The 56,475-nt window shown below is 47.8% G+C and overlaps 2 protein-coding genes across 8 annotated transcripts; one reads left to right on the top strand and one right to left on the bottom strand.

Annotated features, from left to right (window-relative positions):
* Positions 1-384: 384 nt before the first annotated feature.
* Positions 385-1,047, bottom strand: LOC131810106 (ubiquitin-conjugating enzyme E2 N-like). Its single transcript, XM_059137730.1, has one exon. It carries the CDS (start codon positions 998-1,000, stop codon positions 542-544), a length of 459 nt encoding a protein of 152 aa, XP_058993713.1. The 5' UTR covers positions 1,001-1,047; the 3' UTR covers positions 385-541.
* A 1,251-nt stretch (positions 1,048-2,298) lies between these two features.
* On the top strand, positions 2,299-44,146 carry NCMAP (non-compact myelin associated protein). 7 transcript variants are annotated; one of them, XM_059136846.1, is made up of 5 exons: positions 2,309-2,386; positions 12,066-12,130; positions 35,584-35,672; positions 38,846-38,930; positions 41,390-44,146. In XM_059136846.1, exons 3-5 carry the CDS (start codon positions 35,591-35,593, stop codon positions 41,529-41,531), a joined length of 309 nt encoding a protein of 102 aa, XP_058992829.1. In that variant the 5' UTR covers positions 2,309-2,386; positions 12,066-12,130; positions 35,584-35,590; the 3' UTR covers positions 41,532-44,146. The 7 variants fall into 7 exon arrangements, with proteins under 7 accessions (XP_058992828.1, XP_058992829.1, XP_058992833.1 ...); XM_059136848.1 differs by lacking the exons at positions 2,309-2,386; positions 12,066-12,130 and adding exons at positions 26,432-26,450; positions 31,723-31,841; XM_059136849.1 differs by lacking the exons at positions 2,309-2,386; positions 12,066-12,130 and adding exons at positions 31,720-31,841; positions 33,728-33,809.
* Positions 44,147-56,475: the final 12,329 nt, after the last annotated feature.

The raw sequence follows: 56,475 nt of genomic DNA on the forward strand, positions 1-56,475 counted from the left end.
GATGTTTGTTTAATGTTCCCATTTTGGTTCAAACAATCAAGCTTGTCCATCTACAGTGTCTAAATAAAGTTAGACTTGGCTAGAGAGCATATTCTAAAGAACTGGTTAGCTGCTTTTAACCAATGCAATTAGATCACCATAAAAAGGGGGAAAGGAGCCCATAAAATTAAATAAAACTACCTCTCCCCCTCAAAAAAGTAATAAAGGAAAACACCCAAACCCCTGCAGCTAACCCTGACAACTACCTTCATTCACAGTGCTTAACCATGATGGGGGAAATGAATAAAAGCAGAGAAGGGCCACTGCTTTTAAACGTTTCACAATAATCCAGATGGTACTTCTAGCCTCTGCTCATGCTTTACAACAGTGAATCAGGACAAGACATAGATTTGCTAATGTGCATTTAATCACCAAAGGACTGAAGATGTCTGGGCTTTTATTCTGTAATATTTCTAAGACTGTGTCCATTAAATGCAAACAAAAAAGGAAGAAGTCTTGGCAGAACAGGATAAGTGATGCACACTTGATGATCAGATCGATTTTAAATATTATTCATGGCATATAGCCTAGTCCATGCTCTAGCTGTTTCTATGGCTTGGGCCTCGTTGGTCTTCCACTGCTCTGCTACATCGTTTGCTAACGGATCATCCGGATTGGGAGCACTTAACAAAGCCTGGATCGATAGCAGAACTGTGCAGATCTGCAGTGCTGGGGACCACTTATCTTTCAAAATATCTAAACATATTCTTCCCAACTTGTCTACATTAGGATGATAAATTTTGGTCATGAAACGTACTTTAGGGGCTGCCATCGGGTATTCTTCTGGTAGGAATAGTTCAAGCTTAAAAGTCCCTCCCTCAAAGGGGGAATCCTGAGGGCCAGCAATGACCACAAGAAAATAACGGGCGTTGCTCTCATCTGGTTCTGCTTTAATGCCAGGAACTGGTTCTGCCAGCAAATGCTGGGTTTCCTTGATAATCCTGCGGGGCAGCCCGGCCATCTTGTCAGATCCCGAGTTCGGCCTCTGGTCTCGACTCTGGCTCCGCTCGCCTCCAACATTATCTTTTTTAAGTCCCATCACAACTGTGCTGAAGTGAGTATGTTATCTTCATCCGACCAAAGGAAACGGAGTCTCAGAGAGGTTTAAAAAACCGATTCTGTCTTGCAATGGAGGCAGGATAGGAACCTGAGTGCTGAGCCCTTGACCCCAAGCAGATTCCAGCAAGAGCTTCTAGTAGCATCTGGAAGTAGCCCCAGAGATTTCAGATCTCAGAGCCTGAGCGGTCTCTCCCTGGGCTCCCCTCCTTTCTTCATGGCCCCTGCTTCGTGGACAGGTCCGCCTCTCCCATCACATGGAAAGCTATTTGAAGACAAGGATTGTCTTATGTCTTTGGTGAGGAAGTAGAATCCCAGAATTACACTTCTTAATCTTTGTTAATAAATACTACCATGGAGTTTCCCGTGAAAACACAGTAGACTCTTCGTTCTCAGGCAACTTGGGAGGACACTGTCAAGGTGTGGACAGCATCTCATAGGGGGTCCATGGCAACGCAGTCACCTAGAACCTTACACTTTCAGGAAATCACCTGAAAACAGAATGAGGAAATCTGACTGTGTTCCTGGTTCTGTTACTGACCTTCTGTGTGACTTTGGGCAACTCACCTCTGCTTCCTAAGCCTCAATTTCCCTATTTATATAAGGAGAGGGGCTTGGGATTCTTCTAAGACCCCTTCCCTCTTTCTGTATATATTGGTTGAAGGCCTATGGTGTGCTGGCTTAGTGTGGGGGTGAGGATGAGGGAGGGATGGGGGTTGGGGTTTCAGGAGGAAATATACAGCAATGAACCACACAGTCCTAAAGAGGAGATGGGCCTTGATTCCACAAGGCAGAGTTTTTGACCCTTTCGAGCTATCAAACACCTTGTAATAGCTTGCAATAGGTCTAAAGCCCAACCTGCCCCCAAATCTTTCAATCAGATTAACGCAGTCCCACTTTAAAGACACCTACCTCCATCTGCCCTGGGGTATCTCCAAGGTCCTTTCTCCCTTTTGGCCCTTGGAGAAGTCTGACCTGGCATAGGAGGCCTGCGGGACGGAGCGTCCCCGTGGTGCCCCACCTGGGATTCCAAAAAGGACCCAGGTCCGGGAGAGGCGCGAGGACACCACGGGGAGGCGCCGCCACTCCAGTGTCCCGACCCTGGCGCCCCCGGGGCGGTCCCCAAGGACCCGGGACCGAGGGGCGAGCTCGGCCTCTCCCCAGGATCACCTGCGCCGGGTGGGGCGGGGCCGGGGGCGGGATCCCCGGCGGGTAGAGCCTGGGCTGCCGCGGTGGCGCCGGCGGGAGGGCAAGCGGGCGGCGGCGCAGGGCGGGCGGCTGGCCCGGGCAGGTAAGAGGTCGCGGGACTCCGGGACGCCCGGGGCTGCAGGGAGCGCGGGCGGCTCGGCATGGGCGCTGCTGCTCGAGGTCCACCTGCCGGCCGCGCTTGGTGCAGGAGAGCCCGGGCGTGGGGTATGAGGGCTCCCCGAGTTGCTCCACTTTCGTGGGAGGAAGGGCCTGCGGTGGGCACGCGAGGGCAGCGATCGGAGCCGGTGGGAGGAAAGTTGATCATCTCGCGCGGGCACTCTGGGCACGCGTAAGGTGCCCAGAGTGCCAAACACGCTCAGCCAAGCGCGGAGAAGCGCCCCGAGAACTAACCTGCCTTTGGGGGGTTGATATTCCGGGTATCCAGTAGGCAGGTCATACCCTTGTCCCGCCCCCCTTCCCCACCAAGCCTCGGTCTGAGAGCTTGAGACTCAGCAAGGAGGTAGAAGGGGCTTGAAACCATTCAGGACCTGTGTTTGCTTCATCTGTGAAATGGGCGTCTTGATGGGTGGGCCTCATGGGGCGACCTCTTCGGGAGGAAGATCAGTGATTCTGTGAGATGAAAAGCCACACCAGGGGGAGGAACCCAAGGGCTGGGTCAGATCAGCAAATTGAGTAGACACGTTGGAGCAGCTGCTCCAGAGGAAAGACGTAGGGACAGCTACTATTCTGTGGTGTGGGTCCCTGATGGGACAAGGAGATGGGTGAGTTAAATACTAGGTCTCCTTTAGAGGGACCAAGGAAGTCCTCTAGTCTGGGAGGAGGATCTGGAAAGCTTCTTGGAGGAGATGGGATTGAGTGGAGCTGGGGAAAAAAAGCTCTGTGCTTAAGGAAGGGTGGTTTGGCATCAATCAACCTAGGCATTGGAATCTTGCCTTGCCCCTCAGCCTGTGGCTAACTTAACCTTTATTCCTCTATGGCCCCGTTTGATGTATTCCCTAAAAGAAGCAGTTTCTCTGAAAGGTTAAGTCAGATAATCCATATAAAGTACTTAGTACAGAGTCTGTATGTAGTAGGCGCTCAACAAACACAAACTATTAATTTCTACTAGACTCTAGCTCCTTGGGGGCAGGGACAATGTCTGTTTGGTTCGCCATTAAATTCCCAGCACCAACCAGTATGGTGCCTGGCATATAGTAGGTCTCACTACATAGTTGTTGAATGAATGAACAAGTACTCAACAAATAAGTGAATTTAGAGATGGCTAGATGCTAACAGATGGATGTAGCTGACGATGGTGCAGGTGGATGAGACAGTGTGAACGTAAGCCCAAAGTAACAGATCGGGGTACCTCTGTCGTCTGGGGCAGAAGGCTAACAGGAGCATATCCAGAGCATAGAGGTAAGGAAGGGCACTCAGACTCCTGAGATCCTGAATCCCAGCAGCCATACAGGGGTGGGGAAGGAGATGGAAGTACAGGTAGGTCAGATAGCCTTTGCACATCCTGTAAGTGTCCATCTCAAAGTTACAGGGGAGGGGAGGACGGGGTGCTGGGTACCTGATGGGAGTGGACTATGACAAGAGAAGAGAGCCCCGGGCCCCCTTTGTGGGGGTGAGGCATTCCTCACCTTGTCCCCCCAGGTCTCCATGCAGGGTCATGGTGAGGTGGCCAAAAGGGGCAGCATGGTGCCGCCAAGGGAGCCAGCCCCTGGGTGTGTGTGATGAGCCAGGCAGAGAATGAGCCAGGTCAGAGGAAGGTGCTCCACATTTTGAGGAATCTGCTGTAATGGTTTTATATCACCAGCAAATCCTCATGGGGGGCTCCCGCACTCCCGATCACACTATGGACTGTGGCCACTCCAGCCTCAGGCCACGAGCAAGCTGTGTGTTTGGGGGTAGAACCATCCTCTAAGCAAAGTGAGGGACCTTTCTCTTTTCTGAAGTCCCAGAAAGGCAGCGCGTGTTGGGTTTCTCTGTCCCCGGGGTGACCAGGAAGGTGTGAGGAGCAAAGACGTAAGGTGAAGGTGAGGGTTGGGGGAACGTATCCACGGAAGACAGGAGGCCTCGCCCTCAAAAAAGTCAGGCTCAAACTGTCTCCTCATGGCACTTCCCATAGTTGCTCATAATCGTTGGTTTAATTTGCCATTTGCCCTGGATCCATCAGTGCCCTAGAGACCCTAGCGGCTCTGAAGAGCGTCCCCGCTGATCCCCGTCCTACTGCTCCTGGTGCACAGGGTCATAGGCTGTAAGGGCTACAGGGACCCTGGGCAGTAAGAGAGGGCACTCGCCATTGAAAGGTGCAGAATCAGGGACGCCTGGGTGGCTCAGTTGGTTAAGCGGCTGCCTTCAGCTCAGGTCATGATCCCAGCGTCCTGGGATCGAGTCCTACATCGGCCTCCTTGCTCAGCAGGGAGCCTGCTTCTCCCTCTGCCTCTGCCTGCCATTCTGTCTGCCTGTGCTTGCTCGCTCTCCCTCTCTCTCTCTCTCTCTAACAAATAAATAAATAAAATTAAAAAAAAAAAAAAAAAGGTGCAGAATCAGGGGTAAGATGTGCTCAGCCATGGAGCGTTGTGGGGCAGGGGAGGACCCCAAGTCTCCTGTTGCATGTGCTGTCTCGCTACAGAGGGCCCTGAAACTCTCTGGGAATTGACGATGCTGCCACACTTGCCTTCGTTTTCGGATCTTCCAATAAAATGGGATGAAAAGTTAGAAAAAAAGAAAGGTAAAGTGGATTTTAAGTGGCTCAGTGAAACCTTTTAGTTAAAAAAGACGGAAAGTCACATATGTTCACTTTGTCTTTTTAAAGATACATATTGATCTTAAAGAGAAATCATTAGAATAGGGACCTCTCTATCCTAGGCTGAACTCTTGCTGTCAGGAGCGCCTGTGTCCAGATGCATACTCTGCAGGCCTCCCCAGAAAGGCCCCCAGAGGCCACCTGGAGGCAGTGGCATGTTTACTTGTCCTAGACAGCCACCAGGCCCCACGCCCATCACCTTCCCCACCTGCATCTAGTCAGCTGATGCAGTTGTCAGTCGTGGACATCTTGGCTTCTGGCATCCAGCTCTTTGCTTCGGGATCCGGCAGGAGGGATCCCTCTTTGTTTTCTCTCGAACAAATGCCTTATCAGAATTCTAGATCCTAGGCAGCCAGGAGGAGGCAGGAAGAAAGGAAGGGGGGAAAGCGATCAGCTGTGGATTCCTGAGCAGGGCTGGGGTGTAGGTAAAGCTGGGGGATGTGGCCCTGGGGCTGGAACTTGTGTGGTTTGAACCTCCCTAGGGGTGGTGGCTGCAGTTTGGCCTAAGGAAGGAAAAGAGGGTGTGCCAGTCTCTAAGACAGAGCGGTCTGGTCTTCTGCCAGCGGGAAGGCTGGCTGCGGGGCCTCCTGTCTGGGCTGGCTGCCCCTGAGCTGTGGGGGCCCTCGGCGGGGCTGCTGGGTCCTGTGGTAGCCGCTGGGGCCCTCGAGGAGGTGGAGCAGATGATGGTAGAGACCTGGCATCTCAAGGTCAGTGCTGACACCAGAGGCCAGTGTGCCCTGCCCCAGGGTAGCCTCGGGCAGAAGTCAGCAGCAAGCCTAGGCCAGGAGCAGGGACTTGGGCCTCTGCTTTGGACTTGTGAGATCTTGTTCAAGCCACGACACCTCTCTGGGCCTCTGTTTCGTAATATATTAGAGAGGGTACTAGCTACAGAAGCCACAGCAGTCATTTAATGGGTATTAGTTCCCCTTCCCCTTGAGAGAAGCTTGTGTCTTGGGAACTGTTGAGCCAACCTTTCGGGCAAACAGCATCAGAATTTTTAAATTCCTCTGCAAATCACACTTGATTCACTCATTCCGCTTGGGGCTAACACCTGCCCCTGGCCTGCGCTGGGGATTCAGACTTTGCTCTCTTTGCTGCTGGGTGCAAAGAGAGTTTGCAGGCCCCCAGCACGGCACCGTGGGCTGGCTCCGAAGATTCCATCTATGGCGGCCCCTGCAGTTGGCATGGAGGGAGTCAAAGGATCACTCCTCTTTGCCAAGTGCTTGCTGGTGTGTACACACGCTGCTAAACGCTCCACATGCCTCGCGGCCTGTAACACCCACAGGATCCCAGGAAGCCAGCAGTCGTGTCCCCTAGTTCTGTGCCAAGGCTCAGAGACAGAAGTCACTCACTGGTTGTCACAGACACAACCAGGGATGCATTCAGACTTTCCTGGGCCTGAGGCAGCTTTGCCTTCAAGGGCCCCTTACTTCATAAAAAAATATTAAAAAGTTATATTTCTGGCTGCATTGGTATATTAAAGCATTTTGTTTGGGGAGCCTGGCTGGCTCAGTCGATTGAGCACCTGACTCACGTTCACGATCAGGTCTTGATCTCAGGGTCACCAGACTGAGCCCTTTGTGGGGAGCCACGCCCAGCACGGGCGTCTGCTTGACATTCTCCCTCTCCCTCTCCCCTTCCCCACTTGTGCTCGCGCTCTCTCTCTCGAATAAATAATTCTTCTTTTTTTTTTTTTATGATTTTCTTCAACCTTAAAGTTTCTTTTCTGATTTGGAAAAAAATGAAAACATTTTCGTAGGCTCTGGGCATTTTGTCCCTTGTGCCCGATGGCAACATGGGCCCGGGAGCTGGCAGGGCTGGGATTCCAGCAGAAGCCCGCTGCTGTGGGAGTCCTAGTCTCCTCACTGCACTGCTGTTAGCAGCTTAAAAAAAAAGAAAGAGGGGCGCCTGGGTGGCTCAGTGGGTTAAGCCTCTGCCTTTGGCTCAGATCATGATCCCAGGGTCCTGGGATCGAGCCCCGCATCGGGCTCTCTGCTCAGCAGGGAGCCTGCTTCCTCCTCTCTCTCTGCCTGCCTCTCTGCCTACTTGTGATCTCTGTCTGTCAAATAAATAAATAAAATCTTAAAAAAAAAAAAAAGAAAAAAGAAAAGAAAGAAAGAAAAAAGGTTATCTGAAATCTTAGCACCTAGAGCGGCATTAATAGTTCTCTGTGGAAAAGGGAACTTGATTTGTTTATCTTCCCACTCTCTGCCTTGCTGTTTTTTGACCTAAACATTTGAAGGGTCAAGATCACTGGATCCTCTTTCTTCAAAGCTCTAGATGCTCCACACGGGCCATCTCTCTAATCACAGACCCTAAGGAGAACTTGTTTTCCCAGAAGACAAAGAGGATCCATTTATTTTTTTTAGAAATAGTTTCAGGTTCCTACCTGGTCCCCTGTATCAGTATCCCAGGCAATAATAATAATAATAATAATGATTATTACTAATAATTAAATAATAAATTATTATTGTTGTTATTATTATTAACACATTTGCATCCTCTGAGGGTTTGGGGTTGGACACTGTGCCACTCCTTTGGCATACACTGTCAGTATGAATAGTGATCATTTCCATTTTGCAGATGAAGACACTGAGGCTTAGGAAGACTGTGAGAGTCACCCAAGTGGCAGTGCCAGGATTGGGCCTGGGGTCGGCTAGCTGATTGTCAGAGCCTAACCTCCATGAAGGCAGGGACCGCTTCCCATCATCCCCCCATCACCTGGCACAATGGCTTGGTAGGTATGAGCCTTCAAAACAGAATGAATGAATGTTTGGCTGACCCCAGAGCCTGACCTCTTAAAAAATCTCCTCTGTCCTGCTCTTTAAGGAAGCTTACTGGCTTCCAGTCCTGCCCCAGCGGCAAAAATTGGCTACTGCACCCCAAGGTAGTCTGGGACAGCTCAGATCTGGAGTGAGGAATTGGACAGGTGGAGGCCCAGGCATTCCCTGTCCCATCCACACCCCACCTACCGCCCCCACCCCCAGCCTGTGGAGTCCCACTTGGAGAGTCCACCCCCTGCCCAGGCTGCTGCCCACCTAGGAACTCGAAGGTGCAGCCTGATAGTCACAGACAGAGTGCCAGCCAGAAGGGGGTGGCCAAGGGTGTCTCTATGGCTCTCCATCTTTTTCCTCTCTGGTTATGCCTTTGGCACCTCCCCAGGGTACAGTACAGTACCAGAGAGAGAGCTGGTATCCCCAGAGGAACTTGAACTCACCTGACACTGTAATTAGACACCTAAGAAATATAGCTACTGGGGCGCCTGGGTAGTCCAGTCGGTTGAGCATCTCCCTTCGGCTCAGGTCACGATCCCAGGGTCCAGGGGTAGAGCCCCGAGTCCGGCTTCCCGCTCAGCTGAGAATCTGCTTCTCCCTCTCCCTCCCCTCCTCCAAGATCGTTCATGCTCTCGCTCGCTCTCTCTCTCACTCAAATGAGTGAATAAATCTTTTTTTTTTTTTTAAAGATTTATTTATTTATTTATTTGACAGAGATAGATCACAAGTAGACAGAGAGGCAGGCAGAGAGAGAGGAAGGGAAGCAGGCTCCCCGCCAAGCAGAGAGCCCGATGTGGGACTCGATCCCAGGACCCTGAGATCATGACCTGAGCCGAAGGCAGCGGCTTACCCCACTAAGCCACCCAGGTGCCCCAAATGAGTGAATAAATCTTTAACAGAATGTTTATTAGTTTATTTGAAACAGAAAATTTCCATCACTTCTGAATATAGAAACAAAACAATGTCAATTGCCGTCGACAGAAGATAACCAAAGAAGCAGATCGGTGTCATTAAATTCTAGCTAGACAGTTACCCCGCTTCTGAGCCCAAGGCTGGCCCTCTCTTGGTTGAAGAGATGAGCAAGGATGCCGCTAACACTGGAGCCAGATTCCAAGTTCCAAGATCGCTCAGGGACAGCCAGTCAGCTTCCAGATCCTGATCGCACAGTCCTGGCCACTGTGTTCTTAAATTTGACAGTTTGGAACAGCTTCAGGATTCTCCCGCTTTCCTGATTTTGACAGGTGCCATCCACAGCTCCCCAGTCTGGCCAGTTCTGCAGCGTTGTGGAATTCTCCAGCCTTTCTAGTATGATGTATAAACCAGGCGTATACACCCCTTCATACCTCAACTGCCAAATACTGTTTCCATAGCTTGCCTGAAATGCCTGTTTCCCTTAGTTCTTGCAATCTCCTGGATTTCTTTTATTGTCTAAGTATTTCCTCCAAGAGGATCTTCAGTGTGGGCCTGTGTCTTCCACCTTCTGCAGCTTTATTTGCTTCAGAATATTTTTATTATGGGACCTCTTGTTGGAATGACATCTTGGCTGGCTTTAAGATGCTGGATTGAAAGGGTCTTCTTTTCAATTCTTAATTACATTATGACTTCTTTTGTTACCCAGGGGTGGCAGTCTGCTTCTTGTTCCTTTGTAAGGGATGTTACTATGTTACTTCTCTCTCTCCCTGCTCTTCCTCTCTGTCTTTGTGGATTTTTTCCTTATTTCTACTGCTGGCTAGTCTAGGAGCCCCTTCAGTCTGAGTCCATCCGTGTTTGTTTAATTCTGGAACATTTAATCTCCAATGATTCATTCCTTGTCTCCTCTCCCCAGCTCTCCAGTTGTATTTTCCTTTCCTTTTGGGATCCCTACTTTCCATCCCTCTCAGCTTTTCGTTCCCTTTTTTTTTTTTTTAAGATTTTATTTATTTATTTGATAGAGAGAGATTACAAAGTAGGCGGAGAGGCTGGCAAAGGCCCAGGGTTGGGGGGTGGGGGGAGGGGGGAGGTTCCCCACTGAGCAGAGAGCCTAAGGAGGGACTTGATTCCAGGACCCTGGGATCATAACCTGAGCCCAAGGCAGAGGCTCTAACCCACTGAGCCACGCAGGCGCCCCACCTCTTGGCTCTTCTTTTTCCTTTGTTACCTCTTTATCTTTTCCTGCTTTGGGGGAACAGTCCTAATCCGACTTTGCACTAAACTAGTGAATTCTTCACGTGTATGCATCTTGATATTTACACATCTGTTGTTCCCTTTATTTTAAATGTTCTGTTTTTCATAGCTCATGTTTTGACTTTGTTCTCACCTATGACTTCTTGTTCCTGCATTGTTTTACACTTGTTCGCTTTTATCTCCTTAGTATGATTTACTGTGTTTTACTTTAAACTCTTGGTCCCCCTGGTTCAGTAATTTCACTTCAGATAGAATGTAGCTTGGTTTATTGTCTATCTTTTATAGTAGCTGCATTTCTTTTTTTTTTTTTTTAAGATTTTATTTATTTCAGAGAGTGAGTGGGAGAGAGAGAGAGAAGGATCAGGGGGAGGGGCAGAGAGAGAGGGAGAAGCAGACTCCCCACTGAGTAGAGAGCCCGATGGGAGGCTCAATTCTAGGACCCTGGGATCATGATGGGAGCCAAAGGCAGATGCTTAACTGCCTGAGCCACCCAGGTGCCCTATTTTTTTAGGTACTTCATTTTTTAAAAGATTTATTTATTTGAGAGAGAGAGAGAGAAGTGAGAATGGGAGATAGTCTTGAGCAGACTCTGTGCTGATCATGGAGCCCAATGCAGGGCTGGATATCATGACTCGGAGATCACGACCTGAGCTGAAATCAAGAGTTGAGGCCTACCCAACTGAGCAACCCAGGTGCCTAAACTGATAAATATTTTAAAGGAAAAGTGGGTCCAGGAATCTCAGTACAAAGTCATCATGATTGGTGCAAACAGTTATTAAAAGTGATCAGAGGGGCACCTGATTGGCCCAGTCCTTACGCATCTGCCTTCAGCTCAGGTCATGATCCCAGAGTTCTGGGATCAAACTCCGCATCGGGCTCCCTGCTCAGCGGGAAGCCTGCTTCTCCCTTTCCCGCTCCCCCTGCTTGTGTTCCCCCTCTCCCTGTGTCTCTCTCTGTCAAATAAAAAAATACAATCTTAAAAAAAAAAAAAAGTGATCTGAGGTGGCCGAGGTTACCTGGGGAGGAGGGGACAGTTAGGCCTCACGATCGAGGCAGGTTTAGCTTGGTAAAGGTGGGAACACAGTCTTGGAGTCATGGGCTGTTTCTGTGTTGCTGGGGACCCGACCACTCAGATCCTTAGGCGTTTCTAACAACCATTTATTATTTTTTGTTCATCGCTCTTTAGGTGGACCAGGTTCAGCTGGGAGGTTCTCCCTTGGGGTCTCACCTGGTTTCAGTGACATATTCAGACACCTGAAGATGCAGCTGGCATCTGTCCTTGGGTGTCCAAGGTGGCTCACTCCCATGACCACCCACTGACACTGGTTGACAGCTGGAGCTGTCCACTAGAGCATCTACTTATGGCCTCCCCACAGGCTTGGGGCTTCTGAGGGCATGGCAGCTGGGTTCTAAGAGGGAACTTTCCAGGAGCAAGCACCCAGGAAGCAGAAGCTGCCACTTAAGGGCTGTCCCCCAAATTCTGGTGAACCTAGCAGTCCAGGGCTCACCTAGATTCAAGGCAGTGAAGAAGTAGACCCTGCCTCTTGGTGGACGGAGTGACAGGGACACACCGCTGAGAATCACATGGGGGATGGAAGATTCTGTGCAGCCAGCTTCCCAGGAAGGGAAGCACTGGTGAGTTTGGGAGAAAGGAATTAGCTCCCTTTGCCTGGGATGGAAGGAAGGGAGGAGACAGGTATTGGTGAAGAAGACTGAGGAAAGTTCACAGAAGATATTGATTGCCAAGACCAAGTCAGGGAGAGATACCTAGCAGAAAACTAGGTCTTAGCGTCTCCATACTTAGAATTACTTTTGCAATAAGTGAGTCCCCAAGGAAGAGGCTGGTGGCTTCTGTCCCTTCACCATAGCATATCCCTACCCCACTGCCCCCAATCCACTGAACGGTTGGACAGTTACTGTATGCTGGGTGTGTGCCCAGGCCAGGGACCACGCAAGTAAGTCTACAATTCAGAAACCCCTGGAATACCCTAGAAATTCCAGAATTTCTTCCTTCCTTCTGATGTTGACAGGCCAGGTCTGGGGACCCGGAGGAGGTCGCACAGGACCAAGAGAGAGGGTCCTTGACTTCACAAAGGTTAGAAATAAAACACGAGCCAGTAGGAGGTGAAAACAGAGTTTCTGGAAGATGTAGAGAGAGCAGTTATAGACGGACTGTCTGGGAGACTCAGGAAAGGAAGGAGGGGGTCTCGTCTTTGTTCGGGGTCTGGGGGTTTTCACTGAGGACAGTGGTCTGGTGTATGTGTACTGTCAGGCATCTGGGAACCTATTAGAACAAAGACAAGGGCCCAGGGGTTAACTCCTTGGAGACAGAGGGTCTTGGCAACCAGATGTCTTCCAGCACCAGTGGTCTGGGATACGGACAGTAGCTTTTGTCTCCATCATTCTCACTTGGTCCTTCCTTAGGTGTTGTCTCTTCTAGAATAATCCTTAACTCCTTGTCCCTTACAAGGAGGAAGTATGCTATTTGCATTACAAAATGTGTAAAGGGAGGTGGGATGCCGGTCCTAGCCAGAAAAGAAGCAGGAAGAGGAGTGAAAGCAGATCTTTAGGGAGTCCTTCAGTTTCCCCATCTCTGTGCCGTGGCTTCCAGATCCCTTCTTGGACTCTTCATGGCCCCCAAATCTTTTGTGAGGCCAAGCATCCTGGGTTTTTTACTAGTGAAATCAGGTCCAAGTGAAAGCAGCAGAGGAAGAGTGTGGAGGTGAGCAGGGGCTCCGATCACCATCTCTGGGGCTCAGGGAGCCAGAGTCTGGAGAGTTCAGTGCACATTCAGAGCTGACCCATCCTTGGCATTTGCATAGGCACCTCTCTTCCATGAAGCCTCCCTGTGCGCGCACGCACTCATTCATTGATTCAGTCAGGTGTCTTCTTCCATGGCGGGCCCCCTCCCCAAGGGCTGAGTGCGGGCAGTATGGCTCCAAGGCAGGCTTTGTGCCCCAGGGAGCGCCTAGAATAGAAGAGAACAGAGATCTGTCCACCATTTACACTTCAGTGTGCTGAGTGCTCTAACCCAGGTCTCTATGAGAGGCCTTGAAGATTCTCAGAAGAGACCAACCTGCTTGAGATCAATGGGGAGGCTTTGGGCTGGTCTCGGAGGACAAGGAAGCCAGTATCTCTGGTGCCCACTCTTCAGGCTCTCTGCTAGGGTTTGTGCACTGCTAAGTGACTTTTGTAGGCAGAACCCTTCCACAGGCCTGGCTTAATCAGCGAGGCTAAGTGATTGGCATTTACTAGAAGCAATTCTCATCCCCTAACATCCATGTCCTCTGAGGCAGAGCTGGGGACCCGGGAGCAACGGTCTCCTGACTCCCAGCCCAGAGCTCGCTCCTCACCCGCCTTCCTCCGTGGCTGTGGGGGCAGGCTGTGGTGTTTGCTCAGAACCTGAGCCCGGGGGCAGAGAGCACAGAAATATTTATTTATATCACGGCCAACCCTGCCTCCTGGAGGCCCCTAATGGGTAGCTCACAGAGAGCTTCAGTTATATAATCCCCAGTTGACACAGCAGGAAGGAGAAGGAACTACATTATAATTATTCCTTTTTTTCTCAGCACTGGACACATTCTGAAGCTGGATAGCTTGACCTTTTCCTCTCTGCTTCTTCCTTCCTCATCTTACTGACCTGGGATCTCCAGGGATCTTGGTGGTTCTAGACCATTCGTTGGTTTTGGCCTCGGTTCTGGTGAGACTGGAGGTTTGGGGGGATCTTCTGGAAGGTGGGGGGTGGGGAGAGAAGGGAATATATTCAAGGGCTGCTTCCTGCCACACACTACACCAGAGGCTTTATACTCATGATCTCTCTCTCTTTTTAATTTTAATTTTAATTAATATACAGTGCAATATTGATTTCTGGAGTAGAATTCAGGGTTTTCATCACTTAACATCCAATACCAATGCACATCACAAATGCTTTCTTTAATACCCATCCCCCATTGAGCCGTTCCCCCACCCACCTCCCTTCATCAACCCTCAGTTTATTCTGTCTCTGTTAAGAGTCTCTTACAGCTTATTTTCCTGTCTCCTTTTTTTTTCTTTTCTCCCTTCCCCATATGTTCATTTGTCTTCTTTCTTAATTTCCCCATAGGTGTGAGATCATAGGGTACTTGTCTTTCTCTGACTTATTTCACTTAGCATAATACCCTCTAGCCTCATCCACGTCATTGCGAATGGCAAGATTTCACTTTTTTCTGATGGCTGAGTAATATTCCATCTCTCACACACACACACACATACACCATATCTTCTTTATCCATTCATAAGTCGATGGACATCTGGGCTCTCTACCCAAACAGCAACCCTAGAGGGAGGTTCTGTTTATTACCTGGATTTTACAGAAAGGAATGGAGGTACAGAGAGGTTAAGTAACTTTCCCAAGGGCACCCAGCAGAGCCAGGTCAGCCTGGCTTTGGTGCTTCTAGTTTTCAGATGCCTCACTCTGATCTGTAATAGGGATTCTTGAGAGAGCAGGGCTGCTGGCTTCTCCCTGTGGAGCAAGTTCCTCTGCCGCTGAGTGCTCTGGCCTTCCCTAGACTCAGCTCCACTGCGCCGGCCCATCCCCTCACCAAATCGTACACTTCCCTTCCTGAATGTGCTCATCCCCACCCCTGCCCGACCCCCATCTCCCCTCCTGCTGTTCCTCCCAGCTAGAATGTCACTCCTCCCTTCTTCACCTTACAAAATCCCGGTAAAATACAATAACAACAATAATAATGAAGCTCGTTCATTGAGCAGGAGCACAGAAGTGTGGTGGTTGACAGCAGGAACTTGGGGTGTTTTGCCTGGGCTCCACCCAGTCCCACCACTTTTGTTGGCTGTGTGATCTCAGGCAAGTTACTTAACCCTTCTGGACCTCAGTTTCTTCATGGGTAAGACAGAGATGACGATACCCACCTCAGTAGGGTTATGGGATGAAAGGAGTTACAAAAATAAAAACTACACGGGGCGCCTGGGTGGCTTCAGTCGGTTAAGCGTCTGCCTTCAGCTCCGGTCCTGATCCCAGAGTCCTGGGATCGAGCCCCATATCAGGCTCCCTGCTCAGCGGGGGAAATCTGCTGCTGCTTCTGACCCTCCCCCCACCCCGTCTTTCTCTCTCTGTCTCAAATAAATAAATAAAATCTTTAAGAAAATTAAAATTAAAAAGTATACAAATAAAAACTTGCAAAGTTTTTAGAAAAATGCTTGGCTCATAAGAACTACTCATTATATGCTTATTCTTAACATCAAACCCTCAAAGCGTGGGGCAGACTCTAAGTCAGATTGCCTGGGTTCACATCCCGTCTCGATCGGTCACCTTGGCCAATTTATTTACCCTCCATGGGTCTCGGTTTCCATATCGAACAAATTTAAAGGCTAATATGCTTTCCACTTCAGGTGGATGAGGTAGGCCAGTAAACATAAAGGACTTAGTAGGGAGCCTGGCACTTAGATCCAGCATCAGCTATTACTGTATTCCTGGGATTCAGACCCAGGTCACTCTGCCCCTCCCACCCAAGAATTTAGTGACCCCATGATGCCACTCAGACTCCACCCCCCACAGCCTGCCCTCCCCACCTCCAACACCTACCTCTCACCCTCTCTCTGAGCTACACAGGCACTCACTCCCCATCTTGTGTCTTTGTGTCTCATCTGCATCACCGCGGCAGCCACATGTGGCGGGAAAGCATGAGCCACGTGATGTGCACGTGACCCTGGCTCAGGATGCAGCCTTTCAGGCGCAATTACTGAACCCCCCGGGGCTCATTCACTTAGCCAGTTTATTTCATTCAGCAACTGGGTGTTCATTCCTGCAATGTTCCAAACAGTTTTCAAAGCCCTAGAGATTCAAAAGGTAAATAAAAATGGACACAGCCCCTGGACTTGTAGACCTCAGTTTCGTACAGGACACAACCATCCGTCAAAGGGAAGATGCTTACTGACCTATGGGGAGACAGGGACACGGAGATGTGAGAGTGCACAGCACAGGGATTTAAAGTGATTCTTTCTTTCTTTCTTTTTTTTTTAAGCGATACTTGGGGTAAAGTATCAGACATGTCAGTAAGGCTCAGCCCATGCAAAGGCCCTGTGGCAGGGATGGGAAGGACTAACAGGGCTGAGCTCAGATGAAGAGGAGACTGGAGTGGTCTACAGGATCAGATACTGCACGGAAGACTTGTTGACTGTTGTAAGTTCTAGTTTGGAGTAGACTTGAAATTTTTAGCAGTTGCTGTGGCTCATCACAAAGGATTGTGGGGGCCCAGGGCAGAGGGAGGCTGGGCCTGTTGGGAAGTTATGGCAGCATCCACAGAAGAAAACACAAGCCTGGGCCTGAGCAGGGAGGGGGATGAGGAGGGAGACAAGAAAGAAAATTTGTAAGGAATGACGATAAATTTGAAAGACTTGAGCGATGAAGGTGTTGGATGGGTGACAAGTTTAGATTTCTGGCTTTGGAAGCTTCAGGGGTTGCTGGTATCATTCCCTGTGATAGGGAACCCCAGATGAGACCAGCTTCTGTGACTGAGAGACTACCTAGGCCCTTGTGAAGCCGGTTGCCTCACCAGGGAAAGCTGCCAAGTCATCACAATGACGACAATAGCTAATTGAGTCACTTGATGGTGACTGTAAGCAGCTAATCGAGGGCAGAATTTGAACCCTGTTTGCCCAGTGCCAGAGCCTCTGTGGTACCACCGCCCACATGCCATTATCTTCGCCTCTCAGTGCCTCCCAGGTGCCAAGAACGGTGCCAGCCGGGCCCTGGGCTGTCAGCTCTGCATGAAAAAGACAAGCGCCCTGTTCTCACAGAGCTTGGGTCTGGGGAGGTGGGTGGGTTCACAAACAAGACAGTCCGAGCCAGCAAAGAGCATTAAAGAGGGTAAGTGAGACAACTCCTGAGGGTAGGGGAAAGGGAAAAAGCTTGGACAGACTGGTGATGTTTAAACTGACACAAGAACATAATTGCCTAATCACATCATAGTTTAGGGTCGTAGGGGCAGGAGGGACAAGCTTCATGAAGTAGCAGTTTGGGGTTTTTTGGGGGAAAACATTGGACATACGTTCTGATGAAGTATAAGTAGGAGTTCACCAGGCAGACAGGATCTGGAAGTCACCCCAGAGAGAAGCACAGGTAGGAGTAGAGGCAAGTAACATTATTGGGTGTGTGTGTGTGTGTGCACGTGTGTGTGTGTGTGTGTGCGCGTGCGCACGCACATGCACAACACCTGGGGCTTAGCATTCCGGAAGTCGGTAAGCTCCATGTAGGACGGCCAGAGTTCAAATCCCAGTGCTCGATTAGCTAATGCCATCATTGTCAAGGGACTCAGTTAACTATTGTCATCATGGAAGTGTAGTCCACAAGCTCCATGTGGGCTCAGATGCTGGGCCTGTATTGTTTCCTTTTTATCTCCACCGCCCAGCACCATCTCCGACAAACAGCACACGATGACTGAATATATATACCAGATGAATGAATGAGTGAACACGTGATTGAGTTAGCAGTGGTAGGAGAGGCAGCAAAGAGAGGAGGACAAAGTGCGAATCAGTGTTGGCCAATGTAATGTTAGGTGTGCCACTGGTGTCATTTTAAATGTTCTAGGAGCTGCATTTTAAAAGAAAAAGAGGGGTGCCTGGGTGGCTCAGTGGGTTAAGCCTCTGCCTTCAGCTCAGGTCATGATCTCAGGGTCCTGGGATGGAGCCCTGCATCGGGCTCTCTGCTCAGCAGGGAACCTACTTCCCCTTCTCTCTCTGCCTGCCTCTCTGCCTACTTGTGATCTCTGTCTGTCAAATAAATAAATAAAATCTTTAAAAAAAAGAGGTGCCTAGGTGGCTCAGTAGGTTAAACGTCAGACTCTTAGTTTCGACTCAGGCCATGATCTCAGGGTCATGGGATCGAGCCCTGCATCAGGCTCTGCGCTGGGTATGGAGCCTGCTTAAGATTCTCTCTCTCTCTCTCTTGTCCTCTCTAAAAGAAAATTTTTTAAAAAGTAAAAAGAAACAAGGTAAGTAAACTTTGAGAATACATTTTATTGAACCCAGCATATCCCAAATATTCTCAAGGAGGTAATCAGTGTTACGACATTGCTAACAAGATATTTTCCATTCTGTTATTTTGTGCTCGGTCTTCGAGATCCCAGGCGTGTTTTACAGGCACAACACATCTCAGGGCACAGCCGCCACATTCCCGGGACTCCACAGGCACAGGGACCTGTGGCTCCCACATTGGAAAGCACACGTCTGAATGGTGTCGGTCGGTGAGAAACCTGCTAGGGAGTCAGGACTTGATTCCTCCAGGCTGATGAGAGGCCACTGGGCGGCCAGACAGAGGAGAGCAAGGGCAGGTTTGTCACTCCTGAGGTCTCTCAGGTGACTGTGTCCTTGATGGCTTGTGAGAGCAGAGAGGCCCCTTCCATCTGCTGCACTGCAGGTGGAGAGTCACATTTGGGGTGAAGGGGGGGAGGGTCTCACTCCACCTGTCTGTGGGGTGACTGGGGTGGAGATGGGATGCTCTCCCCAACTATGAGTCACCCCCTTGGTGAACTCTAGAGCCTGAGACCCCCGCCCTGCACCCCTCTTTCCCGAGGCCATCCATGGCCCCTGAACCGGGAAGGCTTTGGCTGAGCATGGCATGTGCTGTAATTCGTGGGTAAACAGACGAGGCTCTGGGCAGCTGGGCAAGGAAATGAAGCACCTCCACGTGTTTAGCTACAGCCCCACCTGGCCCCACTCCCTTGGGGCCGCCTGGGGACACACGGGCCCACGGAGGCCCACGCTCACACTCACTGCCTGGCCTGTGCTGCTCAGCGCCCCCAGGAGTATGTGGGGGGGGGCTCCCATGCGGGGTGGGGGGGCTCCTAGCTCACCCTTCCCCGCTTCCTACTCGTTTTCCTACTTCCTTGGACTTCAGACTCACACTGCCTTGCACTTTGCGCACACCCTACATGTCTCTTCCACGTTCCCTCTGACTCGGGGGGCGGGAGTGCTGGATGCTGGGAGGCTCCTGGGTGCTGGGAGGTCCCACCCCTGCTTTGGTAGCTCTGTGACTTTGGGTGGGTTACTGGGCCTCTCTGAGCCCCAGTTTCCTTGAGTGTAAGGCAGCAAGTGTGCAATGATGATTAATTGAGGTTGTGCACACAAAGCTGAAACACAATGCTAGGCACAGGGTAGGAGCCCAACAGAGGCGTCCTGCCTGCCTGCTAAGTGTCCATGGTCCCCCAGCCCGGCTCCCTGGGAGCCAGGCCCAACTCACAACACCTGGGGCCCTGGATTCTCCCAGGCTATCAGCCTCAGGACAGGGTTCACCCAGCACTGAAGCTGGGGGGGGTCCGGCAGAGACAGGGCCCCCTGAGCTCAGCTCTGCAGGTGTGAGGTTCTAGGACTCTTCAGTTGCATGGCTGATTCTTCAGTGATGACACTGGGGGCCCCCAGGACGTTGAGGTGGCACCCGGGCCAGGTCAGCCCTGAGAGAACCCGGAAGCAGGACCAGGGCCAGTTTCCCCACTAGGCCCAGCAGTCACAAAACTTAAAAAACTCTTAAGCCCCGCCCCCCCAAGATTTTAACTTCTTTGGAAATCAGGGGAGAAGAAAACCAACTTTTAGAGAGGAAGAAAATGTTTTCCATTTTTTCCTCACATCACCTCATATTTCTTCACATTTTTTCCTCACAACTTTTTTCACATCGGGAAGAAAAATAAAATATTTAAAGCCCATGAGAATTTATTCTGGGGGGAGCACAGAAGTCGTGATGCAGCCCTGACCAGTTCTTCATTCACTCAGATGCTTTTGTTGGCCAGGGCACTTTCTGTCAGTTCTTTTTTTTTTTTTTTTTAAGACTTTATTTATTTATTTGACAGAGAGAGAGATCACAAGTAGGCAGAGAGAGAGGAAGGGAAGCAGGCTCTCTGCTCAGCAGGGGCTCATGTGGGGCTCGATCCCAGGACCCCAGGACCATGACCTGAGCCAAAGGCAGAGGCTTTAACCCACTGAGCCACCCAGGCGCCCCTTTCTGTCAGTTCTTGTTCAAGCCTTACAGTCTGATCCACTGCACACATATCTTGGCTCCCTCTGATGGGGAAAACGAGACTCATGGGAGGTAAATCAGTGGCCCGCGACAGGGGGTTGAGAGGTGACCAAGGTGGGATTTGAGCTGGGGTCCCTCTGAGTCCAAATGCCTTCCTTTATCACAACACACTATTTGCAAATTCCTCATTTTATTTAATCTGGTCCTCACGGCAGTGAGGGTGGCACAGTCATTCCCATTTTAAAGCTGAGGGAACTGAGGCCTGGATTAGAGGAGGAAGTCTCTTGCTCTCGGTGGCTTGCCTAGTCGGTAAGGGTGTCGGGGACTCTCCTCCTAAACGCTCCCTGCAAGCAGAGAGCCCCCTGCAAGCACCCTCACCTGCCCACCCCCGACATGTGGACAAGGTGGGGCCTGGCGCTGCCACCTTAGAGGGTGGGGAGCAAAGAGAGGCAGCGGGCCAAAGACCAGAGGGAAGGTTTAAAAGAAACCATGGGTTCCCCCAGACAAATGCCCCTCTGTAGCTCTAGGCCTGTTGTGACTGGCGAGGGGCCAGCTCTCACCGCGGCAGCTTAAACGGCTGGGGTGGTTTCCCCACCTCCTGTCCTCTCGGCAGGCCAGTGCCTGCCAGGCCCGGGCTTGGGCAGGAAAGGGCAGGGGTGTTCCCTCTGGAATGGAGGGTGTGGGAGGCCAGCAAGATTTGGGAAGGGCGAGGGGCCATGTCCTGAACCAAACTTGCGGCTGGGCATGTCACAAGATGGAAGGCGCATAAGACGGAGGTCACTGGGTCCCCGCTGTGTGTTTTGCAGGACAACATACCAAAGTCCAGACAGAACAAAGGACTTGCCCAAGGTCACGCAGCAAGGACGTAGCAGAGATACTCCTAACTTCCAGCCCAGGGTGCTTACTTCCTGCACAGGCCTCCCTGTCTGTGTTGAATAGCTAAGATGGCGAGCTCCGCAGATCAGGCAAGAAGGTCACACGTTAAAATTACAGAGTAAGGACTAGGTTTCTTCGAATTCCATGTACAAGGGCAGATACCCCAGACAGCATCTACATCCTAAACACGTTCATTACAAACACTTTGAGGTCAGCCAAGTGCTTGGAAAAGGCAGAGGGAGAGACAGAATCAAAAGTGAGACCATTGGAAGGTTGGTTTTAGGGACGAATGCAATTTACGGGAGTCTCTAAGAGGACAGTGGTCTTGGTTCTTAAAGGCAATGATGAGCCCCCCCCAAAGCACTGGGAGGTGGGGTACTTGGTTCCCGCAGGTTGCTGGTTCCCATTTGGGTTTGGTGTTTGCCCTGCTCTCTCACCCCCAATTCCCCCCCCAGAAGTTTACAGTTGCCAGGTCCATGGGGTTCCAAACTCAGTTTCATCTATGTGTTTGTGCTCTGATGGACGACAGTTGGTAGCAGCTCAGAAACCCCAGTCTGTGCCTTCTAGAAACGTCATGCCACGCAGCAGGTGGCACCTGAGCTGAGGGCAGTGTGAGAGCCAGGTGGGGTCTCCCCGATGGCCCACCAGCTCACTTCCTCTAGGTTTGGTTTGGTTCTTTCTTTTGTTGTCATTGATCTTGTTTTAGATCAATCAACGAGGAGTTCTCGAAACCGTACCAAATTAACTATCAATGAAACAACATCTCTCCATACCCCCTGGGTGCCTCGCTGGCCCTCAGTTTCCCTCTGGGTAAGGAGAAAGGGCTGTGGACTCTGTAGTTTTTAGACTGACTCCCACGGAGTCCTGTGACCGCAAGGAGTTGCCTCCCAGGACCACCACCACAGGGGGCGGTGAATGAGAAATTGGGTGGGGGAGGTGGTTCAGAGGGAGGTATTTGGTTCCATAAGGCTTTGGGGAAGCTTCCTTTTCTATCATAAATTCATTCCCCAGACTTTTCCAGAGAACAGTAGATCTTTCAGTTTGGACCAACACATCAGAATATCTGCCAGTTTCCCTTTTTCTGGCCTCTGTTGTCCCCTGAGTCAGACTGTGACCCGCCCCGCCCGGGCTCCCCCTGAGGCCCTGGATCCCCTGAAATTCCACGCCTAGTTCGTTCCTCTGCTTTAGTGGGGCCTGTCCTCCAGGAGCTTCCCCGGGGAAAGGTGCCTGGGTGGGAGGGATTTTTTTTTTCATTTGGAGCTTCGCATGCCAGAAAACGTCCTTCTACCTTTCCACTCAATGTTTAGTTTGGCTTACTGTACACTTCTGGCTGGAAATTATTTTCCCTCAGAACTTTGGAGAGTTGTCTCAGAGCTCCTAGTGCTGCTGATAAATTCTCCTCTCATCTGATTGTGGGTCCTTTTATTTGCATTTGACCCTATTCAAACAAACAAACAAACCTAGGGAGGTGTATGAGATACTTAACGCTCAACGTTCTGAAAAGACATGATGATGAGCCCTACTGTGGGTCGTCCTTACTGTTCTGGGGACTCAGAGAGTCCTTTCATTCTGGAAGCTCCTGGTCTACATTTCTGGGAAATTTTCCGGGATTCTTTGATAATGTCCTCTCTTCGATTTTCTCTTTTTTAATCATTTCTGGAATTCTTATTAAGAGAATGTGGGACCTCCAGGAGCAATCTGTTCTGACCTACTTTTATCTTTTTCGTTTCATTTTCTGAGAGATTTTCTCATCTTCCAACCCTTCTATTAAAGTTTCTGTTTGGCCAGGCTTTTCTTATTTATTTCTTGGCACCCTTTCTTGTTTTCAGAATATTCTTTTCTTACAGCACCCTGATTTGCTTTATAGATGCGGGGTCTTACCTCTCTGAGAACAAGGACATTTTCTTCTGCCTTTAGTTCCGTCTGTTTGTTTTAAATGCCTCCAGCTGTTCATTTGTTTTGTTTGCTGTCTGTTCATTTGTTCGAGGCCCTTGGTCTATTGGCCCTTGGTTATCTTTTTGTTTAAGACTAAGGCACCTCAGGGGTACCTGCTCGGCTCAGTGGGTTAAAGCCTCTGCCTCTGGCTCAGGTCCTGGGATCGAGCCCAAATCCGGCTTCCTGCTCAGTGGGGAGCCTGCCTCCCTTTCTCTTTCTCTGCCTGCCTCTCTGCCTACTTGTGATTTCTGTCAAATACATAAATAAATAAAAATTTTAAATTATTGAAAAAAAAAGAGTAAGGCACTACAAAGCTCATTTATTTATTTTTTTTTGAAAGATTTTATTTATTTGAGAGAGAGAGTGAGAGCCTGTGCATGAGTTGGTGGGGGGCAGTGGGCAGAGAGTGGGAGATGCAGGCTCCCTGCTGAGCAGGGAGCTGGATGCGGGGCTCAATCCCAGGACCCCAAGATCATGACCTGAGCCAAAGGCAGACACCTAACCGGCTGAGCCATCCAGTTGCTCCTAAAAAGCTTATTTAAAAAAAAATTTTCCTGAGGTGCTCTGGTTAGGGGGTGGGGGGCTTGTCAACTAGTAACCTCATTGGCTGATTGGTGAGAACCTGGTCCTTTCATGGAGGCTCCTGTAACTTCCATCAGTATCTAGTCTGTTCTCTTTGGCTGGTCAGTCTCCCCAGCCCCTCTCTAATTTCCTGCTTAGAGGTTAAGCCTGGCTGCCTCAGTTCAGGCCCAAGGGTCTCAGGGGACAGGGTGAGCCCCTCACTGCATGATTTAGACTTTCCCTCAGCCCCATTCCCAGCCAGGAATGAACCCCCACCAGTGCTAGGTTTCTTTCAGAGATCGGAGTCCTGAAGTCAGCTGTGCCCTGAATCACTTGGGGATCTTGTACGAGGCTGATTCAGGTCCAGATTCTTGTCTAGTGTTCCTGACGTGGCCTGAGAGTCTGCATTGCTAACAAGATGCTCAGAGCCGCTGATGCTGCTGACCCAAGGGCCACATTTTGGACAGTCAGGGTCTAGAGCAGTGCTGGACGCATTCTAGAACTGCACTCACCAATAGAGGGCCACAAGGCATGGGAAATAGTCAGCACTTGAAATGTGGCTGGTGGGAGTAAGGCACTAAAATGTATTGTTTTATTTAACTTACTTTTCCCTTAAATGTAGGCGGCCATGTGTGGCTGTGATGTTGGACAGTGCAAGTCTAACTCCTGATTCACTCTCTGTAGAGACGGATTTACCCGATCGTGCAGGACGAGGAGGCCTGTGGCCAGGAGGACGAGGTCAGGGGCTGGCTGGGCTGGAGCTGAGCTGCTCCTCTTAAAGACTTGTGTCTTCCTTTTTTCAGCCCCACATGGCACCTGACTTTGGGGAGCACCTGTTGCCCCCCGTTCATGAGCTTTCCTGAGCTTCAACATGATCCGCTTTTACAGGTTCCTCCCCCGCACCCTACAGGTTTCACTAGGCCTCTGCCTTTTCCAGGCTGCAGAATCAATACGAAAGCATCAGCGTGTCCAGCTTTCAAACCTGGAACGGCCTCTCTCCAGTGTGGTTTCTTCTCTCCTTTCCCTTTGGCCATGAGGATGTATACACCTTGATTCCTCTACTGTCTTCTGCGGGGGTCTGGGGAGGATGCAGAAATGAATGCTGGTTGTCCCTCCATCTACTAGGCGTAACCCTCTGCAACGTCTCTTTTGTTTTTAAAGATTTTATTATTTTAAGTAATCAAGTGGGGCTCGAACTCACGACCCCAAGATCAAGAGTCACAGGGTCCACTGATGAAGCCAGCCAGGTGCCTCCCCCCTTTGCAGCTTTTAAAAAGATAAAAATGGTTTTGGGGCGCCTGGGTGGCTCAGTTGGTTGAGCATCTAACTCTTGATTTCAGTTCGGGTCAGGAGATCGAACCCCACATCTGCTAGGCATGGAATCAGCTTGAGAGTCTCTCCCTCTCCTCTGCCCCTCCCCCTCTTCATGCCCACAATCTCTTTTTCTTCTCTCTCTCAAATAAATAACTTAATTAAAAAAAAAATAGTTCCCAAACTTTGTTTTTTCCCGGGATGATGCAACACTGAATTTGTTCTTTCATCTGTCATTTTCCTATGGGCCGGGATATTTGTCGTGCCCAGGAGCCTAGAGAAACCATCCCTAAGTCACTGCCGAGCCTGAGGGCTGCTGGAAGAAGTCAAAGGCTCTGCCTGTCTGAGGAGAAAGAGCCTGGCTAACCCACTCAATGTGGTTTCTTGATTCTGTAAAGGGACTGGGGTGCTCGGGCGGGGTCGGACCGCTGACCGCCTCCTCCCCCAGCAGAGCCGAGCAGAGCAGGGAGAGCATTTATAAGACTGAAGATTTTCTACTTTGGCAGAGAGGAGATTTGGAAAGGGGAAATTGAGACTGGTTATCAGTTAACTAACAAATCACACAGATGGGTGGAGGCTGGGCTGAGCAGGCCCTTCAGGACAGAGAACTACAGACGGATGTACTTGAAGCTTAGGTTGGAGGTAGGTGCTAAGGCTTATGGGAAACAGCTTGCGTGGTAATGGGGGTGGGGGAGAGTCAAGCCTGCCCAGTTGTCACCCCACACCCACTCCCATGCCCCCAACAACCAGCTCACACGCAGAGCTGTGCCCCCAGCTAGCTGGCCCAGGGTCTCCGGGACCCTTTTGTTGCTCCTCTCACAGCACTTCTCCCATACTCCCTCCCGCTGGGTGCTGGTACCCTCAGCTCCCTGGGTATGTGATCTACCTTCGAATCCCCCACAACAGCGGGATAGGCCTTGTCAGGCTCGTTGGAGGAGGTGGGAGTGGATTGAGTACAAACCTTGGGGTCAGTGAGATGAGAGTCGAAATCTACCATGTGTGAGGCTGAGTGATGACCCCCAGCAGTATCCACATCCTAATCCCCCAAAACTGGGACCCTGTCCCCTTAATGGCAAAGAGGAGTTTGCGGGTGTGATGAAATTAAGGGTTATGAGATGGGGAGATGATCCTGGGTTACCCAGGTATGGCCAATGTAATCACGAAAATCCCGTAGGGAGGCCAGAGAACCAGAGAGAAGGAGGCATCATGATGGAAGCAGAGGTCAGAGACACAGACACAGGAAGATGCTATACCGTGAGCTTGGAGGTCAAGGTGGACAATGGGGCCTTGGGCCAAGGAATGCTGGTGACCTGCCTAAGCTAGAACAGACAAGGAAACAGATTCTCTTCTAGAAGCTCCAAAAGGAACACAGCCAGGCCAACACCTCAATTTTAGCCCAGTGATGCTGATTTTAGGCTTCTGACCTCTGAAATGCTAAGAAAAGCAATTTTTTGTTGTTTTTAGTCACTTCGTGTGTGGTGATTTGTTACGCAGTCCTAGGAAATGAATGCCTCCTAGCTCTGCCTTGTATTAGCCCAGAGACCCCGGGCCAGTTACCTGCCCTCTCTGAGTCTCACTTCTCTCAGCGGGAAAATAGAGGTTACATGTGAAGAACTCAGCATGGTAGCAGGTACTCAGCAGGCCCTGGATGGACGGGCCGTGGTCCTGTTTGCAGTCACCGTTTGCAATCACCGTCCCCGTCTCTGCCGACCTTCTGTCCACAGATGTAAGTACAGACTAGACATTTTCTTTGTTGTCTAGACATTTTTGGGGTAGAAAAGATAGGGAACTGTTGCCAGGCCTCTAGTTCTTCTCCAGCCTGGGGCGATTTGCCTCCCTGAGGACACTCAGCACGCCTAGAGACCTGGGGGTGCTCTGGCAGCTCATGGGCAGAGATGGGGGATCCTGCCTTTCCCAGGGTGGTCCCCACAGCACAGAATTACAAAATATTGGGGACTGAGTGGCTCAGTGCGTTAAAGCCTCTGTCTTCAGCTCAGGTCAGGATCCCAGGGTCCTGGGATCAAGCCCCGCATCAGGCTCTCTGCTCAGCAGGGAGCCTGCTTCCTCCTCTTTCCTCTCTCCTCTCTGCCTGCCTCTCTGCCTACTTGCGATCTCTGTCTGTCAAATAAATAAATAAAATCTTAAAAAAAAAAAAAAAAAAAAAAAGAAGAGGGGTGCCTGGGTGGCTCAGTGGGTTAAGCCGCTGCCTTCGGCTCAGGTCATGATCTCAGGGTCCTGGGATCGAGTCCCGCATCGGGCTCTCTGCTCAGCGGGGAGCCTGCTTCCCTCTCTCTCTCTCTCTCTGCCTGCCTCTCCATCTACTTGTGATTTCTCTCTGTCAAATAAATAAATAAAATCTTAAAAAAAAAAAAAAAAAAAAAAAGAAGAGGGGTGCCTGGGTGGCTCAGTGGGTTAAGCCGCTGCCTTCGGCTCAGGTCATGATCTCAGGGTCCTGGGATCGAGTCCCGCATCGGGCTCTCTGCTCAGCGGGGAGCCTGCTTCCCTCTCTCTCTCTCTCTCTGCCTGCCTCTCCATCTACTTGTGATTTCTCTCTGTCAAATAAATAAATAAAATCTTAAAAAAAAAAAAAAAAAGAAGAAGAAGAAGAATTCCATACAGGCTTCTTTTAAAAAAAAAGAAGAATTACGAAATGTGAACGGTAAACGGGGCCGTGGCCCAGGAACCCTGCCACCCTCTGGATGTTTGTCGTACCTCTTGGGCTCACAACATCAACAAGGAGAAAGAGGAGTGAGCACAGTCCTGGCCCAGCAGAGTTGTGGACCCCCAGAGCATCCCCAGGAATATACCTTACCTCCTGGGAGGTTTGGCTGCTGTGAGCAATCTCAAGGTGGAAGGTCCAAGTTTGATCCTCAGCTCCTGCCCTCTCTTGCTATGAGACTTTGGGCAAGTCACTTAACCTCTCTGAGCCTATTGTCTGTCAGCAAAGTGGCCATAAAACAACCTACCTTGTGTTAAGAGCAACCGTGTCGAAGCCCAGTGCCTAGCGCTGTGTTAGCATCTTAAACTGTCACTCCCCGTCCTGACGGCGTGTCAAGGGAGAATTCTTTCCCTCCAACCTATTCCTTTAAGGGCATCAACTTTTTAACCTTTTAACCTTTCTCTCCCTTGGGGTCAGTGGGACACATGCAGGCTTACATGAGCCTTCAGGTGGAGTTTGAGGACTCTTGGGAGCTGGCTGTTGGCTTGCAAGGGCGAGACCCAGGGGCAAATGGAAGCCGCGGGTCACATTCCAGCTCTCGGTCAGTCTCTGCCACAACGCCCACAGGTCTTCTTCCTGCCGACTCCTGGCACGGCCTGTGCTGCCCTTTTGGCACCAGGCACAAATCTGCCTTGTGACTGCTTTCATCTGGGATTTCTATTTATATCTCTCAGTACAGGGAACTTATCAGGCTTGCGTCTTGGCTGGAAGCTCTTTGAGGGCACCTCTCGTTAGAATGTGGGCCCAAAAATCAGAAATAAAGGATGTTCAAGCCATTGACAGGGCAGGTCATTAAGACTTGATAGATGTGGTGGATCTGAAACCTGAGCTTCCGGATGCAAAGGCCCCTGCTTTTTCCAAAGGACTTCACTATGACATTGATCAGGCCCCTCAGTCATCAGGGCTGGGCTAGGCAGGGTTGGGGGGGGGCAGGGATCCCCACTCAGTATTGACTGGAGGAAAGAATCTTTTTTTTTTTTTTAAGATTTTTATTTATTATTTGACAGAGATCACAAGTAGGCAGAGAGAGGAAGTGAAGTGGCTTCCCACTGAGCAGAGTGGCGCATGCGGGGCTCGATCCCAGGACCCTGGGATTATGACCTGAGCTGAAGGCAGAGGCTTTAATAAACCACTGAGCCACCCAGGCACCCCTGGAGGAAAGAATCTTAAAGGAAACAATTCCAGGAGCTCCTGGGTGGCTCAGTCAATTAAGCGTCTGCCTTCAGTTCAGGTCATAATCTGGGGTCCTGGAATTGAGCCCCACGTTGGGCTCCCTGTGAGAAGCCTGCTTCTCCCTCCGCCTCTGCCCCTGACCTCCCCCCGACCCCCGCAACACTCACTTGCTCTCTCCCTCTGTCTCTCTCAAATTAAATCTTTTTTTAAAAAGAAAACAATTCCATTCCAGTTAGGTATCTATGGCATGCTCTTACCCTCTCCATCCAGCAAGCCCTGCAAGCCCCGTGCTCTACCAGTCCCATGAGGATTTTTGCCTTCCTGGCAGAGGTTTTACTATTCCTCAGTGGAAATGGAAGAGAAGGTTGAACCCTCCAGAAATTCTAGTGAATCCCTCTTCAAATCCCCTCCTTGGGACATAGTTTCATGGTCTGATTTTCTGACTTCCCTGTTCATATAGAGTTTGACCATATCAGCAAACACTTGACCAGGTAGAGAACTGGGAGCTCAAGGTCCAAGGAGAGCAGGGAGAGCACAGACTGAGGATAGAAAAGCAAGAAGAGGGGCTAGGAACTGACCTTGACCATTCACCCACCACCCATCAGGCACCATGCTGGGTAATTATAGCTCCCTGATTGTCACAACCTTACAAGATAGCACGCTATCCTTACAAATGAAAACACTGAAGCCTAAAAAGTGCCTCAGCTCATAGAGCTAGCTGGTCAGAGATGAGGTCAAGATCAAAACCCAGGTCTCCCTGACCCCAGAGCCCTCGCTGGGTCATGACCTCCTAGACAGCGTGCTCTGTCACAACACTACCAGGAGGTCTCGAGATCCACCCAGGAGGAACTGGACTTGCTCTCCTGAGGGCCCATACCAATGAGGTCAAGGCTAACAGGGGCCAGTGCAAAGTCTTACACTTAAGTTCAAAATGACATTTGCACAGGAGTGTAATGGAGACCTGGTTACTGGGCAGCAGCTGATCGTAATATTGTCCCGTCATAACGTGGCTGCTGTTGCCTTGTATTTCCAAAGCACTTTGAAGTTTAGAATGCCCTTCCACTTACCGAACTCAGAGCTTTGATGGACCATAAACAAGCATGAGAGTAAGTCTGGAAAAGGTTTGGGAGTATACCAATAGGGTGTGTATGCTGCAACAGCCTGTAAGGTAAAGAGCTATTTGTTTGCATTAATCCAGTGGAATATCAGTAGACTTTGGGCTCAGCCACTGTTCTAAATGTATTACACGTTTGATCTCTGTTAATTCTCACAACCCATGTTGCACAGATCAGAAACCAAGAGGGGAAGAAAGTCCGACCAAGGTCACAGAGCTAAAATTCAGGCTTAGGTCTGAGAAGTATCAAGACAAATGTCCTTCTGGACATTTCAGCCCCCCCACCCCACCCCAGAGATAGGGGTCCCATTTGGGGTGCTGTATTTAACAGGGACGTTAACACACAGAGTAATGATCTCACAAAGGACACGATCATTGTAAAGATTGTTTGAAGGAGCTTAGTATATTTGTCCTGGAGGAGAAAATGATCAGAGAACATATCATTGCTGTTTTCATGGGCGTAAAGCTCCTTTCTTTAGAAATAGGTTGGGTTCCCAGGACGTGTACCAACCGTTTGTTGGTTAGTGTAAACGGGATAAACTGTAGCCAGCTGCTGGCGCCACCTACTGGTGGGAGGTAAAATTGATGGGCTGACTGGGGCCGCTGTCGCTGTTCATCCCTGAAGCTTGGTTTCACCTTTCTTACACAGAAGTGCTCAAATCTGGTGGGTTGTGCATAAGACGCAGCATATGTACCTTTATGGCAAGAGAATTAGGACCAATGGGTGAAAATTGTAAGGAAGGATATTTTGGTTTTGACATGAAGTTTAGTTTTCTGAAAAAAATCTACAAAACTCTAGGGGCTGATTGGGAGTAGTGAGGTTCATGTCTGTGGGAGAAACCAATTCATGCTGAATCTCCCAAGGTTTGGGCAATGGGAAGAAATCAATCCCAGTGTTTTGGTGGGTCTGGGGTCTTCCTGGGTTACCTACTCTGAGTTACAGTTGGCCGTTTGAGTGGGGATCTGCCAGTGTTGGTAGCATCTTTGTTGTCTTATCCAGGGAGGAACTTCTAGGGTTCCAAGGAGACCGAGCAGTGGGGGAGATACTTGGAAGAGGTGAGATCTGGGAATGTTTATCTTCCAGATACGGCTTGAACATTTGACCAAGGGATAGGCAGAGAGGAGTGACTCAGGGGGTAAATGGTCCTGACCTTCCATCACTTCCCAGACTGACCTCCCACACAGGACCATTTGTAAACAACCCAGGGGAACAACAGTTCCTTGTAGATTCTGTAAATGCGATTAAGGCTGAAGACAGAGGCTGAAGACAGAGGTTCAGAGTGTGGCTGAGAGCAGGGACCAGTCAGACAGGACCGGTCAGGGGTCTGGGGCAGAGCTGAGCCCCAGCCTATGTGGGTTTTCTCATCAAAGCTTTGCGGATTCAGGGCCTGGGTGCCAGGCCATTTGTGTCTTGCACATTCCCCGGGAGGCTGTCCAGTGAGGATATGCGGAGAAGGGGCCATGGGGTAGGACAGACCCTGGCACAAATCCTAGCATGACACTCCGTTAGCCTTGTGAGTCTAGGTTGATTACTTCTGTACTGTGAGCCTCAGCTTTTTCATCTGTAGAAGGAGCAGTGATTCCACGTTCCTTACCTGAGAGGTATGAGGATTTAATGAGACCTTTTTCATAGAGCACTGAGTACCATGTTGGCACATAATTTATTATTATTATTATTATTATTATTTATTATTATTAAATTAACCTCTGTTAGTGAAAACCATTCCCACTCTCCCTGCCCCCTCCTTGCTTTTCTGTGGCCATGGATCTGGTGACAGACACATTGGATACTGAAAAGCCCTTGCTGGGCCTCACTTGGTTAACAGGAATGGCTGGGTCCCACACATGAAAACACCCACAGCCTTGGCCGTCAATGTCCCACCGCCCTCCCTCCCACCTTCCCTGATGGGGCAGGAACAGAGATGTGATTGAGAGCCTTTGGGGCCTGACATAAGGCAAGATATACTCTGAGATGACTCACTGTTCCCTCAGAAAGAATAGCCTGCCCGTCCGAAAGGAGGTCTGCACCCAGAACTAGGCCCCCTCGAGGTCACCTTGAAGGGTCTGCGGAGGAATCTGTGTCCTGGTGGCCTTGGGCAGCTGCGTTACTGGTCAGTGTGTGTGTGTGTATGTGTGTGTGTGTGTGTGTGTGCGCGCGCGCGCGTGCACACACGCATTTTTCCATTGTAACCTGTCAGGAGCCCCTCTAGACACACAGGTACGAGCAGCAGATTGGTGAAGTGGGCTTTGAAGTTTGCAGGCCCAGGTACATAGGCCAGCTCTGCATCTTCCAGACTGTGTAAGCGGGCAGAGAAAGCTTTAGAGTCCCAAACCTTGGGGTCCTCCTCTGATCCAGGGGAGGGGAAACCCTATTTTACATGGCCTTTGCTAATTAAATCAAAGCATGGATTAAAAAAGAAAATGCCTGGCCCAAGGTCTTGGCACGGAGTGGGCACTTGGGTGATGGTGTCTATCATTTTTGTGCATGTTGGTCCAAAGGAGATGTGTCCCCCAGGCAGGGTTTAGCCTTATCAGTGACGATGCCATGCCTCTCTCACTAAGTGACCCTGGATCAGTGGCTATTTGTCTCTCTTGTTCTGTTTTTAAAAGGAATTGAATTAAAAACAGTATTTATGGGTCTTCTCAGATTAATATTGGTGTGGGTAGAAGCAGATGGTTTAGGCAAATGCATCATAAAACTCTTTACGATCAGATGGGGGAATGATGGGCAGTGGGGGGCAGGTGCCTCTCCTTCTTGGGAGTAGCAGTGGGGGCAGGGGTTGGGGGAGACTTTCATTCCATATTGTCATATGGGTCCTAATTTATTTTTATAGAAAGAATTTTTTCTTGTTTTGAGCTCCAGAGAGCCACCTGGCTCTGAGTTCAGCAAATATTTGCTATTATCCTCACCCCCATCCCCCAAATACTCAGAGCTGCCATTTATCAAGCACTGAAAGCACTTTCCATACTTAACCTTGAACCCTCAGCTCCCTTGGGAAAAGCCACCTCATTTTACAAACGAGCAAACCAAGCTGGGGGAAGTTCAGCCACTTGCTTCCGTACTTCTCCTGGCAGAGGTGAGAAGAACCGGCCAGTTTATCTGGGAGACGTAGGAGGAGGATACAAAAAAGACCCCAAACAGCCTCTACCCTCAAGGACCCGACAGTGAACATGAGAGGCTAACTGCCAGACAGAGCGACTGAGACACATGCTGTGGTCATGCTTCTTTGCGGAGTTCTGCTGTGGGAGCGGAGGACCAAAGGCTAATTCCGGCTAGGGAATGGGGGAGCCTTCTTAGGTATGGCTAGGCTCAGTCCTGAAGGATGTGTTCATTTTGGAGAGGCAGCCACCAGGGGAACATGGCCAGTGGGCCTGTTGAAGGAGGTCAGGAGACAGGAAGCCCAGCGAGGAAGAAAGGTTGACCAGTACAAAGAGTCAGGCAGAGCCACACAGGGCTCCTTGGGAGAGCCCAAGTCATGGGAGTCCTGAGGATCTGGTGTTTGGGAGGAAGGGACAGACAAGAACTATGGGTTTTTAAGTAGTGCCCCGTGGCTTAAAGGAGGGTAGAGAAGGTGAAGGCAGAGAGGGCCATTCTGAGGCTGAGGCCCCCATGGGGTGGGACAGGCCACAGCCACCAGAGGCCCCAGCCTGACGACCTGCCTCCAGTTCAGGTGCGCTGACCCATTTCCATCAGGAGCTGGGGGAGTGGGGAGCTGCGGCCCGGAGGTGGGAACTCTCAGGAGATGTCCACTGTGGGAAGGGGGGGTGAGGTTGGGGGGGGGCACGGAGCCTGGGCAGCAAGGCCCAGGAATGCCGGGGGAGGATGGAGTGGTCCCTTGTCAGGGCAGTCAGGCAGAGGTTGATGTGAGGAGCAGAGAGACTAGAGAGGCTGGAAACAGCCAGTGAAGTGTTTTTGCTGCCAGCTGTTCAAGTGTGGGCACTGGGAGACGATTATTGTTTTTTTGAGCCTGAGAACGCTCTGTCTCTCTCTCACTAGAATGTGAGCGTCTGGAGGCAAGGAAGTCTACCTGGCCTTTCACCAGTGTGTTCCCAGCTCCTAGCACAGCGGCCGTCACTTAGTAGGTGCTCAGTTAGTATTTCTTTAGTAAATATGTAGAACCACAGTCTGTATATGCGGACGTGGTAAACATTTTAAAACTTGGATAAGAAGACACACTAATGGTCAAGGTCGTGGTTACTTCGGGGGGAGGGAGGAAATGAGGTAGGAGTAGAAAAAGGATTTCAGCAGAGTCTCGCTTTTCTTCTTTAATAAAGAAGAACTGAAGAGAATACGATCGTGAACATTCGTTCCATCTGAGTGCTGGGTACATGCACTCCTATGACATTATTATTTATAATTTTAAAATATTTATCTTAAGAAGAAAATGAATTGGGTGACTGGGTGGCTCAGTCGGTTGAGCATCTGCCTTCGGCTCAGGTCATGATCCTAGGGTCCTAGGATCAAGCCCCACATCGTGCTCCCTGCTGGGGGTGGGGGTCTGCTTTCCCTCTCTCTCTCTACCCCTCCCCCTGCTTGTGCATGCTCTCTCTCTCAAATACATATATAAAATCTTTTTTTAAAAATGAAAAAATGCAAATTGGTGTACAAATATTGTGTTAGGTGTAAAGAATATCTCTTCTCCGGAAGATGGAGTGACCGCCATGAAGCCCATGGCTTCTTAGCGTGACAAATAGGCCTGGATAATTCTTTCCTTGGTGGCGATCCTTCACAGGCCTCCAGACTGTCAGCAGCTACAGTGAAGCAGGAAACCCTCGTGCGTGTCCCTCCTCTTCTCAATGCCTGTCGTTCAGAGCACGTGTGGATACTACCATAGGCTCAGAATACACTTCTTGGGAGGATCTCAATTACTCGTTCCTGAGGGCGTGATGTTGCATGAACGGCGTCCCTCCTGGCTCACTCCTTAAGTGTAAAATCGCAGGCCTGTGAATTTGGATTCCTGCCGCCATCAGGGAAAGAAGCTATACTGTGCCCTCAGAGAGTCTGTTTGGGTCCAAGCTCTGTGTCTTCCTTACTGTGTGACTTTTGTCCCTTCACTCAACCACTCTGAGCCTCAGTTTGCTCAGCAGCCAAAGGTGATGACTGAGAAGATGATTAACGAGTGAGCTTGATACAGGTGTGAAGCCTGTAACAGGGCCCGGTGCCTGGCGGACGCTCAGCACACATGGCCTGTCCTCCCGCTGAGGGCTGTGTGCGGCCTGGCCTTTGTTGTCCTGCCATCCCAAGCCATGTCTGTCCCTCAAGGCCCATGCAAATTTAGCTTTTCCTTGAAACCATTCTTCACAGCCAGGGATGGCTTATGTCCCTGACTGCTTGGTAGCATAGTTAAATTTTCCATCTACTTGCTTATTGGTTTATTTATGTTGGCCTCCCTAGATTGCAAAGCTTCTGAAAGCAGGAGCATCGTTTTGGGCATCGTTACGAGATGCTGACCGCCGCACCCCGTGTCCTGGGTTAAATGCGAACTTGGGGCTCCATGAAGCCTAGGGGACTTTACTTTCATCAGGAAAATGGCAATCATCGCCTCCCTCACACAGTTTCTAGAAGATAACTGTTTAGACATTCTGGGTACAACCTCATTAGGAAAAATTTAATAAATATTATTGAATTAATTTAAACAACCATGAACGATGAAGTTCTTTACAAATGTCAGACATTATTTTTAATTCTCCACAGTAGACAGTGAAAGGACTTGTATTTGTTTACTTGCTGCTAAGAGAAACCGCCTGCTTGACTCTTCTCTGGTCATCCAGGTGAGGACCAAAGGAGGCATCACACAGGCATTGTAAAGCTCACCCTGGTGTTAAATGAAATTTTATCTTTGTTCTTCCCAGGATCGAGATGACCACAGCCACCCCTTTGGGGGGTACTACCTTCTTCTCCTTGAACGTGACCACCAGAGAAGAAGACTTTCTGTACAAGAGTAAGGTCAAGTTGGCTTGGCAGCCAGGGGAGGGATGGTGGGATGAGAACTGTGGTCTTCTCCTGGTGTTGAGGTCAAGAGCGTGGGTTCCGGAGATAGACTACCTGGGTCCCCAGTGGCACTTCTGCCATAGGCCCGCCATGACCGTGAGCACGTGACCTCATAGCTTTGTGTCTGTTTCCTCGTCTGTAAGATGGGGATATTAATGAAGCTACTCTTAGCATCACACACGTGAATGGTGTGAAGACTAAACCAGATGACCACGTAAGGAGCTTAGAATAGCCTCAAGTCACACAAACTACCTAATGAGTAGTAATGTGACTAGTGTTGTGACTACTGCTGTGACTGCTGTTGTCATCAGGGACTTTTGGGGTCTGGAGGGCAACGGACATTGACTCTCCTGTAAGAGGTCCCTCAATGAGTCACCTTACAATGTAACTACTTTCATACTCTTCATACTGTTTTTACAAGGCAAAACCCATCAATTGACAAAGGAGTAAATGAGTGGGGGTGGGAGTAGTCCTTGGGAGACATTTGGCAGGAACAAGGGATGCCCGGAAGGAAACTTAACAACCACTCTTCAGAATACCAGTTAATCACGTGAGGGGAAGTTGGGACTGTTTCCATCTTTTCTGTTGGTCTGGCACGTACCCCCCGCACGTGGAACAGGCTTCCCAACACACGTGGAGTGTTTCCCTAATGATGACAGCTCCAGACCATGGTCCTGGCAGGAAATCTATTTCTGGCAGGATGTGGGTCTTCCACGGAGACCCAGAAAGGGTCAGTCTTGGGACAGGGTCCTGTGTGTCTGCCTGCTCCTGGCCAGGTGGGGACACCTACAGAGAGAGGCCTGTCGAAGTAGCTCAAAACAGTTCTGAAAGGAAATGCAGGGTAGATTGAATCTCCATCAGCAAGATGGGAACGATTCTGCTCTTATTTAACTAAAAGAAGGGTTCTCAACTAGATGATTCTGCCCCCTAGATGAGATGGCCAGAGATCAAAAATAAGATACAGAATACCCAGTTACATTTGAATTGAAGAGTAACAGTATTTGTGCACTATAAGGACATGCCATGTAATAGGTGAGACATCGCAAAAATTACTCATTATTTGTCAGAAATTTTAATTTAAATAAGTACCTGGTACTTTATCTGGCCACTTTACTATCAGGGGACATTTGACAATGTTTGGACACTTCTGCCTGTCACAGCTGGCGAGGAGAAAGCAGTATTAATGACATTAGTGAGTGGAGGCCAGAGATGCTGTTGAACATTGTACAGGGCACGGGAGGGTCCCCTCAGCAAAGGGTTATGCAGGCAACGTTGAAAAACAGTGGATTAAAGTATTATCACAGAACTCATCAGAAAAGAGACAAAAAATTACTCCATAACAGAATCCCCACCCCAGTCCTTTTCTTTCTTTCCAGTCTTTCTTCTGTGAATATTTGGACATAGTTTTGTTTTTGTTTTTATTTAGTAAACCTTTTCGTAAGAGCATTACATACCTTTAAAAAAAAAAACCAAAAGGCACAAATCCTAAGTGCACAGATGGGTGAATTTTCACAAAATGAACACAGTTAGGTTAGGTCACCAGTCTGCAGATCAAGAAGAGGACCATCCATCACCAGGATCCCAGGCGTCCCAGCGCCCCTTGCCACCCTGTCCCCACCTGGTCAAGGGAACCTGCTATTCTGACTTCGCCCACTGGCCATTAGTTCTACCTGGTTTGGAGCTTTATGGAAATGGAAGTATACCGTACACACCCTTTTATTTCTGGCTTCTTTTACTCATCGTTATGTTTTTATGCATATATTTTAGTGGTTGCAACATAATGTGTATATGTGGGTATGTACAAAATACCATATCCTCTTCTCCACATGTCATTCAGATTATAGTATAATATATCATGAGTTAGGCATGCCATACCTTAATGAATCATTCCCGTATTTAGAATATAAATGATGTAATTAGCATATTGATTCATGCAGCTTTTTCTGTATATAGGATTCTTCCCTAAGATAAACTCCCCAGAATCAAATAGATTGGCTTAAAATGTGCCCCCCCACACACTTTATGGGGGTTTCTTTTTATATTTTCAGTTTCAGTTCACACAGGGACGTTGATTCTGAACGTGAAATGAGAGGTGGCCATGGGAACTGGTTGCTGATACTGAAATTAGATGCTATTAAGCCACAAGGACATTCATTAGAGCGTTGTTTTTCATGGTATAAAATTAAAAACAACATAAATATCCTCAGTACGGCATTGGTAAACAAATTATGGCACATCGGGTGCCTGGGTGGCTCAGTGGGTTAAGCCGCTGCCTTCGGCTCAGGTCATGATCTCAGGGTCCTGGGATCGAGTCCCGCATCGGGCTCTCTGCTCGGCGGGGAGCCTGCTTCCTCCTCTCTCTCTGCCTGCCTCTCTGTCTACTGTGATCTCTCTCTGTCAAATAAATAAATAAAATCTTTAAAAAAAAAAAAAAAAAAAAAAAAAAAAAAAAAAAACAAATTATGGCACATCTAAACAATGGAGGTCTACACAGCCATCAAAATCATGAAAAACAATGTAATTACATGGAAAGATGATTAGGTTATGGTTGTAAAACTGTGTACAGAACATGGTTCCATTTTTATCAAGTGCTATTTTTCCACTTTTATTTCCTTGAGGTGGGTTTTCAGACAGGATTAATCAGTTACTCAAAAAATGTTGGGTAGGTATTTAATATGCATACCTGCATATACGTGATGGCATTGGTGCATGTATGCATGTGTAGGTGATCCGTGGTTCCTGGGGCAATGAGTTCCCTTTTGGGCTTGTATTTTTAGTTACAAAATTAACTACAGAAATAATGCTTTTGTATTATCAAAAAGAGGGAAGGGTGTTTTGCTTGCCTGTTTCACAAAGGAAGTTGGATGCTATGTTAGGACTGACGACAACAGGATGGCTTGAGATAGGAGTTTGGCAGATGAAGCTCTCTGGGGGGAGGGGTGCACTGCTGCTCTGGGTATGTCTCTGCCCTGGGGTCAGTAGTCGGGGTGCCAGGACAGCACATTCTCTCCCTGCCTGATCCAGTGAGGATGCGAGGTGCTGGGTGGAGGTCCCCCTCTTAGTCTCTGGATGCTTCCCTTTTTTCAAGTTGCACATTTGCCATTTCCACATTTCTCCTCTTAGGTTCTGGAGCCATTGTTGCTGCCATTGTGGTAGTTGTCATCATCATCTTCACTGTGGTTCTGATCCTGCTGAAGATGTACAACAGGTACGCGATGCCCTGGGGTCTGATGGTCTTGTCCCTTCCGTGATGTCAGAGTGAATGGGAGCTAACACTTGTGGGTGCCAGCCGTGTGCCAGGAGGTACCCATGAGTCCTTCGTCAAATGCTCTAACCCTTTGTGGGCCCTTTTTTGACATCTGTTCTCCTGTAGGAGCTTCATGGTAACCAAATATTTTGGTACCTGCAGAAATATTTGTTAAATATTATAATCATGTCAATGCTAATGGCCTTGAACACTGCAGTAAGGTAACTTACAGTTATGGAATAATATGATTCAGTCTTTTTCTCTCAGAGAGCCCTCTGCTAGGCTGTGTTGAGCAGACCATGTGAGTATTTAAGGGGACAAATACTGGAATGCCTATACCCCCAGCTCCACTTTCTGGGACCCAATAGGAGGAAAGAACATCATGTGATTGCCTAAAGACTCAATGTTGTGTAATCACCTTTAAGTCCCAGCTTGGCTAGAAGGTTATTTTTCCCAGGCAAGAAATCAAAATAGACTATAAACACAACCACATCATAGAAGACTTGGAAGCCATTAAAAAAAAAAAAAAAAGATACCGTAGAAGTGTGTTTATTGATGAGGACAGCTGTTTACAATATACTGGCAAAGTATAAAAAGATAATATGTACATTATAGTTACACACGTGGGTCACACACACAAAACCAAGGATTCAAATTCTACAGGGCCAGGTGTTAATATCCAGTGTGTCCGCATGATGGGATTGCTGGTTGGCTGGTTTTTGCAGGGGGAGGGGGGACACATCTTTATTTTGAGGAGGTGCCAACATGCATTGTATAATGTTATTTATAAAATATATGTTTTATATTATATATTATATGTGTATAAAATGTATATATTATGTACGCATATATGGTATACATCTATTGATCTCTTATGATGTGCGAGGCATGATTCTAAGCTCCCTGTATGTATTAACTCATTGGATCCTCACTACAACCCTACCAGGTGGGTGATTCTATGTCCCCCAATTTTGTAGGTGTGAAACACGCACTGAGAAATGAGCCAACAAGCCCAAGTTTACTCAGCCTTGCTGGCAGAGTTGGGATTTTTTTTTTTAATATTTTATTTATTTATTTATTTATTTGAGAGAGCATGAGAGGGGGAAGAGTCAGAGAGAGAAGCAGACTCCCCGCTGACCTGGGTGCCAGATGTGGGTGGGACTCGATCCCGGCACTCCAGGATCATGATCTGAGCTGAAGGCAGCTGCTTAGCCAACTGAGTCCCCTAGGTGCCCCAGAGTTGGGATTTTTAAACCCAGTACATGTGGTTTCAAAGAAAATACTCACACCGCCATATGTAATAATAATAATAACACTTAATAAGTTATTTTTAAAATTTTGAGGGTATTACAGTTTGGATCCATCCCAGACCAGGAAGTGGCATCCAACCACAGTGTCTGCCTTGTATTCCTGGCCATCACTGCTGGCGCTCTGAGCCCCTTTCCTGGTTGTAATCTGGGGCGAGATCTACCCACCCCACCCTGTTTACAATGATGCCGGGGCTGCAACTCAGAGACTGGAGCTCGGTCTTTGGTCTCTCAAAGGCAGGCAAGTCATTTAACCTCCCGGAGCCTTGATTGTGTCATCTTTAAAATGGAAGCCTCTCCAAGTGGGACAGCTGAGTTTCGGTTACGTGGAGAATGCCTTTGTTTTGAGAAGTAGTCAGGGGCGACGTGGCGTGACATCTGCAATGGACTCAAATAGTTCAGGATTTTAAAAAACTCTCTGTGTGTATATGTGTGTCCACATGCGTAAATGAACCGAGAGAGACAAAGAGGCAAATGTGGCAAACTGCTGGTAATCAGTGAATTGTTCCACGAAGGGTACACAGGTATGAATTGTACTATTTGTGCAACTTTCCTGAGCATTTGAAATTTAAAAAAAAAAAAAAAAAAAAAAGGTTAGGTGGTTAGGTCATCTTGTTAGGTCAATAAGATGAAATTTCATGTAGACGTTTGAATTAATGATTGTTGTAGTCATTGAATTTTCTGACATGTGAAATGAAAGATTGGATATACATTTTAAGTCCATTCTCTTCTCAATTATGCAAAAAGTTCTTAAATATTTCTAGCAGTCGACTTGGCAAATGTAAGGAAACTGCAAAATTTAACTCCTGCCCCAACTGGGAATAGAAAAAAAATCATAGTATTTTCATTTTGTCTTTAATATAATCTTAATATAGGACACTCATTCTTTAACAGGAGAAAAAGCATTTTCAATATCTAATCTAAGTTACGCACAAAAATAGAAGGGTCAGGCTAGCTGATGTCTAAGGCACCTTCCGGTTAGTTGTACAATTCTGTGGTTGGCAATCAAGCAACATGATTTAATGATGATCTATGTTAATGTCCTTGCCAGAATCAAAATCACAGGGTATAGGAGGTGAAAGACTCAAGCATTGCATGGGTATCTCATTCCAGGAAGATGAGGACCAGGCGGGAGCTGGAGCCCAAGGGGCCCAAGCCAGCCTCCCCATCTACCTTGGGCTCAAACAACAACAGCAGCCAACACCCTCCTACTGTGACCTTCAGTCCTGTTGACGTCCACGTGGAAACTCGATGACCGCCCCCCACCACCATGGTGCTATCTTGGCCACCGTCCAAAGAGCCTTCTCCATTCAAGATCCAGAAGCACATTTCTCCTCCGGCAGCTTCACTGAGTTCCTTCCCGTTCCGGTTGGGTCGACAAGGGGCATCTCACGCAAGTCCAGATGCTCAGGCAGCCCCCCAACCCCGCCCTGCCCCACCCTAGCTGCTCCACTTCCCTGCTGCCACCCTTTCAGAAAGCTGTGGAACATTCTTTTGTGCTCTGATGAGGAACGGCTGTGCTGGGAATCCACTGCAGTGGGTGTAGCTGTCTTCCCCACCGTTGCTAGACAGACAGCCCAGGGGTCTTCTGGTCTAGAATCAGGAGTCCAAGCATGCTCCCAAGTATATCACCAAAGGGTCTGCTCTTGAGATCCGGTCATAATAAGTGCTGTAGCCACAGCTTTGCAGAGCAAAATATTCCATGCCGTTCATCAGGCACAGGGGAACTAACTTGGGCTAACTAACCAAAAAACTAACTTGTTAATCTATAACTTGCTCCAGTACTAGATGACTGCTAGCTAGCTCATGACAACCAGTTAGCCGAATTCTCTGTCTTTAAGAAAGGTAATGGGAAAGACAGTTCTTCTTGAAAGTTTTCTACTTAATCGTAGAGACTCAGAGAAGGAATAGGAAAGATGGCCTCTAGGCCAAAAGCTTAGTATAGTGTCTGTGGGCCTGAATGAGCCAGGAGCGGGTCAGAGCCTCTCCTCTCCCTTTGGAGCTGGATTAAACCTGACTCAGTCTCATTTCTTGGCTTCCCTTTGGATTCTGAGCAATCCTCTCTCTCTCTGGCCATACCTTCCCTCCAACAACCAGTATTAGAGACTGGTAAGATTACAACCCTGTTTATGTGACCTGTGTCTGCCCCAGTCACCCTCGAAGCCCCAAATTCAAAAAGTGTTTCTCTGTACGGAGCTGATCTCTTTAACTCTTAGCCCAGAGAACAATCCATTGAGAGGGAAAAGCATTTTGAAATTAAAGCTTCCCTTCCAAGCCCTACTTCCTGGTCATGTGGACTTGAAAGAATCACATGAAAGCTCCATATTGGGCTTGCTAACCATAAGACTAACAGACTGACTTTAATGAGTGAAGGACTTGGTAGAGCCACTCAGGTGGTCCCTGGCACTCAGCAGACACTTAATAAAGGAGAGCCGGCATTATTGTTACAGTATTTCTTCAACTGTAAGACATATTTGTTCACATGCTAATGATTCTGAAATCAGAATATGTCTTTAAATTGATGGGTCCATAAATGTAGCGGTTTTTTTCTCTCTCCAAAAGCTATTTTTTTTATTCAGTTGTGCACCGTACAATTGAAGGCATCTTGGAAGTGAGGTAATAAATATTGAATCTGTTGCAGAAAGTGACACCGTCTGACCTTTGACCTTAAATTCTAGGGGTCTCTTCCTCTTGGAGTCAGAAATCTCTTCTGAGGGGAAATTGAAGGTTAGGAAGGTATGAAGGCTGACCCAAGGTCATGGAGTCATGTCATCCCACTATAAAAATACTGGCAAATTCCTCCTCCCCAAACATTTTTCCTCCCGACTGTGTTTAAATATCCACCAAGTACCAGGTACTTGGCAAGATGCTTTCACATAAATTATCCCATTGGATTTATTTTTTCCCAATAACCCTGGGAGGAATTATTTGTTCTGTTTGCAGGTGAGAATTGCAGACTCCAAGAGAAGGGTACTTGTCCCCAGTCAGACAGCTAGTTAAGTTGCAAAGATAAGACACAAACCCACATCTTTGACTCCAAAGTGCCTCTCTCTGTCGCACCACTTTCTTCCCTAACATCCTGGCTCAAAGAACATGGATTCTTTTATGGGCCAAACAGGAGGAGGACAGGCTTGTCCATGTGTCTGAGCAGAGGTAAGGAGTCTGACCTCCAAACTGACACTAGGAGCAAAGCCACTTTGGTAGCCTCCTTTGGGCTCCCAGGATTGGAGCCAAAGGACCCCTTTCTGAGCCCATCAAAGCTCTTAGGATTCCTGTTTCGTATCCCATAACCCTTATACTCAAGGAGCAAGGGATGGAATGCCATCCAACCAGGGAAAGGCATTTCCTAAAGGACTCAAACCCCAAATAGATACTTTTTCCCAAAAGTGTTCTGCTTTATAAAAAAAAAATTTGTTTGTTTGTTTGTTTGTTTGGAATGCTCCAGCCCTAAAAGCAAACTCTTCTGCTCATACTGGACTCTTCCTGGAATTACTAGAGGAATCATCCCTTGTTATATGTTCTTTTGCTAAATGAAAGCTTGGAAGTGGAGGAGGGGGAGAGTCTGAGAGGTAAGGGGAGGCCAAGAAAGAGGTTTTAATATTTTGCTTTTAACGAATGAAGATAACTCAATAAGCATCCCTTAAGGGTTCCTATGTGTAAGTTGAGGTGCTACTAAACACATTGTTCCGGTCCCCACTCTCAAGGAGTCTGCCACCGGTCTCCTGGGACAGGGAGCTTGCAACACAGTGGAGTGTTTCATTTCTGTCAGGTGCCTTTCCTAACTGATGCCACCTTATTTGGCCGCTGAATCAATAAAAGATATTAAACATCTAAAGAAAAATGTCTAAAAATAAAGAGACTTAAATCAAACATTTGTTGAGTTGACGTCAATCTATGTTAGAGTTAATGAATACCTTTTCTAAGAATTTCCTTTCCCTAACCATGTAAATACGGTCCTGTGGGAAAGCCTGAGCAGTTGCAAATTGTACTCTTCCTGCTAACAGGTGATGGGGAAGCTGGGTTCCAGCAACCGGCCTTTCCATGAGTGAGAAAACTTGTTAGCATGATTAATTACTTAATTATTAGTTAGTTAATAACAGCTTGATTGTTACAAAAGGAATCCCATTTCAGAGCCTGCTGTTAAACACCAGATGCTCTGATACGTTGAGGTTTAGGGACCCCTGGGAGTGAAGTAGACCTTAGAATGCAACCCAAGTCATCAATGAAGGAGTTTCCAGTTAACTGAGCTTCTGGTGTGTTCTAGGTACATGATGGGTCTTGGATACCTACCAGCTCCTCTAACCGTTACAATCCCCATGTATAGGAACCATCGCTATTTTTACTCTGGAAACACAGGAACAGGAAGGTCACATGTCCTTGGGTGATGCAATGGACAGGTGGCATTCTTGTGGTGACCATTTCTTGTGTTTGGGGAGTCTGCTACTTTAAGAAGCAAGACCACCTCCTGCTGTCAATGCTGAAAAGGACAGTCATCTTCCTGGAGTCCAGAGGCCCTGCTGATCAGGTGCCCCCACAGTGGACTTTGAAGCCAGAAGTTGGTAACATCAAGGGTCAGAGACCATGCAAAATACGCTCTGGTGGCAGGTAGGTTGGCTTGTTGCCTTTCAAAAGTTAGCAACAGTAGCAGCTTGAACAGCATGACAGGCCCATTCTTGAGTCCAGCCCTGTAGCTGCTGAGCTGGCTATGTGAGCTTAGTTTGACAGGAACAGCTGTGGTGTCTACCAAATAGGCTCTTTAGTGTGATCTTAAGCCCCATACCTGATAGCATTCCACGGAGACCAGTTTTAGCCTTCTGGAAATTCCAGCAACTACCTTGTTCCATTTTCTGCTTCAACCAGCAGCCACTTCCTGCTGCTAGTGAGGCTGCTAAGGTGGGGGCAGGGAACAGGCTGGCTCACGGCCACCCCCCTCAGAAGTGGCTGCACCAGAACCCAGGTCTCCGAAGCTCTTGCTCTTACACCTGCTTCCAGTGGGCGCTAAGTGATCAAGGGATCCACGATGTGCTATGGAGTCATGGAGAAGGTAGAGTTGCCTCCAATGACATGTATCTCAGAGACTTCGTTAGGGAGGAAGTGTTTTTTTTTTTTTTTTTTTTAAAGATTTTGTTCATTTATTTGACAGAGATCACAAGTAGGCAGAAGCAGGCAGAGAGGGGGGGGGAAGCAGACTCCCCGCTCAGCAGAGAGCTCGATGCGAGGCTCGATCCCAGCACCCTAAGACCATGACCCAAGCCAAAGCCGGAAGCTTAACCCACTGAGCCACCCAGGCACCCCAAGGAGGAAGTATTTCAAAAAGGACCTGGAAGAATGGAGAGGACTTCTTTTTTTAAGTAAAGTTTTTTATTTTATTGAAATACAACACACACACTCATACACACATACTCACACGTATGTGTGCAGCTCGTAAGATGTTCACAAACCAAGCTCACTTGTGTAACCAGCATCCAGGAAGCTCCCATCCTCTGCCTACCTGCCTCATGTCCCACAAAAGTTAACCAGCATCCTGACTGCTACCCCCCTAGAACAATTTTGTCCGAAAATAGAATCACAGTGTAAACTTTTGTTTCTGGCTTCATTCGCACAACATGGCATCTGTCACATTTGTTCATTGTGTCACATGGAGCTGAAGGTCGTTGGTGCTCACTGTGGTCACCTTCATTAAGGGATGCATTTGGTTTATTCACTCTATTGTTCAGTGCACAGAAATGTTGTTCGCAGTTTGGGTCTGTAACGAAGAGGACTGCTAAGAACAGTTTTGGTCATGTACGTATTTCTGTGGGGAATATTTCTAGTTGAGTATTATACAGGGTAGAGACATATTGAGCCTTTGTCAGCAGTGCCAAACAGAGTTGCACCAACCTATGTTCCCTCTCCCAGTAGCGTAGGGGAGTTCCTCTTCCTCCACATCCTTTGCTAACACTAGGATATTTTCAGAATCTTGCATTTCAGTCATTCCTATGTGCCCACAGTGGTATCTCATGATGGTTTATTTTTTCTCATTTTAGAGAAAATTTAATTATTCATGTTTTTTTCTTTTTTTTTAATTTTTTATTTATTTTATTTTTTATAAACATATAATATATTTTTATCCCCAGGGGTACAGGTTTGTGAATCGCCAGGTTTACACACTTCACAGCACTCACCATAGCACATACCCTCCCCAAGGTCCATAACCCCACCCCCCTTCTCCCGACCCCCACCCCCAGCAACCCTCAGTTTGTTTTGTGAGATTAAGAGTCACTTATGGTTTGTCTCATGATGGTTTTAATTGAATTCCCTGATGATTGGTGGAACTAGATCTTTTTTTGTTTTTTGTTTTGTTTTGTTTTTGTTTTTTAAAAAATATTTTATTTATTTATTTGAGAGAGAGAGAGAAAAATAGCATGACCCGGGGGCGGGGGGGGGGTGCGGGAGGGCAAAGAAAGAGAGAGAGAAGCAGACTTCCGGCAGAGCAGGGAGCACTACACAGGGCTCAATCGCAGGACCCTGAGATCATGACCTGACCTAAAGGCAGACGCTGAACCGACTGAACCACCCGGGTGCACACCCCCCCCCCAGCATTTTTGTATGCTTATTGGCCCTTTAGACGTCATCGTTTGTGAAGTTACTTTTCCATTTGTCTCTTTTTTGGGTTTTGGTTGTCTTCGTTTTTCATTATTGACTTGGAGGAGCTTTATGTACATTATGGATATGTCTTTCGTCTTTGTTATCCTGTGGCTTACCTTTATTTTTATTTATTTATTTTTAAAGATTTTATTTATTTATTTGACAGAGAGAAAGAGATCACAAGTAGGCAGAGAGGCAGAGAAAGAGAGGAGGTGGAAGCAGGCTCCCTGCTGAGCAGAGAACCCAATGCAGGGCTAGATCCCAGGACCCTGAGATCATGACCTAAGCCGAAGGCAGAGGCTTAACCCACTGAGCCACCCAGGTGCCCCAAAGATTGTTAATTTTATTAATTATTATAAAGAACCAGCTTTGGTTTCATTAATTTTCTCTATTATTTCTCTATTGTGTCTGCCTTTCTAAGTCTATTAATGGTATGCTTTAATGAAAAGAACTTTTTAACCTGAGTGGTAATTTACCAATGTTCTCCTTTATAATTAGTACTTTTTGTATCCTGTTTAAGAAATCTTTGTCTACCTCAAGGTTTTGAAGATTTTTCTCATAAGTTTTTTTCCAAAAGTCTTATTTTACTTTTCAGATTTAAACATACAATCCAGGGCACCTGGGTGGATCAGTGGGTTAAGCCTCTGCCTTCAGCTCAGGTCATGATCTTGGGGTCCCGGGATCGAGTCCCACATTGGGCTTTCTGATCAGCAGGGAGCCTGCTTCCTCCTCTCTCTCTCTCTCTGCCTCCGTCTTTTCCTACTTGTGATCTCTCTCTATCAAATAAATAAATAAAATCTTTTAAAATAAATAAATAAATAAATATACAATCCATCTGAAATTGATTTTGGTATATGTGCAAGGTAGGGTCAAGGTTCCTTTCTTCCATATAGACGTCCTATTGACCCAGAACTATTTTTTTAAAAAGATTTTATTTATTTATTTGACAGATCACAAGTAGGCAGAGAGGCAGGCAGAGAGAGAGAGAGGAGGAAGGAGGCTCCCCGCTGAGCAGAGAGCCCGATGCAGGGCTCGATCCTAGGACCCTGAGATCATGACCTGAGCTGACGGTAGAGGCCTTAAACCACTGAGCCACCCAAGCGCCCCCAGAACCATTTTTTGAAAAGGCCATTCTGTCCTACAGTGTCAACTTTCTTATGAATCCAGTGACTGAGTATGTGTGGTTTGGGTAGAAATTTTGTAGACCAAGAATGGTGGCAAAGACTGGTCAAGTGGGGGAAAAGAAAAGCAAGAATAAAACTTGGTCAAGGCCAACTGTTCAGTTCACTTGCTCTTTCTTGCTTGCCTACATTCACGAGCGCATCCCAGGCCCTGGAGAGACAGTACTGAGTGAGATGGCTATGATCCCTGACCTCAGAGAACTTATTGTGTAGCTTGGAAGACAGTTAAACCAACAACTACAATTCACAGCAATTATGTTTGTGATAGAAGGAACACCAGGGTTTTATATAAGCCTCTTGCTAGAGTGCCTAGTCCGCCCAGAGCTTGGTAGGTAGGAAAAGAGCTCCCCAGAAGAAATGATAATAAACTGAGAGTGGAAAGATTGAATCGGAGCGAATCCGGGGAAGAGTAAGAGGACAGGATAAGAAATCAAGAGAATCCCGCTGGTGAGAGAAGCTTTAGTCTAGCACATGTCCAAGGGAGCAGTGGGAGATGGGGGGTGGGGGGATAGGAAGAGAAGAAAGATTCCAGTATCAAGGATCTTCAATGCTTGGTTATTTTATTTTATTTTTAATTTATTTATTTGAGAGAGAGAGTGAGAGAGAGCAGGAGAGCTAAAAAGGTCAGAGGGAGAAGCAGTCTCCCCATGGAGCCGGGAGCCTGATGCGGGACTCCATCCTAGGATCATGACCTGAGCCGAAGGCAGAGGCTTAACCCACTGAGCCACCCAGGTGCCCCTGCTTGGTTATTTTAAAGGCAGTGGGGAGCCATTGAAGGTGCTTGAGCGTCAAAGTGACAAATTCAGATCTGGGCTTTCAGATTAATCCTGCTGCAGTGTGCAGAATGGACTGGCGTGGGAGAGACTGGAGGAGGGGAGAAGAATTCAGAGTCCAGTTGCAAGAAGTAACACGCGCATCTGTTATCTGTTAGTTTTTAAATGCCTTTTCTAAATAGCCCTCTAATTGCAAAGTTTTGTTCTTTCCCCTTTTTTAAGTAGCTAATTGTGGGTGTGCAGTAACCCAACAAAAATGTCTCCAGGAATTGCCTCGGGCCCACTGGATGGGAGCACACAGCAGGGGCATTGTATCAACTCTGTAGCCTTTTGTCCCCCCAACACCCCGTCCCTGCCCAGAAAATTTCCTGGCAAAGAAGCAAACCGCTGCAGTTCAACACATGCTGCTGTCCCAGACTCTTGACCGTCAGCCCACGCTTGGGAGAAGCAGGTAGAAACAAGACTGACTTTCAGGTCTCTAGTGAAGTGAAGCCCTCTGTCTGATGACAGCCCAGGTATGAGCAGAGAGAGTCCCTTCCCTGCTCAAAACCCTTGAATGAATTTTGCCGTGGCCCCTCGGGCTCTTAAAAATGCTGTGATGCCTTAATCAATCTCAAAGACTTGTAACAGCCAATTTATTCATTCTTTCCCCCTTTCCAGTTCTTGCCTTGGGAGGCACATCAGAGTAAAAGAGATGGAAAAAATGTAAATGTGCGAGCATTCACAACTTTGTGTGGGTTTGGGGTTTTTTGGTTGTTTTTTAAAGGTTTTATTTTTAAGGAATCTCTATACCCAGCATGGGGCTTGAACTCACAACCCCAAGATCAAGAGCCGTATACTCCAAGACAGAGCCAGCCAGGCACCCCAAGTATTCTTGACTTTGAATGGAGCAGTTTGCTCTGCATAGTAAAGATCAGAGGAGAGAAGAGGGTAATGTTTGTTTTGTTCTGTTTGCTTCTCCCCTCTGGCTGGCCCTCTGCAGAAATCATTCTACCATTCTCTTCAATTCATAGCGCGCTGTCATCTTTGAGCTCAGAGACCACACTCTTATTTCGTCTTCCCTACTTCACCCTGAACCCCCACTGCCACTTTTCTTCTTGCCGTAGACACTTCTCTTAATTTATCTAATTTGTCTCATATTAAAGTCAAACAAAGGTAAGGTTTTCATTGACCACATAGGCTCCTTCAAGTACTGTACTGTGCCACCTCTCTGTTTTCCTGGAGAGCAAAACTCTTCCAAAGTGCTGTCTCGGGAATGGCATTGGGAACAACGTGGTTGGGGACAGAACGGAGTGGAGGAGCAGCCCATAGTCGTGGACAGAGGGCATGAGTGGAGAGAAGCAGATCCCACAGAGGGGTAGTCAAATGAAGTCACTGTCTCCTTCCCTCTGGTCAGCTGGATGGCCAGAGGCCTGGGGACCACCCCTCCAGGACTGCTGACCTGGGTGGCCTTGGGGGTGATGGTGACCAGACACAGGGATAATGGTGACCTGCACGAGCACTTCCATGGCCATTGTCATGGGCGCTTTTGATGGATTTCCACCAAGAATACAGCCATACCCATGGCCATGGCCATAGTCATGACATACCCATAGCTGCAACCATGGACATTCACATGAGGATTTGCACCATGGCCACTCCTATCGTAGCCCTACCATGGAGGACATGAACATGGCCCTGAGCACAGCCATAGAAGCCATAAGGAGTCTACCGCTCCAGGCATCAAGCTGGACACTGTGGCTGTCTGGACCTGTGGGGCCATAGTGCCCATGTCCACAACTCCTCCTCCTTGTCCCAGAGGAGTCCATGTTCCTGGAGCCACGCTCCCCTCCAGATCTAGTTCCGTTTTGCCTAGGGTGAATTCTTGGCAGATGCCTTCTTGCTCCTCGTCCCTCCTTATTCTCTCTGGAGCACCATGGAAGGGCCCCGTTTGTCTGTGGGACTGTGGGCAGTCGGAGGAATCGTCACCTCTCTTGTGGTAGAGAAATTCATGAGATATGTAACAGGAAGATATGCACATATTCAGGGTTACAGGTGGAAGTCTGGGTTGGAAGACAGGAGCATCCTTAAAAGGAGAAGCAAAGCTCAGAGGAACAAAAAAAAGGAAGTGGGATACAAGAGAGGGGGGAGTGGGGAGGGGACATCACCACTGCGGTCACTTCTAGAGGTGCTGGGGCTACTGGGGCAAGTTGTCATAATGGTGCCCCAAACCTCCAGCCTCTGACCTCCAGGTCAGAGGTGTGTCGAGGCTGTGCAGGGACATCTGCCAAAAGAAGGAGTTGTATACCAGGGAAGGGGTGACTTCTGCACGGGGACCATCCACGTTGGGCAGTCTTACAGGGGCTGTACGGTTGAGAATGAGGGATCAGAAGGACCATGTTGTTGTGTTTGGGGGGCAAGGGACCATGAAAAGGTGGGAGAGAGAGGGGTGCTAGAGGTGCACCCCGTGTCCCCACCCCCTGCTCTCAGAGGACTAAGCTGCCACTCACAGACTTCCCCTGTCCCACTGGTTGGTGGCGGCTTCCAGGAAGACCGGGGCCCTGGCCAGAGCGGGGAGCAGGAGGAGGAAGGATAAACATCAGTTAAACATCAACCATGGTCCTGATTTGGGAGCGATGGGGAGGAGGGGAGTTAGTGGCTAATCTCACAGCCTGATTTTGTTGTACAATTTCTGTGTTTCAGATCTCTAGTTGAATCAAGAGAGTGGCCAGTAGAAATCAAATCCACAGATCTTCTGCCCACAAAACATTTAAACAAAACAAAAAAGTGCTGTCTCTGCTTGCTCTCACTTCTCTTCCTGGTCTCTCTAGAACCTTCTCCAGAGACATCTTCAACCCCATCACCGCACGAAATTATCCATTCTGGATCAACTCCTTCCTCCTTGCACATCGGACCACATACAGCAGATCAGGGCATGGCCTACCACTCCTTCCTGCTGGCCCTCAGGACCCCAGCCTTTCCTGGCTCTCTTCTGACCTCAGTGACCATTCCTTCTGGGCCCCCTTTGCTAGCTCCTCATCACCTTCCCTATTCCTAAATAATGAGCCTCTCAGGGTTTGGTCTCAGACTTCTTGGCCATCGGTGCTCATTCTCCTGGTGACTTTATCTAATTCCATGATTTAAGCACTATCCATATGCTACAACTCCTAAATGAGTATCATCGGAATTCTCCCCAACTTGTAGACCTAAATGGCCAACAGACCACCTATAGCTCTGCTTGGGTGTGTAATCTGCATCTCCAACAGCCCAAAGCACACTCTGGCTTTTTCCACCTGAAGTTCCTCCTCCCCAGTCTTTCCCACCCAGCGACAAGCACCTCTGTTCTCCCAGTTGTTCAGGCTCAAACCCTCAGCCATCCTTGATTGTTTTATTTCTCTCACACCCACCCATGAGTAAATTGTCTGCGCTATTTTTTTAAAGATTTTATTTATTTATTAGAGAGAGAGAGCACAAGCAGGGGGAGGGGCAGGCAGGGGAAGAGGGAAAAGCAGACTCCCCACCGAGCAGAGAGCCTGATGCGGGACTCCATCCCAGGACCCTACAATCATGACCTGAGCCAAAAGCAGACACTTGACTGGCTGAGCACCCAGGTGCCCCAGTCTGATCTATTTTTAAATTGTGTATCTTTTCTCACTTTGCAACTTGTCTTTTTCCTCTCTTTGTGGTATCTTTTGAGGAACAAAGTGCAGTCAAATTTATCAACTTCTTTTTTTTTTTTTTATGGTTAGTGCTTTAAAAATATATATCTTGTCTAGAGAAGTATTCCCTATCCCTAGTCCTTAAAGATTTTCTCCTGAAGCTTGTGTTTTGTTTTGTTTCATTTTTCTCTTTTAGCCTTTGACATCTTTTCCACAATATTCTACAGCATCATCACCTGCTCTCCCAGCTTCTAGTCTTGGCTCTGCACAGTAACCCGGGCAATCCTTTAAAAAGAAGCCAGATCATTTCACTCCCCTGCTAAAAGGCCTCTAATGGATTCTCATTTCATTCCAAGCACAGTCTCGGCCATCAGAGCCTCTCTCACTTCCTGCAGCTCCCTCTCTCACTCCACTCTAGCCCCATATTGATCTCCTTAATGTTTCTAAAGTACGCCAATCACATGCCCACCTCAGGACCTTTGCACCTACTGGTCTCTTTGCCTGGAATTCTCCACATAGCCACAGTCTTGCTCCTCCTCTTTAAAAGTAGGTTCAAAGGTCACCTTATCAGATAGGACTTCCATGGCCACCCTCTGTAAAACAGCACCTCTGGCTTATCAACAATCTCCATTTTGTGGGCCTAGTTTTGTGTTTCATTATCTGTCTTCTTCTAACAGAATGTAAGTTCCACAAAAATCAGAATTCTCCTTTGTTTGCTGCTGTATTTCTGATGTCAAGAGTGGTGCCTCGCATAATAAATAATGAAAAAATTCTCAGTGGATACATGATTGAATGAATGAATGTGTCTTGAAAAACACACAATCTTCTTTAAGGATAAATGTTTTGAATTTATGTAAATTTTATGTAAATGTGATATAGATATTCTGTTTCTTTTATCATTAGGTGTATTTTGTTTAAGATCTAGCCATATTACTGAATATAAATCCAGTTTATTATTTCTGCCGACCACATAGTGTTTATCACATGCCATATTCTTCTCACCCATCTCCTTAATGGCAGATACAGTTTGCCTCCGGCTCCGACTACATACACAAAATGAAAGCAACTCTCAAGGGATGCCCCGGTGGCTCACCCCGTTAAACGGCTGCCTTCGGCGCAGGTCATGATCCTAACTTCCTGGGATTGAGTCCCATCAGGCTCCTTGCTCAGTGGGGAGCCTGTTTCTCTCTCTGCCTGCCACGCACCCTGCTTGTGCTCACTCTCTCTCTCTCTGATTAAAAAAAAAGAAGAGGAAGAAGAAAGATAGAAAGAAAGGGGGGCTGCTGGGTGGCTCAGTGGGTTAAGCATCTGTCTTCCACTCAGGTCCTTAATCTCAGGGTCCTGGAATCAGGCTCCCTGTTTGGCAGGGAGTCTCCTGCTCCCCCTTGTCCGTGCTCACTCTCTCCCCTTCTATCAAAATAAATAAATAAAATCTTTTAAAGAAAGAAAGAAATTCTTATATATATACCCTTGCTGATATGTGTGTGAGGTCTTTGAGGTATTTTGGATGGGGATGAGGAGGAAGGTTTATAGGCCCTGGAGTAGAAGAGTTCAGTCATAGGACATAGATAACAGCTAATTTGACTAAGTACAACTGAAAGCCCTTCCAGGGAAAAAACACACATCATTTATACCTCTATCAGCAATTAGTAGAAAATCCTGTTTCCTCCATATCCTTACTGCCCTTTGAGTTACCTTGAGTTTCTAATTTTTGGCAATATGATGGATATAAAGTAGTATCTAACTTTTGCTTGAGTTTGGATTTCTCTGTTTGCCAAGAAGGAACACTTACAGTTTTAGTACTAGAATCTGTAATATTTCAGGGGTCTTGGTGGGGGGAGGGTAAATCACAATTTTTTAGACATCAATAAAATTTATTAAGTCATTTATTGACCTTTACCTTCATATTTCATTGCTTTCTTCTGGGTTCAGTTCCCTTCTCTAGGAGTGATTTCTTTTTTTTTTTTTTTTTTTTTTTTTTTTTTAAAGATTTTATCTATTTACTTGTCAGAGATAGAGGGAGAGAGTGCAAGTGAGCACAAGCAGACAGAGAGGCAGGCAGAGGCAGAGGGAGAAGCAGCCTCCCTGCTGAGCAAGGAGCCCGATGTGGGACTCGATCCCAGGGTGCTGGGGTCATGACCTGAGCCGAAGGCAGCTGCCCAACCAATGAGCCACCCAGGCGTCCCTAGGAGTGATTTCAAAGAAGGTCTTTATGTGGCAGTTCTTCTGAGGCTTTGAATAAATACTTACTTTACTCTAGCGTTTAAATGACAGTGTAACTAGAGATAAAATTCTGGTTTCAAAGTTCTTTTCCTCCAACACTTTGGAGTGTCTTTCTGTGTACTGGCCATTAAGAAGTTCTTTTGTCTACAATCTAACTATATTGCCAGGAGTTTTTCTCTCCCCTCATACTGTGTTATATTTGTGAAATACCAAATCAAATATGTCACATTTTAAAAAATGGCTCGGCACATACTCCACTGAACTCAAGAGTTGGAGCATTACCAATCCTGTTTAATAATTTACTTCTGCTCTTTCCCTAGCTCAACCCCCTTCCGATCCCCAGGGACAACCACTTTTCTGAACGTCCCTCACTGTAAAAATAATTTTGTCATTAGTGCGTACTTCCCTAAAACAATACAATGTTGAATTTTGCTAAGTTTTTTTTCCCCAGTTTTTTATAAACGAGCTCATCCTGTGCACAGCCTTCCGCAACTTGTTTTTTTTTTTTTTTCACTCAATTTTAAAGTTTTATATTTTCTGGCATTCAGCTATACTCGATTCTGTGTCCTTTAAAACTCCATTTTAAAAATTATTTACTTATTTATGTCTTAAGATTTTAATTATTTATTAGAGAGAGAGAGAGAGCAGGGGAGGAACAGAGGGAGAGAGACAAGCAGACTCCATGTTGAGCATGGGGTCCCAGTTGGGGCTGATCCCAGATCCCAGGGATTATGACCCAAGCTGAAATCAAGAATCAGATGCTCAACTGACTGAGCCACTCAGGTGCCCCTAAAATTCCATTTTAAAAACATAGTGCAATCTATTCATGATTCAGATGATAGACATTTAGGTTATGTCCAGTTTTTCCCAGTAAGAAGAATTCTGCAATGAATATTTAATACATGGCTCTTGGCACACATATGCATTGTTTGGAGTGGAAATGCTGGGCCATACGGTTTTCACATTTTACATTTTATTTGATAATGACAAATTGTTTTTCCAAGGTGTTGGCACCAATTTACTCTCTCACCAGTAAAATATGAGAGTTTTGGTTAATCTACATCTTTAGTAACACTCTGAATTACCAGACTTCCTACTTTGGAATAGTCTAATAGATATTTGGTATCTTATGATCTTAATTTGCATTTCCCAGATCGCTAAGGAGGTTGATAGGTTCTTGTGTAGAATGCTGGTTTAAGACTTTGCCCATCTGTCCATTGGGTTGTCAATTTTATTCTTACTTGTATGTGATAGTTTTGAAAGAGTATGTTCTAGATACTAATCTTTTCTCAGTTATAGTAACATTGTCACAAATTATCTTCTCCCAGTTTGCAAGTTGTCTTTTTTACTCTCTCTGTGGTATCTTTTGAGAAGCAAACACTTTTAATTTAACATAGTCAAACTTAATAGTTTTTTTCTTTTATGGTTAGCACTTTATATCTGGTCTAAGGAAGTCTTCCTCATCCCTAGGCCTGAAGATACTCTCTTTTTTTTTTTTTTTTTAAAGATTTTATTTATTTATTTATTTGACAGAGAGAGATCACAGGTAGGTAGAGAGGTTGGCAGAGAGATAGAGAGAGAGAGAGAGAGAGAGGGAAGCAGGCTCCCCGCCAAGCAGAGAGCCCGATGCGGGACTCGATCCCAGGACCCTGAGATCATGACCCGAGCCGAAGGCAGCGGCTTAACCCACTGAGCCACCCAGGTGCCCCCTTGAAGATACTCTCTTAAAGCTTGCTTTCTTTCATCTTTCTTTCTTT

Source organism: Mustela lutreola, chromosome 10, assembly GCF_030435805.1.
Source record: "Mustela lutreola isolate mMusLut2 chromosome 10, mMusLut2.pri, whole genome shotgun sequence".
In the NCBI taxonomy this organism is placed as follows: Eukaryota; Metazoa; Chordata; class Mammalia; order Carnivora; family Mustelidae; genus Mustela; species Mustela lutreola.

What these genes read in the sequence shown, in the direction of transcription:
- LOC131810106 (XM_059137730.1), bottom strand. Translation starts at nt 1,000, where the DNA reads ATGGCCGGGCTGCCCCGCAGGATTATCAAGGAAACCCAGCATTTGCTG.
- NCMAP (XM_059136843.1), top strand. An exon ending in AGAAGACTTTCTGTACAAGA is followed by an intron (nt 35,673 to 38,845) that starts GTAAGGTCAAGT and finishes TTCTCCTCTTAG; the next exon opens with GTTCTGGAGCCATTGTTGCT. An exon ending in CTGCTGAAGATGTACAACAG is followed by an intron (nt 38,931 to 41,389) that starts GTACGCGATGCC and finishes ATCTCATTCCAG; the next exon opens with GAAGATGAGGACCAGGCGGG.